Source organism: Argiope bruennichi, chromosome 6 (genome assembly GCF_947563725.1).
Source record: "Argiope bruennichi chromosome 6, qqArgBrue1.1, whole genome shotgun sequence".
NCBI lineage: Eukaryota > Metazoa > Arthropoda > Arachnida > Araneae > Araneidae > Argiope > Argiope bruennichi.
The window spans coordinates 3,313,994-3,369,545 of NC_079156.1; the positions used below are offsets into that span (position 1 = coordinate 3,313,994).

At 32.4% G+C, this 55,552-nt stretch overlaps 1 protein-coding gene across 2 annotated transcripts; it reads left to right on the top strand.

The window, feature by feature from the left end:
* Positions 1 to 11,111: 11,111 nt before the first annotated feature.
* Positions 11,112 to 37,289, top strand: LOC129972267 (inactive pancreatic lipase-related protein 1-like). 2 transcript variants are annotated; one of them, XM_056086334.1, is made up of 7 exons: positions 11,112 to 11,277; positions 13,759 to 14,027; positions 16,551 to 16,697; positions 22,050 to 22,158; positions 25,011 to 25,127; positions 29,053 to 29,169; positions 36,876 to 37,289. In XM_056086334.1, the coding sequence occupies exons 1-7, from the start codon at positions 11,169 to 11,171 to the stop codon at positions 37,124 to 37,126; spliced, it is 1,119 nt and encodes a 372-aa protein (XP_055942309.1). In that variant the 5' UTR covers positions 11,112 to 11,168; the 3' UTR covers positions 37,127 to 37,289. The 2 variants fall into 2 exon arrangements, with proteins under 2 accessions (XP_055942309.1, XP_055942310.1); XM_056086335.1 differs by lacking the exon at positions 29,053 to 29,169.
* The last annotated feature ends 18,263 nt before the right edge of the window (positions 37,290 to 55,552 follow it).

The window sequence follows — 55,552 nt, forward strand, 5'->3', positions numbered from 1 at the left end:
TATCTTGAGCAAAGGCATTGCGTATCGTGTATGAATACAAAGGCAAATTGAGTACTCAGTTTTCAATTACCTTTAAGGGTGATCCTTAGTTTTTTTCTGCTCCATTTCTGTTAAAGATCCCAGATCACATTGTCTCCCGAAATATCGCTTCAAAAATATGAAGTTTTTTGCAAAGACAAATAGCAAATATAAGGGCTAATTAAAACAAATATGAATGAAATATAGTTTTGTTATTAATATCATTTAAAGACTGTTGGCGCCATCTGTCGAATTTCACCTACAACATTACCTTATTTATATTTTATACATAAATGTCATTATATTTATTTACCACTAGCCGCCTTTGGCAACCAGCCGGTTCGCCAGTATTAATGATCGCTAAAATTTTCAATTAATGTAACTTGTTCACTTAGTAGCTTTTCATGCAAAATATTTTTGAGCTTCATATTTTGGTAGTTATATGATTCAATCATACTTTTATGTAGGCCTTAAACAGTTCTGTTCATTGTACTACTTATCACTTTCTCTAATGTTCGGTCAGCGTCCATAAAATTTCTACTTTAATTTAATGGTTATATTGAAGTTAACCATGTCTTTTTTTAAATATGAAAATTGAAATCAGAGTCATTTGGCAGTGAAATTATATGTGCATTGCAGAATAATTTATAGATTCTATAATATCTTAAAGAATTATAGAACTATTTACAGATTCTATAATATCTTAAAGAATTATCCAAACAAAAATTTCTCTGATTCATCGTAAAATTAATTTTTTGCTTTCAAAAGATTTAAATGATGAAAATAAAAATATTTTATTTTATTTCAGTCAATAAATAAACTTATGAAAAAATTACGAATTTTAAATTTTACACAGTCTTTTGGTCCCAAGGAATCATATTCTGCGAAATATTCTTGAAAGTTCAACTTTTAAATAAATAAACGTCCCTATCTTCTGCGATGAATCTGACCTATTTATGAAGTTTTTATGCATCAATTTTAGAACAATCATCATTTTCATAATCACAGGCCAATCACTGTCGAGAAACCAACTTTCAGCAAGGAACAAATGGAAATCTGCAGACATTGTACTCCAAACAGGCAGAATAGATCCAATCGTGATAAAGGACGATGTGATGCTATGAAGGATAGGAATCTAACATCGCGTGTTAGAAAAATTTTAATGTGAACTATCGACTATTCTGACACTATTTAATAAAATCGGCTTTCAATTACATTCGGAAAACAGTCGCATTTGGGATCCGCCTTGGTTTTAAAGCCACCAGTTTTAAAGCCAGGAGCTCGGAAGAGTTGATAAATACAGCCGTGGAATCGCCCGCAATTTGTTTCCTTTTGTAATAAAACATTAAAATATTGCGGATAACTATTTTGTAAATTTTACCCAGGTAACTTTATAAATTAAAGGACGGTAATTGCCTGGATGTTCAGAGATTTGTCCAAGTTTTGGAAACATAAAAACGCGTTCCACTTTCCACCAATAAAGGAAATATCAGTGCCGGAATTTATTATTAAATATGTCGACGATGTAAAGGATCACATTGATGGGTAACATTTCGAATGCTTTATTCAGAATGAAACCTAGTTCAGTGGCTTTTTTTTGCGTTGATTTTTTTTAAAAAAACGGCGAGGATTTTATTAAGAAATTGAGTTTAAAACTGCTATTTGTTTTTGAGTTTTTAATGACAGAATGGTTAGTAACATACTTTAATTACTGTAAGCATACGGGTTAGACTGAAGGAAATCTCCCAGGGATAATTTGGAAATATTAGCTTTTCCTATAAGTGGATATTTTATGCCGTCATTATCAAGAACTTTAGGTATTAGATTAAATTTCTTCAAAAGTAGGGTCAATAAATGTGACATAAAAAGTCGCGTATCAGTTACGACTGCGCATGTTTTCTCAAGTTTAAACCTGAATGGAGTTGAAGACTTTTCTGGGCCTAATAGTTATAAATTGTATAGCCTAATAGTTATAAATGTTTAGCAGTTTTAGAATATAAAAATATTTTTGGGACAGATAACTAAATTATTACACATTTATAAATAAATATGTTTAAACCAAATTTCGTTCTATTTTTATGATTTGCGTTTTATTAACTTTTCTCTGAGTTAAAAAGGACTTCACTTACATTTTCGTATTAATATTTTTACGATTTGAATTCTCGCACATGATTATTTCCTTTCTGAGAAGTCAGTTTCTTCATATAAACGCTTATTTTTATCCGAGGATATTATTTGAGATTAGAAACTTCTGATTTATTCTAAAGCAGACATGTGTATAATGTAGTGTAAACTATCACTGCAGTTCCGATCAGATCACTTTACTTTTTAGAATGAATGAATTCACTGCTTTGATTATTTGGGATTTCATACCGAGGATCTATTTAAAATATAATACTTTGTCAATGGAAATCTTCTAAATTCCACTCTTTTTGAAAGTATTAAAAATAATTTAATATTTTTTAATGTTGTAACATGAGAATATCTTGGAAATATTAAATTTGTTGTTACTATTTTTATTGCCTTCAATATTTATTTTAAATAAATATTAGTCTATTTAATTAAAATCTTAACCAAACGATTAAATTTAGTAAAGTTGTTTCACTTATAATTATGCTTCTTTATAGTTATCAAAAGATTCCTTTCCTGCTTCAGAATAGTACAGCTTTATTTTTGAAAAAAATATTTCACATTTATTATTAACATATAGAAAATTCTAGTGTGCAACCGGAAATTAACAAAGTCCGATCATATTAATGTGTTTTGTTGTGCAATAATATTTCGTATGTTTTATGTATTTATTCTCAATGTTATATTGAATCGCTATATATCATAATGTGATAAAAACAAATATTCCTTAGGAATTGCTTCAGTTGTAAAACATCAAAATCGCATCTGATTGCATTCTGTATAAATAATCTCTTTAAAAAAACAATTCTTATTCTGAACAATGTAACTATAAATTCTTGATTACTAAGTACAAAATGGTATTTTCATCCTTCTGAAATGCTGAGTGAAGAATTTTTTATTTTTATTTTAATACGGATTACAGCATTTTAAGTAAAATGCCATTTGAAGGAATGATGCCTTCATATTTTTCTAATAGAATTAAAATCATATGTCTTTTCATTCTTGCTGCATTACATATAAAAAAAGGCGTATAATTAATCAGTAAAATAGCTGGTATTATTTTTAAATAAGCATTATTCAAATTATAATATCATTTCGAATTTTTAAGGCACAAAACAGAAAAATTACATCGTGTTTTGAAATTAAATGCATTTAAAGCATTGTTTATTAAAAATGAGTGCATTAAAATATATTGGCTAAATTTGAATAGTTACCTTTCATTTCTCCAAATATGCAATTCAATACTTGACGGCTTTATTGAAAAGTATTCATTCAATTTGTTGAGTTTTTTTTACAGTACTCAAGACATTTATTTTCAGTGAATGCAATAGATGACTCTTTCTTAAAAAATAATTTCAGTAACATTGTTTGTACTGCTGGTACAAAATACTTTTCTTTTACCCCAGCGATTCTCAACCTGTGGGGCATGCCCCCTAGGGGGGCGCGAACACACTAGAAGGGGGGGTGAGAATATCCAAGAGAAAATATTATTTTAAAAAATTGATTAACTGACTGAAAGGAAAGCACACATACACATAGAAAACAAAACACATTTCGACATATTTAATAACTTATTGAAGTAAAACAACTTACTTAATCAAAACATACTAAATTAAAAACAAATTTAATAATTATTAGTGACTTCCTTGGGCCTCTCTTGAAGAGAAAAGTTTTTCGAAGGAAGGCTTAGTATTAGAAAGAGCCACTCTCAGTTCTATTTCTATATTTTGTCTTCAAAGAAACTACAGCAGAAAATCCAGTTTCACAAAGGTATGATGTTGAATGGTAATAGAATGTGAAATGTTCTTGTTTTTCCAAGTCCAAAATCATCCTTACTCTTACCCAAAATTCAAATAGTGATTTATTGCTAAATTGTCTTTTAGTTTCGTTACTTGTCGTGAAGTCTATGAATTTTTCTTCCTCATCCATTGCGAGTCCTTCGGGAGTCTTATGAAATGGATCCCTAATCCACTCGCTATCAATTTGTCGTCAGCATGAAAATACTTTTTAAAATTCTTTGCCAGCATGGCTAAATGATTTTCAATGGTTACAAAAACAACTTTTACATGTTCTTCTTCAGCTTTATAAGTTTTAGTACGATCATCCACATTTACAAAAATTGTTAGGATTTTTGTTTTAAAATTTCTACTGCACAATCCCAATTTTCAACAAAAAGCATTAACTTTATCAGTCGTATCCAACATATGTGTAACTGTTCCTTGGAGTTGAAGATTCAAGTTATTTAATTTCTCGAATATGTCGACCAAGTACCTCAATTTCATCACAAATAAACTATCGCGAAAATTCTCGTCCTCATGTCTATTTTCTTTTTCTAGGAAATGGCAATTTCTTCTCTTAATTCCTAAACACGTTCAAAAATTTCCCACGTGATGACCATCTTGCCTCACAATAAAATAGTAACGCTGAATGACTGAACCCATGTCTTTACAAAGTGCGGAAAAGATTCTTGATTTCAGGGGTCTCATTTGGATATAATTTACTAAAGTTACAACCGTAGTTGTTGTGTTAACTACGGTTGTAACGGTAGTTAACACAATATTCAAACCAGGAGTCATTTCTTTCGAAGCCAAAGTTTCTCTGTGGATCATGCAATGTGCGATTTTTGTTTTAAAAGTGTTTGTATATCTTGGAATCTTTCGGACATTGAAAGAGCACCATCGGTGCATATTCCGACGCAATTTTTCCATTTTGTGTTTGCCTCTTTCATAAAATCATTTAAAATAGCAAATAATGCCGGCACTGATGTTTTGAGTTCTATTGGTTTTCAGAAAAGTAGTTCTTATACTACTGACAAATTATCACAAATTCGAACATAGTCAATTAAATGAGCATCTTTATTACTATCTGTTGCTTCGAAAAGTTGTATTGAAAACAATTTGTCACGCAACTTCGAGAAAAGCTGACACTGTACATCTTCAGCTATATCGCCAATTCGACGGACGACAGTATCATTTGAAAGAGGTATGGACTGCAAATGTTTTGAAAAATTATCTCCAAACATAATTTCTACAAGCTCACTTGCTGCTGGCAAAATAAGCTCTTCACCAATGGTGTGAGGTTTTTTACATTTGGCTATTTTATATAAACTTTGTAAGATGCAATTAAAGCTTTTTTTATTCACATATAAAGTTTCTTTAAAAAATGATTTTTGCTTGTTATATGATTTTAATTTTAATTCGAAGAATTCTCTAGGTTTGTTGACGTACTCACTATGAAGCGTTTCCGAATGTCGTTTAAGTTTATTAGGTTTCATGCTGTCTGCGGCCAACATTTTTGAGCAAATGTTACACAGGGGCCTTTCTTCTTCATTTACTGCAGTACTGGTAAACCCAAAATTTAAGCATTCTTGAGAATATTTCCTTGATTTTATTTTCGGAACCAAGCTCGTCTGTGTACTTGTTGATGCTTGACTATCGTCTAATTCTCGCTTACTTCCGCTTTAAAAATTTATTCATGAATCTGCATAAATCTGCTGCCGTGAATATTTTATATGGTGAATTGCAATTAACACGAAAATATATTTAACATACAAATTTACGATAGATTCGATACGATAGATACGATAAAAGGATCGACTCAAATGAGACTGGCTGGAATTGAAACTTGCGTTATCAAATATTTTATTTCTTCTTATGAGAAAACATTTGCTACGTGCATGCTCGAGACGGCATTCGTCGTGTGGATTCTCTTCCACAAACATTCTTATTTTTTTCACTTTTGTTTTGTCATGCTTCTGTTTTATTTCTTTTATTATTCGAAAAATTGTATTCCTAGTTTCTAAATTTAGCTCCCCCCTTCTAGGCTAACTTTCATTGACGAATTTTTCTACTTTCATATTCTTTTAACGTTATCTCCCTGTTTGGCTTTCATTTCAAATATAATATTTAAATCTTCTCCGCTTTCATTCGCTTCATCTGTTCGCCGCCCTCTTGTCCAAAATGCCAGATATGGTTTCTCACCAACGTTGGCTCGCTTTTTCTCTTGTTTTGGCAGTTAGTTAAAAATAATTTAAAAACAGAATCCAAAATACTCAATATACATTATTGTTGTATACATTTTATTGTAAGCGGGGGGGATGCCCGATGAAAATGATGATTGAAAACTGGGCCACGAATATCGAAAGGTTGAGAAACGCTGTTTTACCCCAATCTGCCATCATATCCACTCAAATGAAAAAGATTCACTCCTTAAAATAACCCTTTTTTGGCGTAAAAGGAAATTTTTTTCCATTATTCACATTATCAAGATAGTTTTTAGCAAATAAAATAATTTTGATTCATTACATTTTTGGATCACTTGAAAACCAAACTTTACATCATTTTATTTTTTCTTTCAATGTAGTCACCAAATTTTGCTTTTGCTTTTAACTTAAAAGCAATATTTATTTAGAAAATCAAAAGCATCGTGATGGATGGATTTTAAAATGTGTATGAATGGTGTAATTTTTAATTCAGATCTACCCAAATGTTACTATCATACTTCTACGCATTCTACTTTTGATGTGTAAATATAAAAAGACTACTTAAAATACTAATGAAGACGAAAAATTGAAATTTTCCGTGCACTTAAGTAATGCAGCGGACTGGCATTAGAGGCAGCGGTGCAAAGCTGATGAACTTCCATCCGGCGAAAATGCATTCTTCTCGTTTGATGTCTTTCATTTGCAGATCCCGAATAAGTCCTGTCACGGTCGTTAATAAAGTACGCTGGGTAATATTTGGTGAAGAAAAATGTTTCCCAAACTTTACAGATGGAAAAAAAATTATTATGTTAAATCTTATTATGTTAATCCAAAAATAACAAACGGTGGAAAATTAATTTTAGTTTGATGTGAAATTTGTATTTAATACCATTCACATAAGCAAAACACGGCTACACAGCTACAAAACGGGCTTCTTCACTCGCGATAGAGATTATGAATTTTTTCGAATTCCATTTGCTGCCACTAATAACTCATTCACAAAGACAAAAGAGATTAAATTGGCCTACAATTAACTAGCATAAGAAAATGTGAGTACATATACCAAAGAAATCTCAATTACTAATGAGGATTTTAATCATCTTAAAGTTCTTTTCAAAATTCTTGAAGCGATTCAAAAAGTTGGTTTCAAATTTACATCAAAGAAAATGGAGTATAAGAAATCACTCGTTTTGGTCGAATTCTTTATCAATAGCAAATGTTCCGAATCTTGCAGCATAAATCGAACGCTACGTAGTGTCTGGAACTAATCTTTTTGGACGAATTCTTCCTCATGGGTGATCCGGATCCCACAGCATCAGTTGAACACTCAAATAAGTTCAAGAAGTCTATAATTTTTTTTAGATTTACACTAACCATAATCTCAACTCTGCTGTTATTGCAAATACTAGAAGAGATGACCAACAGCACACATTCGAAATTTTCACAACTGTAATTATTACCCCTTCCATTATTTCGTATTTTAAGTAACGATTGCCAACCTTTGTAAAATCCGAAGCTTTTTATTCTGAACTAAGTGCAGTTTTATATCAAAATCGGAATAGATTCCACCTTAACTTTGCAATGAATATGCATCACGCACCTCAAAAGATGTTGAAACACGCTATTGCAGTAAAGAACTGAAGTTTACTGCTCTACACTCATAGCACATATTCAGTAATATGCTCTAAGAGTGTAGCTGCATGCGATAATTAGAAAGTTGGGCAGACATCGATTTTATAACTTCTCACCAAACAGGGCAGCAAACTAACTGTCATCACTGACTACCAACTTTCACATTTTCCAAAGCTACCTGTTTATTTAACAGCTACAGCAAGTCATTAGAAAAAAAAATTATTTATAAATAATAAAACATAAAAAGAATAAGATTTTTTAGCTTACTTTAAGAAAAATCCCAACAAAAAATAATGCCAATCATACTCAGTTTTTCAATATCGATAACAACAACACTCTTGCACGAGTAGAGGACAATGAATCGAAATCCGTAGCGGTGATTTTAAAGCCAACGAGAGAGTCATCTGCGTTTGCTTGCTATGATGAGACTGGGCAGGTGGATGCTAAAGAAACTCTTCGCAGCAATGTTACTGATGGACGAACGGAATGTCATAAATATCGAATAGCTGACCGGCGTACTTCTAATATCTATAATCTATTGCAGTCATTGCCATTTCTCACCACACTGTAGAAATTTGTATAATCTGACCTCAAATAAGAGCCGGGAGCTTTAATACGCTTGTTGACCGATTGACCCCGCCACACGCAATGTAGTTGCTACGCCTTCTGCCTTTCTCACCGCACTTACAGTGACTGCTGTCATGCATTAAAACATTATACTTTGGTAAAATGCATATTTATCAAATAGAGGAACATAGGGCATTTGCCGCAAGTCACACTCAACAGCTTCTGCTAAAAATGGAATCGTACAATCATACACACCGCCGTATTCACCCCCAGCTAATAGTATCATTAGCATTCGTTGAATTAGCATCGTTGAATGAGCTAATAGTATCATTGTGTCCAATTTAAAAAAATGATTGACAGAAACCTAAAAAAAGGGGACGAATTACTGCTAAACACTATAGCGGCAATGTGTCACAGATGTCGATATCATCACCCTTTTTGCTTCATGGATATGACCCATGTCTTCTTCATGAACTTCACACTGAGAACTTGATACAAGTACGCCAAACGAAGATCCATTCATAATTTAAGCTTCAATCCGGCCGAAGTCATGAATTATGTATATGAGACACATCTAGCTATTAAAAAGAGCTGAGCTGATTCGTTCAAAGTAGGGGTTCTCGCATGATATGATTGGCCGAAATAGGGTCACAAACTCTCTAAAATTTTCCAAGAGACCAGTTATAATCATACGTGTCTTATTGCAGAAGAAGATTATCCAAATTGCTCGCATATAGTGACTCGACACTTACTTTAAGCGAGATAAAACACGCGTCGAAATGAGCACCTGGGATGAATGTGAATGTGAAACCAGCAGTGGCGGTACTTCCCGAAACTTGCTCAACTATTTTATAGCAAAGCTGTCGTCTCATAGGATACCTTGCGTGGCGCAAAATATTGACATGAAGGTAGCATTTTGAATGAATCTATCGAGAGTTTTTTTCCGATTCATCTCTGACATGCGAATCATTCCAAAAATCGCATTTGTGTTTTGGATGCGATTCTTCCCATATCAATTGGAAACCAAAATTTGACACAGTGCTGCGATTGCAGTCGAAAAATCACGTACCAAATTTTGATGTATTGAAATCCTTGTGTTTTTGAGTCAACGCATTTACATACTTAGAAAAGTATAGATGTTCAGCCTTGGCTCAAAATTTGACAGGTGTCTACTCTATGTAAGTTAAATCTGTGTACTGAATTGTATCCATCTAGCTCTTTTTGTTTTGTAGTTATCGTATTCGACGAACAAACTTCCTCTGAACGAAATGTGTTCAAATTTTGATTGAAATCTGCGAATTTAGAGTAAAGATCTCATACCAAAGTTCATTTGTCTAGCTCAAAGCTCTTTTGAATTGTTATTGTGGCTGACAAAGGAACATAATTCCAAAAATGTGTTTTTGAAACTGAAGAATGCTACAAATTTGAGGATTCATCAAAATCTCGAGTTCGATTTTTTTTTAATGATGATTACAATACTTTCGCTGCGAAATGCAGTTTGGAACAAAAAAACGTACAAACAAGGGAAAGGAATGTCGCCATTTGGGCTTGCAAGGGCATTTGCTATTTATGAGAACTGAGCGAATTTATATTTTTAATTCGTAGCTTTTACTAGATTTCATTCAAACATTTCACTTATTGTTAAATTTCTAGAGAGCCCTATAACGCATTTCACTCGCCGGCATACGGTACTTTCGCCAGACAGCTGCAAACAGATGATTTTATATATAAAATATTACCCACAAAATCATTTGTTATGAAACTGGCTCATGAGCATTTCAAAATAATGGGCTCATTCACTGAAAATGATAGCAGGCTTTATTAATGCTTGCTGTTAAATATATAAAAAGAATTTTTTGGACTAGCATTGCGAAGTATTTCAGCCTGGGAAGCATGAAACTCTAAATACCTTTCAATAAATTTGTTATAATTGACGAAAAGATTTGAACAATAGGTTCAAGATTGAATAGCTTCAAAAAGAAAGCATGGTATAAGTAAAAGTAAAAATGCGCATTTTTCTACAATGCAAGATATATGTTGATAAATTTATATAAAATATTTAATTATTTAAGCAATGGAGGCAGAATTTTTCCACCAAAACTTTGCAATGATAGCAGAAAGATTATTGTAATAACGTGAAAATGCACGCTTTATTTGTAAGTTCGCTGTTCTTAAATCTCTTGCTAACGTCTAATGTCATACAAGATATAGATGAGTGTCTTATATCAGAATTTAAGATCTTACTTACAGAAAGTCACTAAAAACTTTGCATAAATTATCCGTTTTGAGACGTTTTAAGAACCTTTGAACGTTGAATGGCATATGCGCCATTAATTATGATTCAGCAATGTGAGATATTATTCAGAAATCGCTATTCATTAAATTGAAATGAATACTTTTTTTTCCCATCATATAATTCACAGACAGTTGTTTGAACGTGATCGGAGGGGAAATGTATTGTAAAGGTTCATACAATTTTTATTAGATTGTGTTTTACAGTGCTTTCGCAATGCAATGATGTCCAGCTCAGAGTGTTGGAGAAAGATATTTTGCCTATATCCGGCTTTGGAGTAAAACTAACAGCATTTGCATGCAACTTAGCGTGAAAAGGAAAGTAAATATCACGAAATAATAATTCCGTTCTGAAACTCCATTTCAATCAAATCATAAAGAGATGTGATGTTAAAAGAATTCCTTAAAAAATATTGAGAACGACAACAATAAACGCGACAAGATCAAAAACTTCCTATTCCAGCCTTTTTAATAGCCGTCCATTCCTAAAGATTCATCAGATCTCTCCGAGGACCTTTCAGGGAAGATTTAAACCTGAGGATTCGGTATGAAAGCGGTATGGAAAGTGTTTTTTGTTCACTTTTGTGTGAGCACCGCCCGAATAGAAGCTTTCTTTAAAAATCCTATCAAGATACCTACATTCAATCCATTGGAAAGTAAGTAAAGAATAATTATTATTACTAAATCCCTATTTCGGAATGAAATTCGTATTAAATCGAATTAATTAAAAATCAGTATTTGCTATAATTATTGGCTAAAATTATCGTCGATTTCTTTAAGGTACGTATAGCCAAAATATCTTTCCGTTTAAAGTTGTTCCCCGATTTGACTGTCTTGCTCCAAATTAAGATATGGAAAGGGAAATCAGCGTCTATAACTAACTGGTTATGCATCTTTCAATCTACTAGCCACCCTTGGTCGCCTTGATTGTTGAATTTATGGATCGTTAAATGATTAATACAAAATGCATTTTTTTAAATTCACTTCTACATTTTATATTACAGAAAAAATGAAATCACCTGAATCAATTTCTGGCAAATTAAAAAGTGTGTGTATTAAAAAATAAAAGCGGAAGTGAATATATTACGAGTGGTTTAATTATTTCAAAAACCAAACAATAAAATGTTTTGAAGCAAAAGTTTTAATTCCAGCATACCACTTTGAAACAGATGGCGCATCAAATTGAATTTAAAAAAATATTATTAAAATTAAGGGGGGGATAGACGGAAATGAAATTAATATCACTAATATGTTTGAGTCTCAAGGTAATATAAAGATCAATTTTGTGATATAATTTTTTTTGGAAATAATGATCATCAAATTGCCATAATTAAGTCATAACTATTAATCATTTGGAGACCGTTAAGCCTATTTTCACGCTTGATTGAAGTTTGAACTGTGTTTGAAGTCAGTTTCCTTTATATATTTTTTCCTTTAACTGAAATTACATAAAAGTGACAGGGCGAAAGATTTCCAGAACAATTATAATAATATTTTACATTTCTATTAATTAACTAAGCGAAGTGTTGAATTACAATTGTAAAAGCATTTAATGAAGCAGGCTGAAATTCATACGATGGTTTCTTTACATTTGACTGTTGCCATTTTACAATACGCAATAAGAGCAATTTCTGTGGAATGTACGTTAGCATTTTATATATATTGTTCTCGCGCGTTCGTGGAATGGGGATTTCTAAAGGCATCCATTTGATAAAGAGTTACCAAATTTGGCACATATGTACCTTGGATGATAAAAATGTGCACCTTGGAGGATTTTTTTTTTGAAATTTTAATTAATGAAAAATTAAGTCAAATTTGGAGGCTTTTTTTTCGCGATAACATCCAAAAATATTATTGCACAAAAATTAATTTTATATCGTTTCAAATTTTTAAAAAAATGTCTTTCTAATGATATGAATTTAATAGTCGTGTGTGTGTGTGTTTTAATTTCGGCAACTTTCGTTTCATTTCCAACAGTAGATTGCATTGTTAACCCGAACCGTTTCGATGGTTTCATCCACTTCTCAGAAGCATGATTTTCTCCCTTTTCTAAAATTTAAAGAAGAGGGATTTGTATTTTTCCCCTGCGTTTTCACTTTTCATATAAAAAAATTACCATATCATAAAATTCATTAGATGAGCAACCTATTTACATTTTTAATAGCGCCGCGATGTCATGGGATTGCCCATTCAAAAGTCCCATTAAAATAGCACATCTTGAAATGTCACCATACCATGGATATGAAGCCATAACTAAACGATTTAACTATTACTAAATATAACCCATTTTCACAGCGAGTCGATTGATTCTACAAAAGTGATTAGAAAATAAGATAAAAATGAATAGCATTGTTTTAAGAGTTTATTAGAAGTGGTTTCTAGATGTTTCATATTAAAGGACGCGACTTCACAAATCGTATGCTTTGCCTAGCTAAACTGGCTTAATATTTAATTTTTGAACTTGAATATTTTACTCATATTCATTATTTTCATATTATTTTATTTCCGCGACCATGCAGAATTTTTTTTTTCTCGTTGCAGAGATTGCGTTTTTCAGAGAACCGGAAAATTCACATTCTTTTAAAGGAAAATTCTTTCTTCTAATGGAGGCGATTTTGTCTACACATTGAAGCAAGCAAATAAGAAATAAAAAAATAAAGAAAAATCTTAATATTTCTGAGGATTGCTATTCCGCAGTTCTAAATTCATAATTCTGGAATTCTATTTTTAGACGGATAATTGAAATCGAAACTTTATTAATCTCTAACCCTCACACGGGAGTTAATTAAGAAATTAATTTAACTCCCGTGTGAGGGTTAGAGATTAATAAAGTTCAAGAAGGAACACAGACTTTAGAAAAGCGAACCGAGAGAGAGAGGAACCGCAACATAGGACTGAGCAAAGATTCTATAAGCTTGATTATTTTTTTAAAATTTACTAGAAAGTATTCCGCTTAGTTGAAAGATGTCTCGCAATATTATCAATTTCCTTTACTTAGAAGTGAATATTTGTATCAGGAAAAGTTCTAATCTATCTAAAGCATTCTATTTTCCTGTTTTAGGCATTTTTTGTACTTGCCTGTACGAATTTACTTTCTACACGAATTATATTAGTAACTGCTTTCACTTGGTTTTCAGTGTTGTTCGTTAACAAGTGCATGGAAGAATTAGGATGCTTCTATACCGGAGGGCCCTTTTTTCATCCAATAATTCGACCTATTAGCTTACCACCTGTTGACAGTCCCAAACCGAAATTCTACCTATTTACACGAACCAATCCCAATGAAGCTTACAATCTAGAAATAACGCAAGATTCGTTGAAAAATTCTCTGTTCAACCCAGAAGTGGAGAGCAAGTTCTTCATACACGGGTTCTACTTCCCCATGAAACCTGATGACATAAGATATGTAAGCTCAGATTTCTTTTTGAAAAATGTCATACTTTAGATTTTTTTATCAAAATATTTTAAGTTATAACAGCCCGTCAGTTCTTAGCATATCATAATGAACATTTTATTGTTTTTAATTAATTGATTAAACTATATTTATAAAAATTGTTTCATTTTAATTATTTCTGTTATAGCGCACTCAGGCAGAGGTGCCCTCGTGGTCTTTCGATTAAGTATATACTCAATACAAAGGTATCCTCGCGATTTTTCAACTAAGTATATGCTCGATACAAAAATGTCTTCGTGATCTTTCCATTAAGTATATACTTGATATAAAAGTGTCATGGTTTTTCAATTAAGTATATGCTCGATACAAAGGTGCCCTCATTGTCTTTCGATTAAGTAGACCCTCGATAGCACGCATTAGCGGGGTCCTATACCAAGATATATAATGCATAAAATCAGAGACGGTTAAAAAATTATAAAATGTGCTAACATTTATTTTTTATTTTTCCTAAGCTCCAGCAAAAACAGCTGAAGACACAAAAGAAAGAATAATAAATTGTAGTTGATTGCATTTAAATCTTTAATGTTAAAACCGATTTTCGACATTGAAAATTGAGCTTTGTTTTGACGGTTGCTAATAATTCCGCATCCATTCAGTTAGATCTCTTCCTGGGAAATTCTGATTTGTTAAAAACTTTCTACTTCTTGAAGTATTCTTTACACAGGAAACAACTCTCGTCGAATGATAGAAGATTTGTATACTTCCAAAAATATTTGTTGAATAGGGTCGTATCCTAAGCCTATTTCTTTATGCAATAAAAATCCTAATTTTATTTATAATTTTTACTTTTTTATCATACTTTAATTGCTGGGAGGCACTTTTCATATTTGTTACAAGATTGACAGCTCTCTGATGATTTATGAAGAAGTTATGACCATCTATATTATATTCGTTTCATTATGATACAAATACGCACATTTAGGCATGCTACAGTTAAATGATCACAATATGCAAGAGTTATGCATGAGATTCTTCGAGTCCGCATAATTTGTTTTCAGTTTATATGACCACTTCTATATTCATTATTAAAAGTGAATCGGCGTCTCTCCAAAACTTCCTCGCACATTCTCTAATAAAGATGAATTTATGATTCAGACGCACTTTACCAGACAAATTGGAACCAAAATTTGACACAATTGCGGTTACAAAGTATTGTAGCAATTTTGATCTATCAAAGTAATTGCGCCTCTGAGTTACCAAGTTGACAACTCATTATTGGATTTGGCTCAAAATTTGACTGGTGTCTACACTATAGTGTAGACATCTATGTACTGAATGGGATCCATGTGATTTGAATTTGAATTCGAACAGCCAGACAGACAGACTTCCTCTCTACGTAATTTGCTCGCAATTTGCTATAGACCTACGTATGTGGAGTAAAGAACCATATACCACATTTCATGCATCTAGCTCCAAGCGTTTTTAAGTTATATGTGTTACAGATAGGCAGACAGATATAATGCCAAATATATGTTTTTCGAATTCCGGGTAGTTCGAAACGTGGAGATTTGTCAATATCTCGAATTCGATTTTTAAAAACAATTACATAACTTTTTCTGTACTCTGCAAGCGAGAAATCTAAAAGCGGATTTTATTTTTAAACGAAATTTCACATTAATAACATTGACGCATCAGTTAATAAAAGGATTATAATATATAACAGTGGTATGCAATACTTGTCAAGTATGGATAAATTATCTTCTCTTCATAACAACATTGAATTTAAATTTAGATCATATGCGCTAATTTCATAGATCTCACTATTCATTCACTCCTCACTATTCATTATGGCTTAGGGGACAAAGATCGTGCCATAATATATCGGCGTCAAATAGCGACGGACCTTCTAATTAAGCGCGGATTAGATTGTTTATCGACGGAGGCTTTAGGGATAGAAGGATTAAAGCTTTTTTTTTTTTTTTCTTTTTTTTTTTTTTCGAATCTAATCATTTCAGTGTGACACTTCATTATACACTTTTAAAGCGTATTATATAATTTTTCTTCCAGATGTAACATAGCCTATATACAACAACTCTGATTACGGCTAAATTGAATGGAATTAATGATAATAAATTAATGACAAATTATATTGGGCAGTGACATTTTGTCATAATCATCTGTGAAAGTCGAATTCTTGAATGTGGAATTCAATTCTTCCTCAGAACTAAAAACATTGAAACGCTAGGGCAAAATTTAATGAAATGTAGATGTATCTGAGTATATTATTTTAGTGCATTCTTTGGATTGTCTATTAACAAATTTTCGAATCGATTAGCGTTTTAGTTATACACATTGATTGCTCTAAATATTCTCAAGTTTAAATACCATTTTAAACTTTAATGCTTAAAAATTATGCCAATAAATACTCAACACAACACTCACTCTCTATTTTAAATATTCCAACAAATATATTGATCATTTAATATTTTCATTGAACATTTCATTACTTATTTACAAACGTTTTTTTTTCAACAGAAAACAAAGGACGCTCTTTTGGAAAGGGGAGAGTACAATGTATTTGTAGTAGATTGGACAGAATACAATGGTCCGCTTTATGCGCAAGCTACAGCGAATACACGAGTCATAGGAGCTGTCATAGCGAAGATGATAAATTTTCTTATAGTATGTATATTTTAATCCTCCATTCATAATCCATCATAGCATCTTTTTATTTCCATAAATATGAAGTAATTCCCTCCCCCTTCTTTTTTTTTAATTTTGGACAAGCGCTAAATTTTCTACTGAAAGGTGTGCTAAATGGACCATGCAAGCCAATCCACTTATCTGGGAACTCATTGTTTAACCAGCGTTTCACAACTGTAGTATGGTGAGCTGGAGATCCATCATGTTGGAACCAAACGTGTGGAAGTTCTGTTAGAGGAAGTTCCTCCATAAAATCAGCAATAACCACATTCAGAATCTCATTAACATATATGTCTCCCGTCAACGTACCATCATACAGTATATGTCCAAGCAAGCGTTTTTTGAAAATACCACACCATGCATTCACAGAAAATTGCCTCTGATGATGAATATCACGTACCAGGAATGGATTTGCGTCTGACCAAAAGTGTTCATTGTGAGGATTTATGCATACATCTTGTCTAAAACAGCATTCGTCTGTCCAAATTATGTTTTTCAGGAAAGAGGGATTAGCATCTTCCTGATTAAGAGCCCAATTACAAAAATCTAGACGACGTTGATAATCTGCTGGCTCCTGTCCCTGCACACCATGAATGCTAAAAGGATGCCATCTATTCCAACTCAGTATTCTCCACCCTGCTGCGCGTGATAGGTTCATTTCTGAAGCAGCAGTACGAATACTACTATATGGATGACTGCAAAAGTAAGCCAAAATATCAATTTCTTCATCAGTTGAGTGAAGTATGGGTCTACCTGGTCCACCTACAGGATATACGTTTCCTCTTTCATGCATTCGTTGCACTAATCGGGAAATAGATCTCCCAGAATGATGTCAGGAATCGGGATATTTACGCCGAAATTCCAGTGCAGTTACGCTAGCATTACAATTGCATAAACTGTAAAGCATTAGGATTTCAAAAAGTTCTTCATTGCTATATTGTGACATACTGTTTGCAGGCTAATTGCATTCTCAAAATGTAGCAGAAGTGTGAAATATTTATGTGCGAGTTATTCTTACGTAAGCTATGCTATTGATCAATGGCAGAACTCCAATAACATAATATAATGACGCGTCGGATGAGATTATGGGGCGCACCAATCAGAGGCATGTACCTGCATATGCAAACATTTCTTTGTTGTTGTTTTTTTACAAGTTCATTGACTGTGCTATTTTTAAGTTATATTCTGTAATTCTTGATATAAAATTTTAAAGTATTTTCCAGGAAGCATAGATTTTAAAATTTGTATTTAAAACTAAAGATATGAAGCATATTTTATTTCCTTATGATGCATTCCTGTGTCGCATCATCTGCACTGAAACTGTAAACATTTGGATTTTAATTTGTGATTGACCCTTCACCAACTTTGTTTTAATATATCTTTGAGAGTTTTCATGATAAAAATTCTGAAATTTTGTACATGAACTTATTAGAGGATGGGGTACATTTTACTCACTCGGAATTTTTTTGTTCGGGGTCCGTATAAAAATTTAAATTTTGTAGTTTTTTTAAGTTTGAAAATTTTAATCGATTTCATAACATTTTGCACCTTTTTTTACACAACTTTGTAATTTACAGTATATGTCTATAATCAATATTTAAGGAATAAAATCCGCAATCACGGTTTTTGAGACACCCTGTATATACAAATGTAATCTATATGTCTCTCTATTAATACATCTTTCAGTTTACACCCCATTCATTCGTAACAGATTGATTCAAATAAATTCATGCCTTTCAGTCTTTCAAATAACACTCGGAATGTTTTTTAATCATGTATTCGATATTAATCTGCCGAAAAAAATCAAGAAACTGAACGATCACGCTGATCGCCAAATCCGGCTAGTATAATAATGTATAGAAAGAACATGGGTCAGATGACAGGTCAAATATATAAATTGAAAACCTGCTTGAAAATGATTGAATTAAGACGGTCTTCTTGTGAATAAACGAAACTTTTATTTTGGTGTATTCCGTTGTAGGAGAGAATGGGGCCACAGTTAAAGTGACGCTTCTAACATTTAGCCACTACAGATAACGTGCAAGCAAGATGGAAGTATGATTCCCGCCTTGCATTTTGAATTAATATCAGCACGTACCACAATAAAAATACAATACAGAAATTATATCTCAGTTGTGAGACACTGAGTAACACTGAGAAAATATGAAATAGCTCGGATGCTTAGGTAATAATAGCCATTTCTTTGTAGCTGTTACTTATAACATCATATATACAAATTATTTTAATTTATTGATAGTTAAGCAATATTTTCATTGTTTTTTAATTCGAAATTCTATTAGTATAACCCTCCGAAACTTTATTGAATTCCAACTCATCTCCATTTATGTGCAAATCGATCCTTGAATAAATTCATTTTTATAGTAACTTCCTTTTTAGTAAATTACCATTCAATTCCTAGACGTAAATAATTTAAATAATGAAGCTTTTACTGCTTCCAAATCTTTTCCATTCATTTTGTTATTTTTTTTATCTTGACAAATATTTTACTGTTTTGTAATGAATCGTAATTTGATAATAGAAGTTATTAGACAGTAAATGAAGGCCCATGACGGATCTGAACGATTTTTTATTACTGGATTGAGATTTTTATTTTATATAAATTAATATTTTATAACTATCATCCACAAAAATTTTTGTTTATTATAAAAATTTTCTAAAATTTTATTTTTTAAAACATTTGTAACAGTTTTTTTAATAAGCAAATGTTTTTCCAAGAACCTTATAATATTTTATACACAATTGAATATTGCCGCTTACATTTAATTTATTATTTTTTTAAACACAAAGGAAATTTCCATAATTCTTGCACATCTTATTTTTCATTCCGTGAATAGTTCTGCAAAACATGTATTTAAAAACATTCCTAAAAATATTTACACTATTTCTTCAATTGTTAAATATATCTGAAGATTATCAAAAAATAACATATGAACAAAGAAGCGTGTAGAAATATCAAAGTTTGCATCCTTCCTAGAAAATGACTCTGTAATTTTTACAAGAATACTCTGTCATTTTTACAAAATGTTGATAAACTTACTTTAAACTGCTTAACATATAAAAGTTCTGGTATTTGGGGGGGGGATAAAATATTAAATTTTTATGTATAATGCTGAAAAGTAAAGCAAGACCAAAGATCAAAATTTCCTAAATTTTCTTTTCAATTATAGAAAAATAAATATATATCACAGAGTTTATTTTATCCTGCTACTAACATAAATTCATAGCCTGCACAAAAATATTATACCTCTTATTCTAATATTTTAAATTCCTAATATTTTAGACACACAAAGCGCAAAAAAAGAATGCCGTAATTTATAGCCTTTATTTTTAAAAAGACGATTTCATACATAAAATATAGCAAAATTGACGACCAACTGCATACGTAAATCCATTTTTAATATACACAAAAATGTTTTTAAGTAACAATTGTGTCTTTAATATTCATCAGACTGTTTTTTTCTAGCAAAAAAAAAACAGTTTTATCTTAAAAGTGAATAATGCATTTTACAAATGAATTAGAAATATACATTATTTACATTCCAGTCATGCATTAAAAGCTGTTGAATAAGTTAATAAAAAGTACAGATACAGTTTTGAAATTTTATAATTGTAAATTAGAATGATTGAAGCCAATATACGAACCCATCCAAGTATAAATATGTTGATTAATATTTGAATGCCCTATTATCTTGAGAAATGGCCTGTAGTTAACGCTGTATAATCACGTGGATCGGTAGACACGTTACAATGAGTCTACTATTTACCATATCTTCTGTTTTAGTTGCTTATTTTAGAATGCCTTGAAGGTGAACTTCATAGATACCTTAATTCTTTTTAAATGATAGCCTGTTTATTACCCCGATTCCCACAAACCTCCAAAATATGAAAATATGGAAGCTATAAATTTCTAGTTAACTCTTTCTGAAATTTAAAAATCCGTTAATGGGTCGTTAGGTTTACTCATTAATAATTGCAATTTTTTTGATTCCGCTTTTTTTGCCCTCCAAAATTTTATGTTGGATGAAGAGGAAGGAAATTAATTTCATGAATAATGACTTTTGTTGTGAAAAAAAATGTAAACGACATCATCATTTTTTTTTTCAAAAAATACATTTACTTTTGTCCCTTATCTTAATATAAATAGAAACCATTGTGTCTGTATTTGAATGTGTGATATGTGTCTTAAAGATGCATAGTCGAAAAGAAAGCAAGTTTGGAATGAACTTGAATTTATTTTTTCTCAGGAGGGCATGGTTTACACGTAAGAAGAACCGATGGAACCGAGGCACAAGAGAAGTGTGCGAAATTTTTCTCTTAATGCTTTCACTAAGAGATTTCTTAAAACCAGTCGATTTTAGAAAGGGGATCTGAGTTGTCTTTGGAATTTTTATCCCATCGCTCGGTGCACGAGACTCGGAGATTTTTTAGAGCATGTGTTGGGAATAAATAAATGGAAAACGCGATTTGGATCAAGAAATAAGAGAGAATTTTAGAATGAAGTAAAATGGATTAATTTAAGATAAAAAGTAAGAAATTTATCAGGGCATAAATAACATTAAGAAATATCATTACATTTATATATCTGCTTATCCTCTTCATTCATTGACTATTTTTCCGAGTAGAACCCTTGTTTGACAGGAATAGGTTTCTGTATGGCGATGGATGCCTTTCATAAAAGGATTCCATCAATAATTTTATGTCTATACTAAAAGAAAATATCTTCGCGGGTGGTTTTTTTTTTTTTTTTTTTTTTTTTTTTTTGTGGACAATTATTTTTACACGTATAATATTGATAATTTTTGAACATTTTACGGTGCTTACCTACTGTTTCTATTGATAAACATTTAATTTTTTAAGAAATACTGAAAAAAAAAATAAAAGAATTTTAGAATTAGAGAATTTTGCACTTTTTTTTTGCCATGAAGTTAAAAGCTTCTTGTGTGTGCTTTATGCTCAACATACTGTTTCTACGTTCATGAGAAAAATTCACATTATGAATATCTAAAAATCTTAGGCGGGAGTTGATTCATACTGAAGACCAGTCAAGAAAAAATAATGTTTCATTTGTTTTCATCCCATGATTATCAATTTTTATCAATCAAAATATTATCTTTGGTTGAATATGGCAGGGTATAAAGCATTCAAGCATTCTTCCTCCTTCCGGGTGATATCTGATGAGGTTCTGAGAAGTTTTCGCATTTCCAAATTGCTCGTTATTTAAACCTTCCCTATATTTCTTAATAATTCTGTTATTCCAAACTATTTGGTATTAGTTCTTAAAATCAATTATTTAAATATTTTGAATCGCAGGCCGAGACTGGAGTCTCGCCAGAAAGTTTTCATCTCATCGGTCACAGTTTAGGGGCTCACACCGCTGGATACGCAGGAGAAAGGGTGCCAAATTTAGGCAGAATAACAGGTAAGAAATGCAGTTTCATGAATTGAGATGTATTATCTTGACTTCTTGGAATCTATTTAAATCACAATACTTGCACAAGAAAATAACAATGTCTGAAATAAAACTGATTTTAAAAAATTGTTATAAATTTTTACTTTGTAAATTAGTTTTTGAAAAAAAAAATCTTTGGGTAATTTAATTTCTTTCTATCGATATATCGATGACGGTATGAAATAAATTTTGAACAGTAGAAAATTTGCCTAAAGTTAAATCAGATTTATTCATATGCTGGAATTTTAGAATTGCAGTTTTTATTATAAAATCCAATGATGACTATAATAATTATATAGTTTCATTATTTAATTATTTATCATTATTTTCAAAAAACTAAAATTATTTACATTACAAAATTTAAAATTATTTTTAAAAACACATTTCAATATATTTTTGGTGTTCTTTATTAAAGTTTATATTAATTAGTTAACTTCTTGATATTTTTATTTGTTTTAATCTTATAATTAATTATTTTAATTATTTTCTGCTTTATTATTATTATTAACAGTGCATAAAAGGAACATTTAGTCTAATTTGACGGTTTTAATCCAAAAATACATTTCATTACTTTGTAATAATTCAGTTTCAAGACATATTTTTGGGTGATAACCTCTGAGGAAAAAATGTAAATAAAGGTTATTTTTTAAAAAAAAATATCACAGATAAATTCTCTGATTGGTAATTTTTTTACTCTTGCAAAGAAAAAAATTCAAGCATTAAAGTTGTGTTATTTGAATAATCTTGCATGTATTCTGTTCACTGCACGCGTGAACCGTTCTACTGGACTATTCAGTTCCCCGAGCGCCTTTCAGGTTCATCTCCCGAGTGCAACTTCACTTTTTTTTTTTTATCCGTCCTGCAAACTTTTTCTTTAGCTTTCAGTAATAAAAGAAAGTCACGTTATAGAATATTTCATGAAAGAATGAAAACAGTGTTGTGAAATATACAAAAAAAATATGTTTAAAAGTAAATTAAATTTAGATTAAAGTATTTTACAGTAACAAAATGGGCGTCCTTCGAAAGGCAGGTTTTTTAAACTTTGAAACGGTGTAAAAATTGTTTTTTCTCAGGTATATTTTCAAAAGTTAGAGCGAAAAACCATCAAAATCTAGTTTAGTTTTGATTCATTAAAATTCTGATTAAAATTTGAAAAAACACCCAGCACGGTGAGCTTCCAAAGTGCATCCGGGTCAAATCCAGAAGTCACTGGTCCCCAGAGAGCAAGCGCATTCGTCTTTGTTGTAAGTAGAGATTACAATAAAAAAAGGTCTCATGAACACCCGGTATATTAGTAACTGGTTTGCCGGGAATATTAGTTATACTTGATTTATGATGAATCGTTTAGATATCCATCAAACAATAAAACATAAAAGCTATGTTATTATTTTCCAATAATTCCAGACGATATTATTTTCCAATAATATCGTCTAACATCCACATAGTTTAAGAAATGTCATGTTTATTAATCGCCTTTTTTAAAGTTCTATTCATTATGTACATGAATCTTTCGAATGGCTACAGACCCTCAATATCTTAGCACTACTAAAAACATAAATATATGATTCATCCATGTTCTAAATTTCGCAATATTTTGAGTGCACTTTTTTATCTGTCTTATAAACTACGCATATATCAAGCAGAATCTTTCTATAGCTTTCAACAGTGGAAGAAAACCACACAACGAAACAACCAATAAAACAATGAAAACGGTTTGAATTTTTGAGGAATAGTGATATTTATTGTTTGAAATTTGACAAAATAAATAAATAAATAAATAATAAAATTAAAAAAATTACAAAATTGAGTAAACATTCGCACGACAGCTCTGCGGTTAAAACGCAATTTCTTTTAGTTTTTTAAAATTCATTTCCCTTTAAAAAGTTATCGTGGAAACACTCTTCAATTAAAATTCGAATTATTCTTTAAATGAATTAAAATTTTATTTAATGAATTAAAATTACATCAAAAATATCACTGCGAGGTGCGCCCTCCTAAGTGTGATGAAACCTGCATTCCAGTAGAGCGCAAATGCTATGTACGGGAATCTTACACACACATGCCACTGTCTTCATTAGCAATGGAGATAAACGACATTTCGCATGTACATTTCCGAGAGCAAAGCGAGCGATGACTTTTTTTAACCCTACAATGCATCGTATTGCCATTTGGCTATACATTCTTATTTCCCCTAATAATCTTCACATGACTGTTCCAAAGAGTCACAATGAATGCTTTTTGATAAACAGAAAAGACCGTTATATGCAATGGTGGCACTAGAAAATACCAAGATCGTTACCATTAAAAATGCTATCAAAATATTCATTTCTTCATTGGTAAAAAGGAATTTTTATTTTCATTGCAGAAATGTTATAATGTGATTCGTGTCATTGGGATATTGTTTAATTCATAATGTAGTCGTTTGAAACATCCCATTGTTTTTAATTTCATGGGGGGAAAATTGAATCCTTTTCCTCAATCATATACAGTTATTCAAAACACTTTTTTATGAAAAAATAAATAAGTCATACATTCTAGGGTGGGGATATTCGTGCTCAGCAAATGAATTGCTTTCACTTCGGTAGCAATTGAATTATTGCACAATGTTATTGTAAGAGCTACCGTGAAAATGCCAATCCCGTTAGTCAGTGAAAAAAAAAACTTTTGCTTAACTTTATTTTATTTATTATATTTGTGCTTAAACGGCTCATTTGTTCAAATAAAAATCTTGACTACAGTTCCTCCTTAAAATTTCTGATTCACTTTGCGTATGGCTTGAGAGTACATTTACTTTTCAATAATAATTTTTACTCTCTCATCAGGACTTGATCCAGCTGGTCCATATTTCTATAAATTGAAACCGGAAGCCCGATTGGATCCCACGGATGCTCTTTTTGTTGATGTCATTCATACTGATGGAGCGGATATCATACTAATGGGTATGTTAACATTTTAGCACTTGTACACTTTTTTTACAATACACCGGCACGCGCGGAGGCCATTTCGACCTCAGATTGGAGCAAAGTGTTATAATCATTAGCTGTTCCATCACTGCTGATAATAAAGTGAAAGGCGTGCGTCGATCTCTCTGTAAATATGCGGGTGTTGCTGCACAGGAGACAGTTTCTACCGGAGCACTGATGCACAATAGATGCGAAATATTTACTTTTGACGCGAATTATTACCATATAAACATTTCTACTGTATCTGTCGTGTGATCACTTGCGGGCCGTTAATAGCATTGAAAATTTGAATTTAGGTTTTATATGCGTGTTTCGAAATCAATTAAAGCAAAAATTTTACAGAAAACTTTACTTGTGATGACAAAATCCCATAATAAATCTGATATATTTAAGTCATTGCGGTTTCGATTTACCACGTTTACATGTTCCTGAAAATGCAGACCGACAGACAGTCAGCCGCTTATTGGATTTAGCTCAACATGCAATAGGTGTTTAAACTATAAATGTTAAATATATGTACTGAATTTTACCTATCCAGCTCTCTTCGTTTTGTGACTGCCGTCTTGACTTATATTCGAAGAGCCGAGCAAACAGACTTCCTCATTTGTATTTTCCTGAAAATTTAAAAGAAATCTGTAAATTTGGTGCTAAGACTGTACAGTAAATTTCATCCGTTCAGCTCGACGCATTCTTCAGTTATCTTTGTCACAGACAGACGAATATTCTACAAAAATGGGCTCTCAGACCTCACGGGGGGGTCTGAAACGCTGAGATTCGTTAAGATTTCGAGTCTTTGATGACTACGTATACGAGAAAGTGAAAAATGCCCTTTTAATTATATCACTTTAATCACCATGCAATTTTCATATGGAGCCTGCAAAATTCTTCTCTCATTTAATTCTGCTTGTTTTTGTTTTAAATTTGCATTATTTTCATAATTTTTAAGATTCAGTAATATTCGAAAATGTCATTAGCATTCCTCTCCTATGAAGTGTTCTCATCTGCCATGAAAAACATTAAAAATCGAATCCTTGCTATGAACGAATTATTGTGAAGACGCTCTTTACTCATTGCGATTTATCTTGCAGTGAATTTCAAGCGGCACTCAAAGAATAAAGCATCGCAAATAAGCGCACTTCTTTTATCTCAGCAGACCGTGTGAATGCGTCACCAATAAAGTTTTTTTTCCCCAATTTTAATTCCGCACAACTGACTCTGGGATACATAATGCAAAATTTCTTATTGCGCCTCCCCAGGAAAATGCATCTTATTGTTAGGAAGCAAAATGCATAAACCTACCGTAATTGCCGTATGATACGCAAGAGGACACGCAAAAACATGACAAACAAAAACTACAAAATATAGGAACAAAATATTTCTAATAGCTTATAAAAGCTGCTTGAATGGTCTCTCCAAAACTTTCTCCCATACACTCCAATCAAGGTGTTGTCCCCACACAAAAAAACTGTCGATCTCGTGTAAAGATCCCGCATGCGCCTTTTACCCTCCTTTTTGATTTCCCGAAATTCGAACAATGGCACCCTTCCCATGGTCTGCTTCTCGTCTTATGTCCTCCGTTCAAATAGCATTTTCCTTCGTTCCATTTTCGATATTTTTTGGAAATAATTTTCGCCAAAAATAAACCAAGGGCGTGATTTGGATAGAGACGAAGAAATAGCCAATGTTGAGGCAGTTTATGCACTGTCATTGAGAGTTTTGACGGATGAATTTGAATTTCATCGGGACATTTAAAACGGACTGTGCACCAAATGATGTTTAAAAAAATTGCACAAACATGAAATGAATATTTCTTAAAAGGTAATTCTTTAAAGTTTAAGATAATGCGAAAATTATTTTTGTGGGATAATAGTTTTGGAAAATATGAATATCAACTGCCATGAAGAAGTCATAGCGATCATTCATCCAGCTGCTGTCAAGCCTATGTTAATGCTTGTTTAAACCTTGACGACTCTTTAATCATTTTGATTTGTTTTACATCTTTTATTTTTCCTCTGACGGAATGCAGTTTTTGGTGAAACATTTTTAATGAAGCTAAGCGTTGCTTGAATGAAACGGAACTGTTAAAAGGGCAGTTTGATCTCCTCATCTTAAAATCTGGCTCAGAATGAGGAAAAAACTTGTTTGCACTTCTCATAACACAACTTCCAATAACAATAACAAAGTGCGCATTTCAATCAATTGCACAGAAACATGGAGCGTATACAAATGAAACCAAAGCTGGAGAAAGGGAAAACTTTCTGCACTGCAGCCACAACAAAACTAATATTTAAGATGGAATAATAATAATATAGTTAATAATGCAAAATGAATTCAAATGAAATTCTTATAATCAAATAAGCAGTGAATCAGTAAAAAAAGAATGGGTTTTTATTTTTAATTTTGTTGTTGCCAATCCGATACAAGTTGAATGGCAATGGCAATGTCGTGATGATTCGGAATTCCGCAAAGGGGTCACGAGCACCTCACATCACAACTTGGAACTTGGAATCACACTTATAATTTGCAATTTTAAGGGAAATGTTAAAATGAATTGAAACTTGTTTAGACGAGCGCGGAAAAATCGAACATCTTGAAATTTTGTATAACTATTTAATTAATTGTTATGATCTCATTATTAATAGAGAAATAATATGGAGAATTGGGAACTTTACTAGAGTTACACTGCATGTGCCTTTCTATTGAGACTGATTTAATGAACTGTTTTGATTAGTTATTTTCGAAAAAATCCAGAAAATTTCACGGGTTTATCTCATTGTAACCATTTAAAGCCGAAATAGAAGTAATTTTGAAAAAACTTTAATCCATCCGGTTGACAATGGAGTTGAAAATTTTAGGTGCACGTCTAATGAAGAGTCTGAAATGTTTGTTTGGGTTTAGCTATTGCCATTCGACAATAAGTAATAACAGCCATTTCTACGTTAGCGTTGTATAGCTGTATTTGACGACCAGATTGTTTGCCTAAAGTATTGGCCATTAAACAAATAATATGGAATGCATTTTTTTTTGAATTTTCATTTTATTAATAAGACTTAAAAAGAGGAATTTAATTGAATATTTCTGAAACAAATTATTGTGGGCACAAATTAAAAGTGTATTTATTACGAAATAAAAGAGGAAGTAAAAATCCTACTTCAGAATGAATGTTCAAAGAAACAATGTTTTTATCTTAATTTTAATATTGGCAAAAATATGCGACTGCTTATTTTAATTAATGAGTTGAATTTCATAATATTAAAAGCCCTATAACACTGTAAATAAAACTGGAAGAATTTATTAAAAATAACTGTACAGAATTGAAATCAATATCATTAAAGAGATTTTTTTTAATTTTAAAATAATGCAAAACACTTTTCTGTGAAATTAATAGTTTAGGAAGATAAGGTCATATATTTCCATAGATAAGACAAAACGAATATTCATCTGGTGAATATAAAGCTTATTTTCGGCTCAATTAAACTTTCTGTTTAACTCTTTTTTTTATTTCTTTTATATCTTCTCATTAAATAATGTGTTTGAAACGGGGAGAAGCATTTATAATATAATAATTTTATTTAATGAATCAGGTGTTTCATTAAGGGCAGCAATAAAAAACGCTAAATAAAGCAGCTTAAAACGTTCTTATATTGATATGATTACATTGGACTGTTGCCATTCCGTAATAAATAATAAGAGCGATTTCTGGGTCACGTATCTAAGCGTCTTATGTATTTAGATAGATTTTGATCGACATATCATAAAACTTGATAAAAATGCCTTATTTGCCCATAAATGTGTAGTTTATGAGCCATTAAGCATTCATAAGCCTTGTCATTGTTAGAATGGTATGAAAATAAATTGACCCATTTTATTACTTAGAAATTTAAAAAAAATGAATGCATAGGCTTAGGAATGAATGATCCAGTTGGGCACATCGACTTCTATCCTAATGGAGGAAGCCTTCAACTTGGTTGCGTTCATACTTCCAGCGACGACTCAATGCAAGGAGCGATAACGAACAGTAAGCAGCTGTTTGAATCGTTTTTAAAATGTAATGAATTGTAATTGAAACTCCGAAAATGTGAGTTAAAGCAGCACAGAATGCTTTTATCTCTCTCTCAATATATATCAAATGCCTTTCCTATCTTTTTTTTTACATTATTATTCAAGAAACATTTTATGAAAATAGAGTTCAATTTTAATATAATTATAAGCCTAAAAGAAAGTATAGGAACTTTGTAGAAGTACAATATGAGACTAAACATGACCAGAAACTTTCTTGTTTTATTTATGTAAATTTATTTATTCTTAGAACTGGGGAAAAAAAAGCAGCACAAAATGATTTTCTCTCTTTCTCTCTCTCTCAATATATATCAAATGCCTTTCCTATCTTTTTTTTACATTATTATTCAAGAAAAATTTTATGAAAATAGAGCTCAATTTTAATATAATTATAAGCCTAAAAGAAAGTATAGGAACTTTGTAGATGTACAATATGAGACTACACATGACTAGAAACTTTCTTGTTTTATTTATGTAAATTTATTTATTATTAGAACTGGGGAAAAAAAGCAGCACAAAATGCTTTTCTCTCTTTCTCTCTCTCTCAATATATATCAAATGCCTTTCCTATCTTTTTTTTTACATTATTATTCAAGAAACATTTTATGAAAATAGAGTTCAATTTTAATATAATTATAAGCCTAAAAGAAAGTATAGGAACTTTGTAGAAGTACAATATGAGACTAAACATGACCAGAAACTTTCTTGTTTTATTTATATAAATTTATTTATTATTAGAACTGGAAAAAAAAGCAGCACAAAATGCTTTTCGCTCTTTCTCTCTCTCTCTCAATATATTGTTACAAAATTTTTCTATACAGCAAAATACCGTCGATCAATCGTAATTACTCAGCGCATTTAATTGCTATAGTTCAGCAGCTTTCTTGCTGTCTAATCCTCCAAGACCTCTCCGTCTCGAGTGCTTGCTTTTCTTTATAGCCTTCCCACAGGAAGTGATGTCATTTACAGGAAGTGACGTAATCTTGGGAAAGTCCCAGAACTTTCTCCAAGTTTCAAGGAGAAACTGGTCTCGGTGATATAATGTTGGGACCATCTAGAGTCTTCTAGAAGATTCCTTTCGACGCCAAGGTCGCCAACATTTGTCGCCAAGACCGCCAAATTTCCCGCCAAGTCGCCAACTTTTGTCGCCAAGGTCGGCATCTCAGGGATACGTTTTTATCACTTCGTAACACTGCTCCCCCCTTCGAAGACTGCAAGACCCGGGCAGTCTCATTACATAGAACTATGATCAGTGGCCCGGTACGAAGCCAGCCGATTAATGTGGATGACTTTTGGCTTGGCATTCGGCGACCTCCGTACTCTGTAGATGACATCGTTTAATCTCTTGACAATAGTATAAGGTCCTTCCCAGTTCTGTTGTAACTTCGGACTCAGACCTCTCCGTCGCTTCGGGTTATACATCCAGACTAGATCACCCTCCTTAAATTGGTGGTCGGTCGCTCTGGAGTCGTAACGAATTTTCATTCTTTCGCTGGCCAGTTTAATTCGCTCTCTGGTAAAAGCATGTATGCTTTCCAAACGCGCTTCTAAATTGTTCATGTACTCATTCGGCGTGGAAGGTGTTTCACTCGGTCGTCCAAAGAGAATATCACAGAGCAATCGCAGCGTTCGACCAAAAAGCATTTCTGCTGGGGTCAGTCTGGTCGCCTCATGTTCTGCGCTCCTATAGGCTAAGAGAAAGAGTGGCAGATGTACATCCCAATCAGTCTGATTTTTCGAAACGAATAAAGACAGATTGTTTAAAATTGTTCGATTAAACCTTTCAACCATTCCATCGGACTCGGGATGCAACGCCGTCGTTCTAGTCTTCTCAATCCCCAAAAGTTTACAAAGTTCAGTAAAGAGAGCGGAATTAAAATTTGTTCCTTGATCAGAATGCAAAATCATAGGCACGCCATAACATGAGATCCAGCTTCGAAGTAATTCTCTAGCTACAGTCGATGCCTCCTGATCTGGAATGGGAATTGCTTCGGGCCACTTGGTAAAATAGTCCATTAACACCAGGACATACTTATTACCCTTTGTCGTCGCAGGAAAAGGTCCTAGGATATCCAAGGCAATTCTTTCAAATGGTGCTCCCACATTATACCGTTGTAAACGACCCTTCGTTTTTGTTTTAGGTCCTTTTCGGGCTCCGCAAGCATGACATTCCCTGCACCAATTTTCAACGTCAACGCAAAGTCGATCCCAATAAAATCTTTCCCTTGTTTTACTCAAGGTTTTCATGACTCCAAAATGCCCTCCACTTGGGCTGTCATGGCTCTCTTGCAGAACTTCTGGAATTCTACTCTTTGGGAGAATTAATTGCCATCGGCAGGTGGTTCCATCGTCACTCTCCCACTTGCGGTATAAAACACCGTCTTTCAGATGTAAGAACTCCCAAAGAGCCCAGTATCGCTTCGTTGCCGGACTTTCCGGAGCGATTTCTTGCCAAGATGGTCGATCCGCCGAATTTAGTTTCTTCTTCAAAATTGGCTTAATAGCGGGATCTTCCAACTGTGCTTTTTGTATCTCACTTGAAGACCAGGGATCCACCGTTGTTTTTGTTAAAACTTTCACGGAAATATCCGTCTCCATTCCGAACTTTTTTTCCGCATTCGTGCAATGTTTGCAGCTTTCCCTACAGGGTCTTCGAGAGAGGGCATCTGCGTTTCCGTGAGAGATCCCTTTGCGATGCTGGATCTCGAATTCATACTCCTGAAGTCTTTGAATCCAGCGAGCTATCTGACCTTCAGGTTCTTTAAAATTTAAAAGCCACCTCAAGGAAGCATGATCAGTCCGGAGAAGAAATTTCTGTCCATATAGATAGTGATGGAAATGCTCTACAGACTTTACAATGGCTAGTAATTCTTTACGTGTGACACAATAATTTCTTTCTGCTTTACCCAAGCTCTTGCTGAAGTAAGCGATGACACGTTCTTCATTTCCAATATTCTGGGATAGCACAGCCCCTATTCCTTCATTACTAGCATCCGTATCCAATATAAAATCTTTGTCAGCCCGAGGATAGGTCAAGACAGGGGAAGTTGTCAAAGCTTGCTTTAAACTGTTGAAAGATTTATCGCATTCTTCTGTCCAATTAAATTTAGATTTAGCTTCAGTTAATTTCTGTAAAGGTCTTGCTATTGTAGAAAAATTTTTTACAAAGCGTCGATAATAAGTACACAGCCCAAGGAAACTTCGAAGATCATGCACTGTCTCTGGACGAGGCCAATCGACTACTGTCTTAATTTTCTGTGGATCGGTTTTAACTCCCTCTGCTGAAATAACATGTCGGAGGTAAACTACCTGCTTTTGGAAGAATCGGCATTTCTTAGGGCTTAACTTAAGGTTGGCTTTCTGTAGTCTCTGGAATACTTTCCGAAGGTTATTCAAATGTTCTTCAAATGTTCGTCCTACTACTATGATGTCATCTAAATACACTAAACAGGCTTCAGACGATAGTCCACGTAATACTGTCTCCATTAGTCTTTCGAATGTAGCAGGAGCATTACAAAGTCCGAAAGGCATTACCTTGAATTGCCAAAGGCCTTGTACGGTGGTGAAGGCCGTCTTTTCTCTATCTTCAAGTCGGATCTCTACCTGCCAGTATCCACTTTTCAAATCCATCGTCGTGAACCATTGATTTCCGTTCAAAGCATCCAGGGTATCGTCTATTCGCGGTAGAGGATAACTGTCTTTTTTAGTAATTTCGTTCAATTTCCTGTAGTCGACACAGAATCTTGTCGATCCGTCTTTCTTTTTGACAAGAACAATAGGCGAAGACCAAGGGCTAGACGTTTCCTCAATTATTTCGTTGTCAACCATTTCTTTAATTAGTTTCTCTGTTTCTTCCTTCTTCGCAAGGGGCAATCGTCTGGGGTGTTGTTTAATTGGTGGATGGTCACCGGTATCGATTCTATGTTGTGCCATTTTGCACCGGCCAACATCAGAGTCACAGATCGAAAAGAAGCTTTGAAATTCATTAAGCAATTTTCTTACTTCTCTCTTTTGCTGTTCATCAAGTCCTTCAAGATTCTCCAAAATTATCGGAGGATGTGCTCCAGAAAACTCTTGAGGACGAGCGACGATATCCACCACCGGGTCACACGACGCAATAACAGTTCCTTTGCTCACGATCTTGGGTCTATTGTTCAGATTCAATACTCGAACGGGGATGGCTTCCGTCTTCAAATCAACCAGTAAGGCCGCTACAAGCACACCCTTTTGGGAAACTTGACTAGGAAAGTCCGTTATGGCGTACCTGAAAGGTGCGGAAACTTCAGAAACCCCCTGGATAAGACATTCAGATCTTGGCGGTATTAAAGTTCTCTCCTTGGCCAATACAGAACATGATTTTGAATTCTGTACATCGGCTGAAAACAGAGGAATTTCTTCCCCTGCTGTCCGTATCTCGTTTCTCTTAAGGTCTACAGTAAAGTTAAATTTTTGAAGGAAATCCAGACCTAGAATACAGGGATCGGTGATGTCAGCTATGTAGATCTTATGATGAAATTTTCTTGATCCCAATTCAATGGATGCATCTAATTTGCCATGTATTTTCGCATTTTCACCTGTAGCAGTCTTTAAAGAAATATTAGGAGCTGTGTAATAAAATTGTTCTTTTAATTTCTGGGCCAAGTCTGTTCTTAAAAGTGTGACATTTGCTCCCGTATCTACCAACATCATACACTGGATGCCGCAAATAAGTCCTTCTAAGTAAAGTCCATTTTTATTTCCACTAAGAGCGGAAACTCTCAGTCCTTCTTCAGGGGCTTCATTCAGAAAAGGCAGCCTTCGCCCCGCAAGACGGCCATGAGTTAGTTTCCCTGGTTGGAAATAACCACTGAGCACTCTCTCTGTAAGTGCCCCTTCTTGTTGCACCTCCAGCAAGTCACATTCGGGTTTCGGCGAGGGATGTTATTCTTTTCTCCATCATGACTGTTCAATAACTTTTCCAGCAAACTGCAGAGTGATTCAAATTTGTCATCACTTTTCCTGCCGGCCTCATTCTGAATCTCAATCGGTCTGACACATCTGGGTCTCCGGGAAACAGTTTTTGCAGCCTCATACTTCATGCTATAAGCTAGAGCTGATTTTAGATCTTTTTCATCTGTTAGCCTCGTTGCAAGCTGTGTGTCTTCGTCTCTGATGTCATCGACGAAATACTGCACTGCTAGGCTTTCCCGAACATCCCGAGGGTATTCAGCGTATGCCAGGCTCATTAATCGCTGCACATCTGCGGCCAAAACTTGAAGGCTTTCTCCTGCCTTTTGTCGTCTTGTCTTCAGCTGTGTTCTGTAAAATTGGATTAGATGGCTGTCCCCAAATCTGGATTCTAAGGCTTCTTCAATTGTCATTAGGTCCGTCAGCTTTTCAGATGGAATTCCTTGAAGAACCTCCGCCGCTGATCCACGGAGAGATGCTACAAGTTGGCTGGCTTTTACAACATCTGTCCATCCGTTTGTAGAACTGACAACATCAAATTGGGTTTTAAAAACAGTCCATGATGTCTGTCCATCAAATGTCAATGGTTTAACTGTCGGTCTGGTATACGAGAATTCTGAATTTGGTAGGAAGTTGTTTGGTCTGTCCTCGAGTTCACTAAGTCTCTTCTCGAGATTGCCGATCCTCTCCTGAACTGCTTCGATATTGGTTCGAGCCTCGTCCTTCACTACTCCAATCTCTCTCTCGACACTCTGGACGTCTTCTTCTATCTTCTCTACGCAACTATTAACGTGATCCTTAATTCCTTTTACTTGACTCTCGACCTGCATCTGAATCTTATCATTCAATTCCTTTCGGTCTTTCCTCATTACGTCCTGTCCAGCTTTTATCTCTGCCATCATGGCAAGTAGCCCTGCGAATTTTGCATCCATATCTCTGGTCCAAGGCATACACAGGAAAATCCAAATAATCCCACTTCTGACACCAAATGTTACAAAATTTTTCTATACAGCAAAATACCGTCGATCAATCGTAATTACTCAGCGCATTTAATTGCTATAGTTCAGCAGCTTTCTTGCTGTCTAATCCTCCAAGATCTATCCGTCTCGAGTGCTTGCTTTTTTTTATAGCCTTCCCACAGGAAGTGATGTCATTTACAGGAAGTGACGTAATCTTGGGAAAGTCCCAGAACTTTTTCCAAGTTTCAAGGAGAAACTGGTCTCGGTGATATAATGTTGGGACCATCTAGAGTCTTCTAGAAGATTCCTTTCGACGCCAAGGTCGCCAACATTTGTCGCCAAGACCGCCAAATTTCCCGCCAAGTCGCCAACTTTTGTCGCCAAGGTCGGCATCTCAGGGATACGTTTTTATCACTTCGTAACAATATATCAAATACCTTTCCTATCTTTTTTTTTACAATTCTATTCAAGAAACATTTTATGAAAATAGAGTTCAATTTTAATATAATTATAAGCCTAAAAGAAAGTATAGGAACTTTATAGAAGTACAATATGAGACTACACATGACCAGAAACTTTCTTGTTTTATTTATTATTAGAACTGGGGAAAAAAGCAGCACAAAATGCTTTTCTCTCTTTCTCTCTCTCTCAATATATATCAAATGCCTTTCCTATCTTTTTTTTTTACATTATTATTCAAGAAACATTTTATGAAAATAGAGCTCAATTTTAATATAATTATAAGCCTAAAAGAAAGTATAGGAACTTTGTAGAAGTACAATATGAGACTAAACATGACCAGAAACTTTCTTGTTTTATTTATGTAAATTTATTTATTATTAGAACTGGGAAAAAAAGCAGCACAAAATGCTTTTCTCTCTTTCTCTCTCTCTCAATATATATCAAATGCCTTTCCTATCTTTTTTTTACATTATTATTCAAGAAAAATTTTATGAAAATAGAGTTCAATTTTAATATAATTATAAGCCTAAAAGAAAGTATATGAACTTTGTAGAAGTACAATATGAGACTAAACATGACCAGAAACTTTCTTGTTTTATTTATGTAAATTTATTTATAATTAGAACTGGGGGGAAAAAACACAATAAAGATAATATTTTTTTTCTATACCACTGTACCTTTTTTCTCTACTGTAAAGATGGCGCTTATAAACTTTGAATTTTAATAAAGTATATATGAAATATACACCTGATGATTTGATTTTTTATTATACATACAAAGAACTGGGCGCTCTTTTAAACATCAAAATTTGAATGGAAAATAAAGGATTTTTTTCGAAATGGCATTTCATGTAAAATGTATGTAATCATATACATAATATTTCATGCAAAATATAATATATGTAAAGATATTGTATAAAATATCATAAAAATACTCGTTTTTAATAACGAGTCAAAAATAGGTTGCGCAATAATGCTTTGCCTGTTAATATCAACAAATGAGGAAACAAATCGAGTCAAATCAACCCATTGTGAGCATATGCGATAAGTAACAACAGAATCAACAAGCTTAATTTTACTTTAATGAATTTTATATCACATAATGTAGAAAATGGCATATTTTTCATTTCAAATAGAAATCATATTATTATCTGCAAATAAATAAAAAAAAATTAATTTTATGAGTATATATATAATTCATTTTTATTAATTATATATATATGCATGTATGTATAAAGTGGATTATTCATGCATTCCACATTGATACTTTTTGCACCTAATGATGCTTATTTTTCCAGTCACCGCTTTCTTTATGTTCAATGGTTGCGACCACGAACGAGCCAACATCTATTTCTATGAATCGGTCAAGTCCGACTGCGGATTCGTATCTCAGATATGCGATGATTACTCCAGCTATGAAAATGGAAAATGTGAAAATTCTGCAGTCACAGCTCGTATGGGATTAAATGCTCAAATGCTCCCTGAACTTCACTTTCCTGCGAAATTTTTCCTCCGGACGAATGGCCAATCTCCATTTTGCATTAAATGAAGGATCCTGAATAAAGATTGATCCTTCAGGAAAGGATTGATTAGATTCCATTTCATCGTCTTACGATTGACGACAAATAGATCTATTCATTTTGTTATTAAATTTATTTTATTATTAAAAATGTTAAGTATCCAAATAAATTTCAGAAGTTGACAGTTTCTTACTTATGAAAATCATATATAAGCTTTCACTTTTCTACAATAAACTTCATTTTTTAAGTAATCCTAGGGATATTTCGGGGCGCACTTTGAAATTTAAAACCGCTTTCAGATGAAACGGACGACATTTAAACGGGTGTGCCCTCCTCCAAACTACTTTAAGAAAGGCATTGAACCGACGGATTGAACGTTTTAACCAAACACGTCTGCACAACAGCCCCTCAGTGACATCAGGTTTTGAATCTGGATCCTTCAAGCTGAAAGCCCACCCGACCTCTGATTAGCCATGGATATAGATTGTGCTTCATTTCTGTTAAATAGCTTATGAGGGATTTGATGTTTATGATTCCTCCATCAAGTAACATAAAGTATAAAATTGCAGTAGGCATCAAAGACTCATTATTTTAATAACCTTATACATGCTTTCTTTGGGCCATTTGTGTTTCGTTTCTTCCTAATGCGAATTGTCATCAATTGCACTGTAACTCCGCATTCTTAATACTCATGTAAACTGTCCGTATAATAAATAGAATTTTTCTTATTTAACTTACAACTATAGAAGAAATGTATGTGATTAAATATTTGATGAAAACGGTTTGAATTTTAATGCAAGACCGAAAGATTTTATAGAATGTTATGCAAGGAAAATGACTCCAGGTCGAATTTCAGGAGAACCTTGCACAATTCACCAGCGGGAGCTCAAAACTTTCTGGCATCAAGATGAATTTCAGCGTAGCGGGACCAAAATTTGACGCAATCGGATTCGGTGGAGAGGCATCTGCAACGCTGATGTCTATCTGTCCACACGAATTTTATCCATCCAGCTCAGTCGCAGGGTTCACTTATATTCGAAAATCTGCACAAACAGATTTCCTCTGAATAGATTTTTCTCAAAATTTGACAGAAATCTATGAATTTGGTGTAAAGATCTTATACCATCCATTAAGCTCATAACGTTTCCGAATAGTCTTTGTCACAGACATTTACCGAAAATCGACTCTTGGAGGTCTAACGTAAAGATTTGTCAAAATCTCGAGTTATAATTTTTTGATGATTATAATATCTTTTCTCTATTCTACCTACATGAGAAAATAAAAATACGATCTTTTGATTCTTTAAATTGGTTAAAAGCAATTTTTAAGTTATAATATTTTCGGAACTTATTGCGAAGAAACTCCAAAATCCCAAAAATGTAATCAGCCGATTCATACTTTAATTCATCAAAAAATGGATGCATTAAAGTTCAAATAAATCTTGCAAATCTTCAGTCAGTCAGTCTTCTATCTCGTAAATAATCACTCAATGGTGTAAATTCCCACCTTCCAAAGATTATGTGCCACGTTTCATATTTCTAGATCAAACGATCTAAGCTATCACAGGCTATTTTATTTAGAGCTGCATCTAATTGACAAATGCCTACACACAGATGCAAATGTTTTTTTTTTTACTTTAGAGATTGGTAGGAGTTTTGACAGCACGATAGTCAAAAATGATAGGTGTGTTTCATTTCAATGAAATCTCTTATGAATAGTTTGATATTCTGATTTCTTAAACAAAATCAAAATGCTTTTTATCCATTGTTATTAAAAATTAGTATCCTAGTGACACTTTTTCGGGTTCTTTTATGCACATGAGCCTTCCGAAGCCAATGGTCTCATAATGTCATGGAGCCAGTTAATATGCAGGGATCCTATATTTAACTATCCCTCGCCATATTGTCTTTCTTATCCCTCATGTAAATAAGGAAAAAACTCTTTCTTTGGCTTTGAAAAATTCAAGAAAATAACTTGATTATATTTTTAAGGAAATAATAAAAACGGTTTGATTTTCATTGCAACAATTAAAATTATTGTTAAAAACTGTACAAAAAGAACTGACAAATTGTAGGAAAATTTTGTATATCAACTCAATGCGCATCACTTAAAAGATTATTTCTGAATTTTAAGCTGATGTATGTTATATTTGTGAAGTTTTTTTTCAAAAGTTACTGCAAAGAAAAACTTGCAAATTTTCTAATATCTATTACTGATTTCATCCAAATTTCATAACAAAGGCGCACACATTCATCCGTCAAAAAAAAAATTATGTTTTCGAAATTTAGTAGCTTTTCATCAAACCGTCAAATTGGCAGAGTATCAACGCACATTTTCAAATACAGCACTAAACGAAAACTGTAAAATATATATTTTTGTGATTTAGAAATGCTTTAATTCTACTTAAAATGACAGCTGTTGCTTAGGATATTTACCCAAAATACGTCATAACTTTATGACTATTTCTGTATAATGGTTCCCACAATGTCTTGTGTAAATTGGGATAATTAGAATGGCGATTAGGAGCCGAAACTCCTTTCACATACCACTCCTTTGATTAATTAAGTAATTTGGAATAATTATCTGTATACATTTTCATGAAGAATTTCCAAAACAATTTTTTTTAATTAAATGAAAGATGAAAATAAGGTTTTTAAAAATGAAAGAGGGAGAAATTTTTAAATAAATTATTGCCCGAAATTAAACTCTAATGGATTTAACTTTTGCTTTAGCAGGAAGTAACCCTCCACCAAGTAAAACTGTGTTTCGTGGAATGTACAGTAGGGTGGAACGAAAAAATCACTTTTTGATTTTTAATTTGTAATAGAGCGGAAAAGTTGCCTTTTGGTGCAGATAAAATAAATTATAAATATGGAAAATATTGCAGTAGGTTTTGAGGTGCCGCAAAGACGTTAATGTTTCATAAAATTGAAACGTTTGCTACCTTTTAAAGTTCTTTTACGAAATAAACAACTTTTGATTTTTTTTATTTGTAATAGCGCAGAAAAGTTGCCTTTTGGTATTGAAAAAATAAATAAAAATTATAAAAAATATTTGAGCATATCTTGAGGTGCCACAATTTTTGCTTGCCTTGATTATGAAATAAAAAGCTTTCATTAGGCATGCATTGTCATATGAATTAAAGTATAAAAACAGTTTTACTATTACACTGGCATGGCACTGAGTCGTCGCCGGAGCGGTTGTTGTTGAGGTAAGACGGAGATTTGTCCGGTGACATGGACAAAGCTACTGATTTCAAATCAGTAGCTTTACCGAGTTCAGTTGAGTTGGCGTCTCCTCTCCTTCTATTGTGTAACTGATTTGTTTGTGCTTGAGTGCTCTACTGTGAGTAAAAATGGCTCAGTCTAAATGAATGAAGGCAAGACGAATATCTTTTTTTTAAATAAAAAAATGCCAGTTATGGAATAAACGATCAATGCTCTAACAGATGGCTCAATGGTTCTAAACGATCAATGCTCTAACAGGAAAATAGTTATAGGTAATACTGATATTGCTACCACAAGCGCTTTGTCGAAGAAAGAATAAAGAATTACAGAGAATAGTTAAGTTTAATCAAGAACGGCAAAAAACACTATTCCATCAGAAATGATTACTGGTGACAATGACAGCACTGAAGAACAACAGTGTTCTTTATAAAAAGAGGCAAGCCAACTAGATCTATCAAGCAGACAAGAAGCGATAAAAGTACCAAGTACCTGTGTGGTTTAGTATTATGTTAAAACTTTAAATAGAAGACATCTGAAGCTGAACCAAATAGTGTAGGGGACTCGGTTATCGACTTTCTTCGGCTTCCTTGTCACATGCAAGCAGTGGAAAGAGCTGCGAGTCTGGCGGCCGCTCAAAATGTGCAAGAGAATGATACATAAGAGCAAAAATTGACTCCCATGTAAATATGCCAAAATTTAACTAAGAAAAACTGTTTAAAGTGGGAATGAAGTAAAAGCAAACATTTTGCAGCTGTAACATTTGTAATCATCGGGGATACAGGGAAACGCAAAACTGAATATTAACAAAAATATTTTTTTTATTATTATACTTTGTAATTAATAATTTTTTACAATTGTAATGCCTATATATGTATTCATCTTTTGTAACATTATATGAACGAAAAATTCATAAAAATATTTTATCAAAGTTTATAATTTTTCAATTTTTTTTTACAAACTTTAAGCTTTTTTCGGTACCTCCAAATATTGTTGCATTGCAACCAGAATTTTTAAAAATTCTTTTTGAATCTACAAGCTATTGAATCTACAAGCTATTTGAATCTACAAGCTATTCACCACTATTGCCAAACTAAAATCTAAGAAAAAATTGTAAAGACCCTTTTTAAAAATTTCAATTTTTTTACAAATTTCAAGATAATGTAATATTGCAATCAAATGTTTAAATATTGTTTTTGAACCTAAAAGGCAAATTTTCGCACTTTTACCAAATTAAAATCTAAGAAAAATTTTTAAAGGCCCTTTTTAAAAATTTCCATTTTTTTCAATTGTTTTACAAATTTTAAGCTCTTTGCGACACCTCAAGATAATGTAATATTGCAACAAATTTTTAAATATTGTTTTTGAACCTAAAAGTCAACTTTTCTGCACTATTACCAAAGTAAAATCTAAAAAAATAAAAATTAAGGCCATTTTCATTCCATTCTAATGACTGTCATCTGCAGAGGGTTGGGCAGGCAGTAATAACTGATGAGCAAAAAAATTTCAAAGACATTTTTAATATAGGTAAAAATCATTTTGTTTGTGAATAATTCTTTCTTTGATATTAAAAATAATACAAATCCTATTCCAATATAACTAGGACTACAAAAAATTCATTTACGAAAGTGGATAATAGATGAGTGTCAAAATTACTTCAAAATTGGATACAGATCAAACTTTAATCATTGAACTGATTTTGTCAAATTTTGTGTCATTTGAAATTTCATGACTTTTAGAAACGCCATCAATAGATGCCCACCCCTCTGTTTACTCCATTTTAGAAAGACGCCTAAAAATAAAACCTTAACACTTACCCATTTTTAATATTTGGGCCGATTTCGCCTGTTTATTTTCCAATTAATTTTGTTACTTTGCGTCCATCCTAATGAATTAGATTGCTCCATGCTTACTGAGCACATATAATTTAAAATAATATTTTCAACAGGAGTGCCATTTCGGATAACTATTAGGATAGGATATTTTTGTGTAAAGCTGTGAGACAGCAGTGAAATTATTAAATTTCTGTTTACTTTAAAATTTTACTGTGCGAATCAGATAAGAAAATTGATGATGTATGATAATGATCTTATTATCAGCCATTCATCGCATGAGATTATGTCCGTTGTTTTCAGTTCTAAATTAATTACTTATGCTCCTAACATACTATTTTATTAGATTTGACGATACTTGGACACACCACATGAGCATCCACAAGCATACATTGATTAATTATCCACCTTATTAAAAGTGAACAGCTCATCTTCATTCATTCAGCAGAATAAATAGTTCAGTGACAGTCACAATTATAAGCATTTGATTAAATTACTATTAAATACATCCCAATATCAAATTTTCCGAATTTTAATGAAAGATTAATATTTTAATGTTTTTTTGGAATGTTTTCAATTCCATTTTCTGAATTTTAGAATAACTAAGTAATTTTGAATTAAGTTGAGGCTCTGATCTTATATTTTATGTTTGAATGAAATAAATATAAATAATTGTGGAACAAATCACAAAAATTTTGGTGAAGAGAAAAATTTTTGGTATCGGAACATTTGCGCTCGGTAAATCATTCCCTACCCCTGTTGCATCGTAGGTTTACTGGGATTTGGACCTTTGGCAAGAAAACTTGGCGCGGGTGACGGTTTTTAGTTTTCCATAGCTGCATTTCCGGTCGGGCTAATTGATAATAATGGAATGGCGATAATTTTTGTAAAAATTTTATTTGATCTTTCATTTATGAGATCTTGTACATACATTTATCTTATTCATATATCTTGCAATAAATGATAATTAATTCTATTATTAATAGAAAAGTAAGACTGTTTTTATCAGAAAAATAAATAGCGGAATTAAATGCATTTAAAAAGAAGTAAGATATAAGAGAATCTATAGCTGTTTTATTTACTAATATTTGAACAATCTCATATTTCTGAATGAATTTTCTTCAAAATCGCTATTATCTTTACTCATAAAAGGGAAAAAAATGTATGTGTATGTATATATATTACAATAGTTCACTTAGCAATTTTATGTTTTTTAATCTCAATAGTACTCTTGTTTTATGTCATAAAGTAAAATTGTCTTAACATTTATTGAAATTAGATTCGTAATTGAAAAGAAATTTTTGTAAAAAAAAAAAATGTACATAAGTGGATTAATTTGAACATAGGATTCTGCCAATTATCTGCCAGTTTTATATTATAGATTTCAAGAATTCTTTTGCCTTTTTCTTTCAATACATTAGTTTGGAAAAACCTACTTTTGTTTATTTCAACTCCCTTTTTTGTTAAATATTCTTTTAAAAAATATTTTAAATCATGTAAATTCTATTTACAAAATCAATTCTGCTTTTATGCAAAGAAATGTCTTATATCTGATAAATAATTGTGTTTTACAAAAAAAGATAAAGAAAATAGATGCCTAAAGAGAACATTTTCATATACGAAATTTGAATACTATATCTTGGATAGAATAAGATATCTAATACACAGGGAATTGAATTTTTGGGCTACGACAAGACATAAGTTTTGACTTCAAATTTAGGTTTTAGTGATACAACTATATCAATTAACAACAACAACAAAAATCTAATGTAATTGGCCAGTAAATAGAATGATTAGTGCGTTCCGCATCATTTTATAGATTTTGTTTCCTTCGTAATTATATTTATTGATTAAGAAAAAAAATTAGTTTGATATTGGTTACTTTAATAGGAATATTTTCAAAATAGTAGAAATAAGGGAAGTTTGTTATATTTGAATCACCAAAATAGTTTTTAATGAAATCTGAGAGAAAAATAATTTCAATAAAGGAAAAACAGTAAATTTTTTGTATTTATTTACTTTTAAAAATGTAATAAACACTCTGAGAAATGCGCTTTAATGTAGAAAAAAATATAGCCTATTAAAATCGTTTCATCGGATCAATTAAAGAAAATGATTCCACAAATTACATCACTAATTTTTTTAAGCTCAATAATGGAAAATAGGTTTTGATTTTCAAGCTCATATCAGCATATAAAATCTGAACTCAAGTTTTATATTTTATGAAAGATATCATTTCCTTTTTTATTCGTTTGTTCCTCAAGATATAAAAGAATACAGCCTTAATTTTTCTATTGATTGGTGGCTTTTTATATTAATTGTTATCTTTTTGCTTTAGACTTTTCCAATTTCAATTAATGATAATGTTTATAACTGCTTTCTGAGAGCTACGATAGACCTCTTCAAATTCAATTAAAATTATTACCTAACCTTTAAAGATAAGGTTAGGTAATAATTTTAATTCCAATTTAAGCCCTTTTTGGAGGACCCCCCCCCCCAAAAAAAAGGAATAACCTAACCTTATCTTTAAAGTATTTGAATAAAATTATACTATAATATGTACTAAACTGTGGTCAATAAAATTTACTCTCAAAGGATATAACATACTTAATTTCAAGCGGTTGAAATTCTATCTTTCCTTTGATAAAACATAACATTTATTAACTTTCATTACATTTTTTTAAAAAAAATAGAATAATATTCTATTAATTAAAGTGCTTAAAAATTGGTTCCAAATTAACACCTTCAACACCTATGCAGAATTACATTAACTTAATAATGCTTGAGCATATGTGATTGAGTTCATGTGACATGAGGACGGGCTTTTTGAGTTAGTCAGCAAAGATTTATCAAATATCTATTCATAAAGTTAATTCATTTCTTAGTTCAGATATATTGCCAATAAAAATTAACTGAATCTATCGTTACCATACAATATACTTTTGTAGAAAATGAGACCAACTATAGGACTTCTAAAAACGACAGTTGTAACATATGAACAGAAAACTGCGAGTAATGATGAATTTCTTGCACGAAAAATTGTCTTCACTTTTCCAAACGTGAAATTTTTTCAAATTAATGTTTCTATCTAGATTAAAGCAACATTCGTCTCTCCAAATAACATTTTTCAGAAAAAAAAAGTTTTGATTTTGCATTGCAACAAAAATTTGATTTTGCATTGTTTTTCTTGCTGAGTATTCCAGTAAGTCTCTGAGATGGTTTAAATGTTCAGTTCCCCAAGTTTCTCTTCCCTTCTTTATAAAGACGATAGTGCAACTGCCGAAGAGTGAAAATGAACAACGTTATTATTATCAAATTCTTTTAAAGACATAATGACTTGATGATGTACTAATTGCATTCCGAAATAAACGCTTTCTTCCACATTTGTGGAAAGTGCTTCGAAATTTAAAACTAAACATATACCTACAATTGTTCTAGATAGAAATGTGAAATTTTGTATAGATGAAAATAAGAATCAATGTATACTAATTCACTCTTGAAATTATGATGGATATAAAAAAATTTAATTTTTGCTATTTTTCTACAATTGCCTATCTTATTTAATGAAATTTTGTAATTCGAAGTATGTTTAGATGCAATATTTAAAAAAAAAAAGTGACTTTAGAAACCCTGCTTACATAGTTTTGAAATTAGATTTTATCTTAAGGCCTAATATTTAAATATTTACCATTGTAATTTCAATTTTGATTACGATAAAGGTCCAATCTATATAAATCTATACTTTTGGCAAGAAATTCAGGGGCGAAAAAAAACAAAAGAACGAATAAAATATAAAGTAATATATTTTATTTTCAGCTTTCTTTCGTGCATAGATTTAAGACAAATTGAAAATTAGTAATAAATCATTGGCAGCGCTTTTAAGAAAATAGGCAGAAATTTGCTACTACATTACTTGCGAATAAAATTTAAGCTCATGATACTGAATTTGAGAATTAAGGGTTTTAATGTAGCACGTTTAGATGTTGCATTTAAATTAATTATCAACATTTTCTTATTGAAAATGTGTTTTTTTTCTCCTGAGAACTAACCAGCAGCTATTTTTAAAATTATTAATATGATTCCTATCATTTATTTTAGTCAGCCAAAAAGCTTATTTTTTTTGCAAAAAAAAAAAAAAAACCACTTTATTTGAACATTTTTAACGTAAAAAATACATTACCTCATTTCAAGTATCAGTTTGTGGAATGTATATACAAAAAAGCGTACATACATATAGAAAGAATTAAACATTATTGATATCCATTTAAATTTGAATTTAAAGCCCTTTCTATGTATTTTTTTCATTTTGTTAAATAAAGTTAAAACGTAAGAGATATAAAGATTAAATCCTCATAAAACTAAAAATTATAATTCATTTTATTAGATTAAATTTGTATTATGCACATCAGAATTATAATTTTTATAAATGTCTTCCGTGTGGGAAAATTATAAACGTATTCCTTTTAATAAATACATTTTTAAAGCAAATTTCTCACACTTTATATTTATTATATTCAACACTCGTTTGAAACGTGGTAAGGTCATCAGCATTTTTCTCAAGGAAGTTTCGTTTCGTTATCAGAGACAAGGAGTATCTTTCTCATTCATAGTGAGTTGATTACCATTTGGCGTACATTGTAAAATCGCCAAATCTTACATGCAAAGATAAAGTTTATAATGTGGTAGTCTTTCTTGACACTTGAATGGAAAGGGGGAAATTTATCGAGCGCAAGTACCATAGAACGAAATTTTTTACAAGTTATTGATTTATTATCTAATAAATAATAATTAAATACTGATGTTCAAATCACTTTTGAATGCGTCATTTTGTTTGAGAGATTTTCCAAAGAAATTTTATCATTTTAGTTTTGTAATTATTGCAATATCAAATTAACTGATACATTTATTTTCCAATCAAATCTGCTAAAAATTGCATCATATTTTGATTTATTGGAAATGCATTGTATTGTATTATTTACTTCGATACGAAATTGCCAATATGATACAATCATCAGTTGTAGTATATGATGAAAATTTTGATAGTGTGTACTTGTTTAGAAGAATTTCCAATGCATTTTATTACAATTCTTTTGCCACACTTGCATCAAAAAATCAAGCTATTGATTCTTTTTACTTTCTCATACACGAAGTATAAAGAAAATATTGTATTCGTTTAAAAATTCGAGCTGGAGATTTCAACAAATCTCTATATTTCAGACCTCCCTATCGAAAAGCACATTTTTTGGCATTATATCCATCTGTCTGTGAACTCCAAAATGCTTTGAACTAGACAAATGAAATTTGTTATACGACCTTTACTACAGATTTGTAGGTTTCTATCGAATTTTGAGTCAAACCAATAGAAAAGAAGTCAATCTGTCCGGCTGATCGAATATAAGTTAAAACTGTAACTACAAAACGAAGTCAGCTAGATGGATAAAATTCGGTTCAACATCTCTAGTGTTGATTCTTATACAATTTTGAGCCAAACGCAGCCAGAAGTTTGTCATCTGTCGGTCTGTACTTTCAGCAACGCAGACTTGAATGTATCGAATTGTATATGTGATTTTGTGGTTACAAGCATAGTTCTGTGTCAAATTTTTGCTTCAATTCGATTTTCTGATACTATTAACCACATGCCAGGGATAAGTCGCCAAAGATCACATGATAGATTCAGTCAAATTGCTGCATTCACTCCAAAGGTTAATATTTCGCGACTCTTGTATACAGCATACCATGGAAGGCTCCTCTGGGTCTTTAGAAAGGATGCGAGAAAGTTGTGGGGTAACTAATCCCATTTCTTTTATTAATGAATCCAGTGTTATTATTTAAACTGAATGCTTTTCTATTCATTAATCATGTCAATGTGCGAAGCGTGGCTAAATATTTGTTTTAGCATCACATAGGACACATTGCACATGCGCATTTCATCTCCAGCCTTGAGAGATGAGCGTCTTTCAAAATCGTATTCCTTAAAGAATACGTACTTGTAAAATCAAAAAAAAAAACCCTTTTTATAATGGGAATGATAAGTGAGATGGCACGTATTTTCTGGACTTGTCCATCCGGTCGTTACGAAACAGATCTCAACGTTGATAACTGCTGCCAAGGTCGCGACGGTCATTAGAAAGCAATATAATAGTCACGAAGGACCTCAGGGGAAAGCAATTTATTTTTCTAATTTCGTGTCGAAAAGTAAAAGAAGAGGAAAGTGAATTAAGTCAAAATAAAAATATAGATGCACATTAACAAAACGAATATTAATTAAGATGCTTACAAGATAATTGGATGTATTTATATATTCATAAACAGTTTTTTTTTTATTTATTCCGTTTGCAATAGCGAAGGGGACGTTCTATTTTTAGCAAAATATTATTCTATATAAGTCTTTGATTTCAAATGATTTCTTTAATCCTCAAAATAAAAAAAAAATACTTAAATATCTTAAAAATGAAACCTTTATCTAAAAACAAATTAAAATAATATTTAATCTCTTTTCATATCTTAAACTGTACGTTTTTACAAAACAGCCTTTCCATTTTTCATTATAGTTGATTGTCAAAACAAAAACGCTTTATTTCACTCTCAAGCAGATGCAATGCCCAATTGTAACACACTACATCAAGTTTGATTTGTTTGAAATTCGTGAAAAGTTGGAATTTTGGAATAGTAAAGTAGTATTTGCTGTAGTAAAATTTTGAAAGTTTGCACTCTTGTGTGTCCCCAATACCACATCACTGTTTGAATAACTCCGAAACTTAATGATCGGTTAAACAATGAATCAAATTTTTATTCCAAATGAATGGTGCCTTCTGGCAATAATTGGAGAAGAGAAATGATTTCAAGGTAATGAAATCATCTCTCTCTAATGAGTAATGATGACCATGAGTTATAAACTAAAGATTATAAAGCAGAATTTCATTAAAAGAAAAAAGAAACTCTTTAATACATTAATAAAATAGTGTTTTTAAATCATTTAAATTTATTCTAAACGCTGTTTTCTACTTATTCTAAACAAGCCTTTGCAAGCTCGCCTCGGCATCGTTGCGGTGAGGAAAGTGAGAGTGGCGAGGTGGTGCAAATTCGGCTGCAAAGCGAACCCATTGATCATTGCATTTATTTAAGCGCGCATTCTTAAAATGAATTATTTTCTATCCATTTGAATTAAAACATAACCAGCTATAATGGGTTCTCCGAAACTTTTTCCCGCATGCAGGTGAATTTGTGCTTTAGACGTATTTTTTCCCAACCGATTGGAACTGCAATTGACATCTCGAAACCACACACCAAATCCGATGCGTCCGAGTTGTTGTATTTTTCGGTTATTACGTTTACATGCGTGCATCGACGGATGTTCAAAACTCGACAGGAGCATTAAATCTGTGCAGCGAATTTTATCCATTTAGTTATCCTCCTTTTGTAATGAATGGATAGATAGGATTCTTCATGGTAGATTTTATTCAAACTTTGATTGAAATAGGCAGACCATATATCAAATTTCATCCATCTAGCTCACAGCATTTTTGAGTTACCTTCGTCGCAGGCAAAATGCTTAATATGTGTTTTTCGAACTCAGAGTGGTCTCAGAAATTCGTCAAAATCTTCAGTTTAAATTTTTTGACGATTACAACAGCTTCTCTTTATTTTGTGTACTAGAAAATAAAAAAAGTCCATCCACCTGTTAGTTGCGCAAGCATCTGTTTTCCAAGAGTCCCTAATGAGCTGTCGTTTCTCCTGAGTGAAACTGCAACATCAAGAAGCTGAAATACGTGCTTTAAAGTTCTCAACTCAATTTCGAGAATCTCCTTTTGAACTTATGTAAATACTAAATGCGTTGCCACCATCCCTTCTTCATCTTTCTCCTTCCTGTTAATACGAGTTATGATTTTGACATAAATTTTTAAAAGCATCTAGAAATCTATCGTTTTCAGGATACATGAAGAAGAACAAAGTCAAAAAGTACTCTTGTCCTGTTCATATCCGCAGCAGATGTATTTCAAATTCATATGCGGTTTATCAAAAGCCTTAGGAAAGTGGCAAAAGATGAACATCACACCTAATAATGAAGAAAAAGAATAAAGATGTGATTTAAGACAGAACTCGTTTGCCTCTTTGCCAAAATTTACCCATTAGCCTGGGACGATTATATAATGCACGTCCTTCTAATATCCTACCTTTTCGTGAAAGGATAAAAAGGACTTTTGCTGATGTAAATGTTTTAAATCTGAAGATTCATAATACTACTTCTCTGGTTTTGCCACCCTGGGATGTTCCAGAAATATCATATCTTAACCCTTTTCTCACCTATGACAAGTCTACCACTTCATCTATTGCCTTCCAACAATTTTTTCTATATCACCGCAATGAATATTCTACGCACATTCCTGTTTTTACGGATGGCTCAAAGACATATGGGTTGTTCTGTCGTCATTGCTGAGGACGCAAGCAGCTTTCAATTGAGTACTTTGTGTTCGGTTTTAACCGCTGGACTAATGGCAATTATGATTGCCCTTGAAAAAATTTCTAATCTTATTGAACATAAATTCTGCATTTATTCTGATAGTATGAGTGCTCTGGAGGCCCTCAGCCATCCTCACACTAAAACACACCCATTAGCTGTAGATATCCGTCATCTTTGGAAAAATTTGCAAACTCGGAATTACCAAATTTTATTTTTTTGGTTGCCTGGCCACGCTGGAATTTTTTGGCAATGAATCTGTCGATGCTGCAGCAAAGGCAGCATCCACTTCTCTACAACGAGCTATTCCGCACACAGATTTTAAAAAATATATTTGACAGCGTATTTTTTATTTATGGAAAGAATCATGGGATTTGCAGATTTCTAATAAATTGCTCTTCAGCCTGACATCACTCTGTGGCCGGTTGTTCCAATGTGCGAGTTGGACATCAAAGTGAATCGGCTTCGCATTGGCCATACTCGTCTCACACATAAACATCTTCTATTTGGCGAGCGATGCCCAGTCTGCAATGCGTGTCATGTTAATTTAACTGTCATTCATATTTTATCAGAATGTCCAATTTTTTATCCTCATCGATTACGTTTATTCCGTACATCATCTTCAAACATTCGTGTCTTGGTGGGAGAACATCCCCATCCAAATATTTTTTCTTTCTTGAAAGAAATTGGTCTTTTCCATTTTATTTAACTAGAAACAATTTTATCTCCACATTTCTAGGTTTTTGCAAATTTTACTTTCATTTTTTAGAACTTCACTGAATATTTTTTTTCAACCCTACGTTTGGCACAGCATAGCCAGATATGGCTCTTGTGCCACAAATTCCGAAATTACTCACTAGCCAAAAGAATACTTCGTGCGTGTCTGCGTGACTCTATTGAAAGAAGTTGCTAACAACAATATTTTATATCTTGCCATTAAAAATTCAATAAACGGCTGTTTTAAGTCGCATGGATGTAAGTCAAACGGAATTTGAATGATGCCTTGTCAAATAAAATATTTTTTTATTAGAACTCATTTAAACAACTGCATATCAAAAGCAAACTAAACCCAAGTTTTAGAGAAAAAAATGAAATGTTTCCAATTAACGGTTATTGCTAATATTATAAATTATTAAATATTTTGAGATATTAAACTATTACGATATTTGGAATGACAAGTCAGATATTATTTGTCAGATATTTTACATTTGCATTTGTTAAACTTGTATTGTCCCTTGCAATCGCATCACTGAAATCCCCAAAAAGAGAAGATTTTCCAAGACATTTATGAAATGATATTGTTAAATCTGGAACATCGTCAAGCCAAATACATTATTTTTCACAGACTGGAGCTGATTTTTGGTGTATAACTGTGAAAGTCTTCCTTGTTTTGTTCTTGACCGATAAAAAGAGAGTGCATCCGACATCGGCAACGATGTAATGATTCAGCTTCTTCCTGGGTGACCACTGTGACATTCCTTTTTCCCACACTCGATAATTTACATTCCGGGCCATTCTTCATCAACGAAACTCCCACAGTGTTAAGCGCCTCCAGATTGCCAAATGGAAGACCCTCCTTTTAAGTACGGTCATCTGGCCAATTAGTGCTAATCCAGATAAGGAACCACACGTGCGTTTCCCAGGGAAATAAATCGTGTCTTCGAAAGGCTAGAGTGTCAAACACTCCAGATGTCCTTCATTTTTCCCATGGTGGAGGGTGGATCATCAATGAACATTTCCCACGGGCGACCAGAGACGATTCAGGTTGTTCTGAACGGTGATTGGGTAACAGGGAGTCTGAGAGGAAAATAAAAGGTGAGATTTTTCTGTGAACCGAGGAGAGAAGCTTCGTGTGAATCGGACTTCTGAGTAAAATTCCACCCGAAGTAAATTCGGTGGATTCCGAGAGCTACCCCTGGAGTAGCCTAAGACGCCAACAGCCTGTTAGCTGTTCTTGTAAAGTTGTTTCCTTCGAAATTGTTCGAGGAACTATTCTAGTTTAATTTTCGTGTTGTAAATAGCATCATTCATTTAACCTAGATTAGAAAGAGTTGTTTTTATGTAATAAAGCTGTAAATAAAGAATTTGATCATAGCGCTACCTGTTATTGGATCGAGACTTTACAACGACGAACAAGATGGACATTCTCCATCACGAGCTGGAGATTATATAAACTCGAAAGTTCATTTGATAAATATTTCATCACCTTTTCCGTGCTTAGTGTCGATTGTGTGTCAGATTAATCACGTTTATCGTCATATATATATATATATATATATATATATATATATATATATATATATATATATATATATATATATATATATATATATATATATATATATATATATATATATATATATATATATATATATATATATATATATATATATATATATATATATATATGAACACTAAGGTGTTCTGCCCCCTGCTCATTGACACTCGTCAACCCCCGAAGGATTACTGTGCAAACTTAACTCGCTTCGCTCGCTACAATGAAGACACGTCATCGTAGCGCAGTTATTGTAATTAAAAAAAACTTGTGCTAAAAAGTTTTAATAAAAAAAACTTAATTTATTTGTTTACAATGCTTTCATTCATATCAAAATTGAATTCAGTTTATTGAAAAGGGTCTTTTTCTTGATTTTCATAAGCATTTAGGAAACGAATGAAATAACAATTAAAATTATAAAATTGCAAAATACAAAAGATTCCACTTTTAAGTTTATTTAAAGAGAATCCTGAAAATGTTTTTTTTCCCTTCATGTTGAACTGTGAAGGATTCAAAGCGCGGCATCTTAGCGCAGTTATAAAAAAAGGCCGAAATCATGAAACAATGAAATACTGAAAGTGATTTTTTTTATTTCACGTCTTCACTTTATCAACATGGAATAAAAAATGATGACCGTTAAAAGGGCCTTTTTTTGAATGAAGGCATCATGAAATCCAATTCAACAGGTAAATGAAATGATCTTAGAAAACTAGAAAATTGTAGAGGAAAAGTATAGAGCTTATTTCAGATGAACAAATAAATGTAACATAATAATCCACACATTGTTGTCTCTTAGAATTTTCTACCATGACTGATCTACATGTAAATGATCCACTCTTTCACCGAGAAAAATATAAGCTGCATACCGGGCCATTTCATGATAAGAGTTGCGTTCATGTCTGCAGTATCTCTTCATGAACGCGCGCCTTTTCGGTCGGAAACATCTCTGTGACGCTTTCAAATGAGCTGGCCTTGGACAAACCAATGAAAAATTGGCCATGTGTAAACCAGCTCAACACAAAAACACTTTATCAAAAACCTTCACTGGATAAACGGAATGATCTATGAAAATGCCAAGCGTTGTATATTTGGTTATGAATTTTAAAGCAATAAAGTCCATTCCAGTTGGATATTTATTGATGCGCCCGTGGATGTGGCTGCTAATGCACCATTGTGTTCCCGTACACTATGTCTTCGGTCATCCAGGCGAACCGGAGCTCTTTCAATATTTCTGGAACACCAGCAATTGTACCTTATCGTCATGGCACTTATTGGAAGCATTTCTTTTATTTTTCAAAAAAAAAACTCAAAACTGATAAATCTCTCATTGTTCTGAGACAATTTGCTTCAATATCAAGGCTTTGGCCATCCACGGAAGAGTTTCAATATAAAAAGGTTTATGATTTCGTTAAAGATCTAATTTGCAGAGTTTTTTTTTTTTTTTTTTTTTTTTAATGTTGCACTAACGATTTAAGTTACAAAAATAAAAATGACAGTTAGCCAAACAGATCTTTCTTAACTTGCCTTCGATGCTGCCATCGTGCAAAGCATCAGCAGATGTTTTAAATGACATTGAAATATGCGCTAAAACATCCGATGGATGCTCGATTACCATATTTACATCATCTCAAATCATAGCTTAGAGTTTTGTTGCTAATAATTTCGGTGATTAGTATATTTACTTTTAATGAAAATTATTATTATTAATAATTTCGCATTCAAAGCATTAGTCCATATTCGAAAAGATCAGTCATTCAGAATCGATCGAGTCCTTTGAAAATCGATCTTAATCGAGGCTTAATCGATGAATGAAAACAAAGGTTCTCTTTCGGGCTTATTCACATCTTGTCCTCGGCTTTTTTCCCCCCATCTTTCGGTGATACTCCCAGTAAGAAATGCCGAGAAATGAAAGTTTATTGTGAGTGCTTAATATTCATTATGAGATATATGCATCAATCGCAAATACACATTCTAATATTCACGATTCAATTTTCAGGAGCGTCGTTTCCGATACTCTGACAATATTTGAAAAACCATTCTTTTTTTAAACACTCTGAAGATTTTGAAATTCCCCAGTTTTACTGAGTGTTCATTGCTTTTATGGAAATCGAAAATCAGGGCTACTTCTTTTCACAAAAACGCGAAAAATTTAAGACCTCTATTTCTTGCTTTTCATGCAAAAAGACGCAAAAAATCGAAGTTATTTAATATGAGATTTCTTATAATTTATTATGTTTCACTCATAAAATAACCATAAGCGTTAAGACATAAGCTAATAACCATAAGTTTCTTATAAGTGTTTATTCACAATTACTGAAACCTATTGCCTTGACAATATTTTAATTTTCTCACATTTTGCTAAAACCGTTTTAATTTTTTAAAATATGTAGTGTAAGAGCTTATTAGAAATTTAATTTTCCTTTAAACCTAATAAATTCATTCATTAAATTTTCTCCCTGACAAAGGCATCCAGGGCATGTGCCCGGTTTGTCCTACCCTAGTTACGCCTTTTGATAAAAACGTGTCATTTTTCCAATAAATATAAAAATTAACTTTCTGAATAACTTGGATTAAACTTAATATGTCAAAAAAGTGATGGGTGGTATCTTGTACGACAGAAAACTTATTCCTAGTTGGTAAACACCTTCCATTGCATCTCTCAAACT

Coding starts and splice junctions, on each gene's coding strand:
- LOC129972267 (XM_056086334.1), top strand. CDS start 11,169: ATGAAAGCGGTATGGAAAGTGTTTTTTGTTCACTTTTGTGTGAGCACC. Junction 14,028..16,550: donor AACCTGATGACATAAGATAT/GTAAGCTCAGAT, acceptor TTTTTTCAACAG/AAAACAAAGGACGCTCTTTT. Junction 25,128..29,052: donor AGCGGATATCATACTAATGG/GTATGTTAACAT, acceptor ATGAATGCATAG/GCTTAGGAATGAATGATCCA.